This window comes from Cebus imitator, unplaced genomic scaffold (genome assembly GCF_001604975.1).
Source record: "Cebus imitator isolate Cc_AM_T3 unplaced genomic scaffold, Cebus_imitator-1.0 Scaffold170, whole genome shotgun sequence".
Classification (NCBI taxonomy): domain Eukaryota; kingdom Metazoa; phylum Chordata; class Mammalia; order Primates; family Cebidae; genus Cebus; species Cebus imitator.
This window is the reverse complement of record NW_016107485.1, coordinates 543,366-605,468: the sequence shown is the minus strand read 5'-3', so window position 1 is coordinate 605,468 and position 62,103 is coordinate 543,366. Positions and strand designations below refer to the sequence as shown.

At 37.2% G+C, this 62,103-nt stretch overlaps 5 gene segments (V, D, J or C); all 5 read right to left on the bottom strand.

The window, feature by feature from the left end:
* Window positions 1-8,790: 8,790 nt before the first annotated feature.
* Window positions 8,791-10,504, bottom strand: LOC108315315. The segment is given in 2 exon segments: window positions 8,791-10,114; window positions 10,213-10,504. Coding segments are annotated over 2 exon segments (459 nt in total).
* Window positions 10,505-21,974: 11,470 nt separating this feature from the next.
* On the bottom strand, window positions 21,975-22,744 carry LOC108315322. The segment is given in 2 exon segments: window positions 21,975-22,357; window positions 22,582-22,744. Coding segments are annotated over 2 exon segments (405 nt in total).
* A 5,333-nt stretch (window positions 22,745-28,077) lies between these two features.
* Window positions 28,078-29,468, bottom strand: LOC108315328. The segment is given in 2 exon segments: window positions 28,078-29,029; window positions 29,156-29,468. Coding segments are annotated over 2 exon segments (393 nt in total).
* Window positions 29,469-32,951: 3,483 nt separating this feature from the next.
* On the bottom strand, window positions 32,952-33,745 carry LOC119473602. The segment is given in 2 exon segments: window positions 32,952-33,346; window positions 33,553-33,745. Coding segments are annotated over 2 exon segments (447 nt in total).
* A 19,021-nt stretch (window positions 33,746-52,766) lies between these two features.
* LOC108315333 lies at window positions 52,767-53,447 on the bottom strand. The segment is given in 2 exon segments: window positions 52,767-53,091; window positions 53,258-53,447. Coding segments are annotated over 2 exon segments (375 nt in total).
* Window positions 53,448-62,103: the final 8,656 nt, after the last annotated feature.

Sequence of the window (62,103 nt, the reverse complement as noted above, 5' to 3'; positions counted from 1 at the left end):
AGAAAATGTCCCCAATCCCTAGTCCTTAACCAAGAGTTTCTCTGGCTATCAGTCAAGCTATGTTGAGAGAACTCCAGTGAGGTGTCCCATTTTGGGGTCAGATATAAATCTGGGGTCAAGTAGCCAGAAACTCCAGGATTAAAAGCAGAAAACTATGGGTCATGGAGATAGCTTGCCCTGCAGATATCTTTTCTTCTAAAAAGAAAACTAATTGTCTTGAGAAAGTCTCTTCTCTGGCCTCCAAATAGCTCAGAAGAAAGTAACAGATATGCTTTTACTTAAATGAGGTGGAATACAATGAGATCAGAGAGCAATGAGATTTCCTCCAGTTTCCCGCAGTGTGCTGGCATAGTTGCTGGTGTCAGTACCTGCTGAGTGCGGCGTTGCTGACTGGGGACACGGAAGTGTCTGGGTTTTTTAAGCTCTCAGCATTGCCTCCAGTTAAAGTGCCCAGTAATCGGACATGCTGGGAGGGGAGTGAAGAAAGGGAAAAGATACCTCAGAGACAAATGGGAACCTCATCTGGATCAAGTATAGCCTGAAAAAATTATCAGGTTCAGTGGCCCAATTTCCTTAGCCAAAAAATCAGGACATGTGATTTGAAAAGTGATTACGATCTCATTCGTAAGAAAGCTCTCACAAAGAAAGAATATCTCATTGAATGCATTATTAATTTAATTATCCTTAATGGAGTAAATACAATACAATTAAATTAAGAGAATTCTGTTAACATAGGACATGTGGTCATCATGAACATATAAAATGTCTCCAACAAGACTTTGGTTGATAGAGAAACAGCACATGTGTATGATGGCTACCCCAGCCTATTTCCATCTCTCTTCTCCTATCCAGCACTTTCTCCATTTACTTTGCAGCCCAATCTGCCAGTCCTGCTCTGTGAACAAGAGGTAGAGATCACATTTTTTATTGTGGTAAAAAACACATAACATTAAACTGACCATCTTAACTATTTTAAAGTGTGCAGTTCGGTAGTGGTAATTATCTTCACACTGTCGTGCATCAGATCTCTAGAACTTTTTAACCTTGCAACACGGAAACTATATGAGGCATAGGCCACATTTTGAAATTAATTAAATGTATCATCTTTCTCTTCCCCTTATCTCTTATTTCTTTTTCTCTCTTTTATCCTCTTTTTGAATATTTTCATTATCTTTTTCTCATTTCTTCTCATTTCCTTTTTCTTGCTTCTCTAGTTTCAGAAGAGGTATAAAAGGAGGTGGAAATTATTGAAATAATTTCAAAGTCAGAATAGAAACTCATATTTTAGAAGTTTGAGTCATAAAAATTAAAGCTGCAAAGCTTCCAGCTTTATCATGTCCCTTGCTGATTTCTATGATCAATCTTCCTGGGAGACCATCTCTGTGACACCCATCACAGCCACAGAACATTTTTGCAGATGAGTAAATGGAGACTCCCCCTGTCCATTTCATATATGCCTAGTTCAGATGCTTTGCTAACTGATGCTCTCAATTTTTCACTGAGTCACCTATCTCAGAAACTGAGGGAAAAGTTCCTCATTTAGAGTAAAGCCTGGAGAGCCTCCTAATGATCTGAAACCATCAGGCCAACTAGCTCATCTGTGGAGTCCCAGAGCCTCCATCCCAATTCTCTCCTGAAGAACCGCCCACAGATTGTCAAGAGCAAAAACTGTCAGGCTTATGGTGATTTTTTTTTTAAGAAAAGTAAACTTTTTTCCTCCAAATTCCATATACTAGAGATTACCGTATTAAAATATTTTTGTCAAACTGCATATTCAAGTTTTAATGTGATTTCTCCAATTTATGTCAGAATAAGTCCTTAGTAATTTATTGAAGTCTACTATAAGCTATATCTTGTGCTAGATCCTAAGAAATTAAAAAATTAGTAAGGTATTTTCTCTACTCACAAGACATTGCAGTTTAGTGGGAAAGACAAATGTGTATATGTGTGTGTTTTTATATATATCAAGTAGCACCTCAAAAAGTACAAAATGACCTCAGAAATAAGGAGACATTTCTTACAACAAAGGATGGTTAGATAAAGGTTTGAGGAGAATATGATCATTGTTGTCTGTTCCTAGAAAAGATAAAACAGAATGAAATCAAGAGGCTAAATAGGCTTAGGAGTTGAATGGAGACCCTCACTAAATGAAAATAAAAGAAGAGTAAATGGACAAAGATGTAGAAAAAAGTTGGAGCCTATTTTTATTATTAATTTAAAAATATTGTGGAACATATGGATGAATACATACTCTATATATATAGTTTAAATTTCTATCTGACTATAACTTTCAAGCACACAGCAGTTTACAATGTGTTTGGTACCGAATTATATGTCTGGATAACCTATTGATGTTAACATATTTTCTTCTGAATATTCCATTTTATAGATTTATCACAGTTTCTACAGCTATTCTCTGAGAAACACCTGGTATTTTAATTTTCTCTATTTCAAAAAGAATCTTCAGTAAATATTTGCATGTCTATTTGGTGGAATAAAGTGTAGAAATGAGCCATGTGGTTACCTGGAGTACTAGTACACAAGGCAGAGAAATGAGCAGCTGCAAAGACCTTGAGGCAGGAAGACAATTGGTATGTTAGAGCTACAGTAAGTGCAGCGAGGCTGGAAAGAGGGAATAAGCAGGGAGGTGGCAGCTGATGCCAAATATCAAAGACATGGCAGGAAGCTAAATTGATTTGCATATTATAGTAAAGAATTTGGTTTTCATTTGCATGAGATGGTAAGACATTATATAGTTGTGAGCACAGAAATGAAATTATCTGAGTTATGTTTTAAAGACTACTTCTCCTGCTGCATGGAGAATAGACAGAAGAGGAACAGTGGTGAAAGAAGGAAGATCAGTTAGGTTTCTTTCAATCAACCAGACAAGAGATGACTGTAGCTTGGATCAGGGTGGCAGCAGTAAAGTAATGAGAGTTCCAAGGATAAATTTCTGAGGCATGACAATGTTTAAAGATTAGATAAATGAGGGGACAAAAATAGCAAAAAAGACTGAGAAGGAACAACTGATAATACTGGAGGAGAATGAATAAAAGATTGGGATTTCTAAAAAGCAATAAAGAAAGTATTTCAGGAAGGGAGTGTTCTACAATGTCAAATGTCACCATGACAAGTAAGATAAGTTAAAAATACCAGTTGTCACAATAAATGCATGTATATATAAGTTTAAAAGGCTAAATTTTTCTATTAAGATATAGAAATGATCTGAATGATTTACATATCCAGCCTTCTACTGCTTAAGAGGCACAGCTAAAAGAAATGTCAAGAAAGGTTTAAATCATATAATTGGGCTCTCATTGCAGGGCTGCCTGCTGGCACTCAGGCACCACCATGCCCACAGTGAACATTGCATTCCGCTAGATGCCCAAAGGAGGTCAGTTCTGGTGAAGAGCAAACAAAGAAGCCCATGAGGAGAACAGTAAGAACTCCGTCTCTGAAAGAAGTGACATCAGCAAGATAGCAGAACAGGAATCCCTTAACCCTCTTTTCCCCAGTAGACACACCAATTCAATAGCAATAAATAAATCAATTCACCTGTGAAAAACCCAGTTACTAGTTGAGAGCCTCCAGCACCCTGAATAATCAAGAAACCAGCCACATCAAAGATGGCAGGAAAGTTTGTGACATCTTCTTGCCCTAATTCCTACCCCAGCACAGTGTCCCATAAATGAGAAGAAAGCCCCAGTTTCAGCCTCTCCCTGGAGAGGGAAAGAGTTGGACATTACATCCAACACTCTAGCTTTTCCACAGACTGCCTGAGAGACTGGCTTCCATCGCACCTGTTGGGAGCATTGATAGAACCCAGTGTATTCCTGATGCCTAGGGTCACTGAGAACAAAGAGGGCATTTTGAAATACCACATAAGCACTCACCATAGCCCTTCCCCAATTTAGTGCAGACACAGTGGGCCAAACAATTGCCAGCTCCTACATTCTCCTTGGGAAGGGAAAGAGTTGAACCAGATGTCCATTGTTCCAACTTTTCTGGGAGTTCTCAAGGAATTGGTTTCCATCTCACTTGTCTCAGAACGCTGATGGGACCAACATTCTCTAGATGCCTGGGGACCAGTCACAACAAAGATGGTGGTTTGGACTAGCACAATATTTGAGAGGCCCCCAAAATATCTGTCCATGCTGAATAGTGAGGGTCTTCTCCCATATGAAGTCAGTATACACAGAATATACAGTCTTCCTAAGTACACACAAAGCAGCCTCCAGGGTGGATCAAATTTTTGCCACAAAAACAAGTTTTTGTTGTTTTGCTTTTTGAGACAGGGTCTCATTGTGCTGTCCAGGCTGGAATGCAATGACGCCACCGTGACTCATGGCAGCCTCAAACTCCTGGACTTGAGCGATCAACCCACCTCAGCCTCCTGAGTAGCTGAGACTACAGATACACACCACCCCACTAAGCCAATACTTTTATTTTTTGTGGAGAAGGAGTCTCACTGTTACCCAGACTGGTCTCAAACTCTTGGCCTCAAGCAATCTTCCCACCTCAGCCTCCTAACGTGCTAAGATTACAGGCATGTGCCACCATGCCCAGCCACAAAACAAGTCTCAACAAATTTAAGAAAGTGAAATCATGCCACATATTTTTTCTAATGAGAATGGAATAACACTAGAAATAAATAGCAGATGCAAAACTAGAAAATTCCAAAAAAATGAAAATTAAACACCATATTCTTGAGCGACAAAGTGGTCAAAAAAATCAAAAGGGAAATTAGAAAATGTTTTGAGATATAAACACAAAAATGCAACATATCTAAATTTATAGAATGCAGCAAAAGCAGTACTAATGGGGAAGTTTATAGCAATAAATGCTTAAATTCAAAAAGATATCAAACAAAAAACAACATCTCAAAGAGCTAGAAAAAAAAGAACAAATGAAGTCCAAATTTAGTGAAAAGAAGAAAATAATAAATATTAGAGCAGAAACAAATAAAACATAGAGTATAAAAATAGAAAAAATAAAACTTAGTTTTGAAAACATAAGCTATATTGACAATCTTTTAGTTAGACTGAAAAAGAAGAGATAAGATTCAAATAAACTAAAACTGTAAAAGAAGACATTACAAACAGATGCTGCAGAAATAAAAAGAATCTTAAGAGACTATTACAAACATTATACACTAACAAATTGGATAACCTAGAAGAAATGCATACGTTTATAAATACATATAACCTACCAAGACTGAATCATGAAGAAATAGAAAAATCTTAACAGATTTATAACTAGTAAGGAAATTGATTCAGCAATCCAAAACTTCTTAACAAAGAAAAGCACAGGACCTGATGGCTTCACTAGTGAGTTCTACCAACCAAATAAAGAAGAATTAACTGTAATCATTCTTAAATTCTTACAAAAAATAGGAGGGGGAATACTTCCAAACTTATTTTATGAAGCCATTATTAACCTGATGCCAAAGCCAGACAAAGCACTACAGAAGATAAATTACAGGCCAATATTCCTGATGAACATAGATGCAAAAATCCTCAATTAAATACTAGCAAACCAAATTCAATAGCTCACTAATAGGATCGTATACAATGACCAAGTGGAAATTATCCCTGGTATGCAAGAATGTTTCAATATACACAAATGAATTAATGTGGCATAATACATAACAAAATGAGGGGTAAAAATTACGTGATCATCTCAATAGACGCAGGAAAAGAACCTGACAACATTCAACAACCTTTCACGTAGGATGGTTCTCCATGTGGTCTTGGACCAATCCAGTTTTCTCCATTTTCTTGTTTGTAGTTCTCAAGAAAAACTGTAGAATGTACTGGGAATGTAACATCTTCAGACAGGAATGAAATGGCTGAAACGGCTGACTGTATTTCAGTTGCCCCCTAGAAACAGTGTCCTTCAATGCTTTTTAGCCCAGGGTGTCACATCACCCAGGGGTCTAAAACCCAGGTGCATGCTAATTTCTGGGGTCCCTTAGGTGTGGTACAATTGGGCCACATGCAGATGATACTCCATCCACCCTAGGCAGCTCTCCTGAGCTTGGGGGACCTGTTTGCAATGAAGCCTACGCTTCTGTTGTCCCTTGCTTATCTGTAATTAATAAACCTACTTCATGTACCTTGTTATATACATGGGTGTTCTGTCTCACTGGACTCAGATAAATTGGTAACCAGTGCACAGTGAACCTGCTTCACATTTCATGATAAAAATATCCAATGAATTAGGAAATTATTCCGACATAATAAAGGCCATATATAAAAAGCCCACACCTAACATCACACTCAATGGTGAAACACAAAAAGCTTTCCTCTAAGATCAGAACAAGATAGGGATTTCACTCTCCCCACTTCTATTCAGAATAGTACTAGGAATCCTAGCCAGAATAAATAGACAAGAAAAATATTAAAGGTACTGAAATGAGAAAAGAAGTAAAATTATTTCTGTTTGTAGATGACATAAGTTCACTAAAAACCCTGAAGACTCCACCAAAGAAAAGAAGTCTATTAGAAATAATAAATGAATTCAGTGAAGTTGTAGGCTATAAACAGCAACACACAAAAATCAGTGCCATTTCTACACATTAACAATAAATGTCCTTTAAAAAATCAAGAAAACAATCCCATTTATAATAGCTAAAAAAAAATGTTTAGAAGTAAACTTAACTAATTAGGCTGAAGGCTTGTACACAGAAAACTACAAAACATTGACAAGAAAAATTAAAGAAGGCACAAATAAATGAAAGATCATCTATGTTCATTACTTGGAAGTTTTAATATTGTTATGATGTTTATACTACTCAAAACAATCTACAACGCTATCCCTAGCAAAATCCCAATGAAACTTTTGTGGAAATAGGAAAAACTAAAATTTTAATTCTAAAATTTCTATGGAACCACAAAGGGCCCAGAACAGCTCAAACAATCCTGAGGGAAAAAAAACAAAGCTAAAGGCACCCTACTTTTTGATTTCAGAATATATTACAAAGCTACAGTAATTAAAACATCATAGTATTATCACAAAGACAAACATACAAACCAATGGAACAAAATAGAGAGCTGAAAAGTAGACCCACACATATGCACTCAACTGATGTTTGACAAAGGTATCAAGAATACACAATGGGGAAACAGTAGTCTCTTCAACTAATAGTGCTGTGGAAACTGGATAACCACTTGCAAAAGAATGAAATTGGACTCCTATCTAACAAAATGCACAAAGATCAATTCAATATTAATTAAAAATGTAAAACCTGAAACTGTAAAACTATTGGAGAAATATATGGGAAACTCTCCATAACTGGTCTAGGCAACAGCCAATTCTTGTATATGACACCAAAGGCACTGGCAACAAAACCAAAAGTAGGTAAGCAGGACTTTACAAAATTTAAAAGATTCTTCCCATCAAAGAAAATAATCAATATAAAAAAGCCAAAATATGGAATGAAAGAAATATTTGCAAACCATATGTCTGATAAGGGGTTAATCTTCAAACTATATAGGGAACTGCTACAACTATCAATGTTTTAATAACTTGATTGAAACATTGGCAAAGGATTTAAGTAGATGTTTCTCCAGAGAAGACAAACAAATTGTCCAAAGTTACATGAAAATGTGCTCAGCATCCTTAATCATCAAAGAAATGAGATATCGCAATGAGTTATTACCTCTCACCTTTTAAGTTTGCTATTGTAAAACAACAACAACCATGTTGATAAGAATATGGAGAAGTTGGAACCCTGCTGCAAAATGGTGCAGCAATTATGAAAAACAGTATGGAGTTTCACCCTAGAATTAAAAATAGTACCAGATGATTCAGCAATCCCACTACTGGTTATTTATCCAAAAAAGTTTAATTTAGGATTTTGAAGAAATATTTTCCCTCCCATGGTCACTGAAACATTATTCACATTAGCCAAAATGTGGGAACAATCTAAATATCTATTGATAGATGAATGAATAAAGAAAATGTGATACATGCATAAAATGGAACATTCTTCAACCTTTATAAAAGGAGATCCTGCCACATGCAACAACATGGATTAACTCTAAGGACATGATGGTAAGTGAAATAAGCCAGTCATAGAAGGCCTGCATGATTCCACTTATATATGAGATACTAAAACAGTCAAATAGAAGTAGAGAGTAGAATGGTGGTTGGCATTCTTGGGGCTGGGAGAAGAAGAAATGGGGCGATGTTGATGAAGGGGTATAAAGTTTTCACTAGATATGATGAAGAATTACTAGAGATCTGCTATACAACATTGTGCCAATAATTGAGTTGTACACTTAAAATTTTGTTAAAATAGACATCATGTTAAGTGTTCTTGGCCTGCAATTTTACACATAATCAAAAGAAAGGGCTATAAACGGCACAACAATAGGACAAATCTGTCAGAAAAACTACAAACAAAAATGGGAAGGGAGACAAAAGTAAAACTGGAAGAGGTGGCACTCTAAGAAGTAACTAAAGAAAGTCAGCAGCCAAAGGAACCAAAAAGCAAGAGCCTGAGTGTTTGGTGCAACAGAAGAAGCTAAGTCTAAATACCTTTGATTATAAACTTCTACCCTCTTTAACTCAATTCATAGGAATATTTTTAAACTACTTTAAATACATGTTTTATAATAAGGGAAGATTACCACTTCATCTCATTTTAAAAGAGGAGACTTAGACCATTGAAAATATTTTTAAGAAGCAAGATGATTCATTTCATAATTTTTGTCAAGAAAAATTCTAAAATCATTTGCTTCTTAAAAATAAAATGTGTGAACATTTTATAGTATTTTGGGAAGCATTTTTAAATTCTACCATGTGATCAAACTACAAATAAAAATTTTGAGTCATAATCACGTACATAAAATGTCTTAAACATGTTGGTTTCTTTGATATAATTATTTCCAAGTAAATAATAGTGTACCCTGGTCTTGGATACCCCTATTAGAATTAATGTACTCTCTGATAATGTAACTGGAAATTTTGGTTGTGTAATTTTATATAATAAATTTGTGTAATCTCTTAAAATAAAATCCCTCAAGTTTTAAAGTAGTTGAATCTAGTGTATTTGATATCTTTTTATTGGTTACATTTTTATTCCTCAAATTTGTAACCTGGAAATCACTGGAATAGTTGCTTCAAAAAGGATCACGACTTAGTGGCTTAGTTTTTCAATATTTTACTTAGATTTATGTTTAATTTCCTGTTTTGCATAATGCTCACAAGATTAAAAATCTTGATATTATGTCTAATTTACTTTAAATATGCCAATACCTCACAGTGAGATATGATGTATGTGCTAGAAGTTAAGGTTCAAATCTAGGTTGAGAATCTACAGTATGCTGATTGAGACTCTGTGCTGTATGGGTTGCCCTAATTGAGAATCTATCCTGCACAGCTTTTAGCTAACATTCTAATCAATCACATCAATTATTCACGGATTATACCATTAATACTGAGGCAATACTAATCATAATGAATTCTAGAAATAATTTTGTTATAAAAATGCTGTTGCTTTTTACTTCAGAGCTCTGACACCTTGTGATGTACTTTCTTCAGAGTGTGGAGGAGGTCCCTCCTGAAGAAATTCATCAGTAAACCTCCCTGTGGGACAAAGTGTATCTTGAATGTGGCATGACATTGACATTGGAGCAATTATTCCGGAGACAAACACTCTCAAGGATTCAGCCTACCCCGCCCTATATGCCTTCAAAGGGGCACAGAAAAAGAGATAGCTTCTTGAAAAGTTCCCAGGTTGAGTTCTTTAGTCACAGAAAGTCTCAGCATCTCAGGGGGTTTGCGTTCAGCTCTCCTGCAGTCTCAGGCACTGTGGCATTCACAGCACAGAAGTACTCAGCCGCGTCGCTTATATGGGCTGAGGGTTTCCTCAAGTGGAAGGAGGTCTCATTCTTCTTAAATTCAGCCTCAAAACCGTTGATGCCTTTGACCAGGGTGGGTCCTGATGCATACTTCAGGAGAAGCTGGAGTCCTTGGTTGGGGTATTGCACATACCAGAAGAGAGACAGTGAAAAAGAAAATGAGTAGTTGCACCTCAGCTCCACAGCGGTTCCTTCAGAGACAGGGACTTGGCTGTCAAGCTGGGTCACAGACTGGGCTCTGGTTCCTCCTGCAACATCAATGCTTTGTGAGTATAAAAAAAAATGTGTCTCAATTTAGATTCTGTAATTCCTTCTGTGGAAGGAAAAAGAATGGAATGTTACTCACCCAGGATAAAAATCATCTCGAGCACTGCGACGAGCAGCGGGAGCATGGCTGAGCAGTGGCAACCCCGCAGGACCATGAGCAGGGCCGGACAGAAGCCAAGGGCGCTGAGCATCAGGAGTTGGGAGCAGTGGGGAGACTGGACTGGACAAGTCTCTGGCTTTGAAAAGTTTCAAAAACAGAAAGAGGCCTTCCCTCGAGGAGTCTGGATGTGTCCTGACCTCTTGCTGTCGTCACAACTCCCTATCTACACAGACATCAGTGAGCTGCATCAGCCAGCTTCAGGGAGGTGGGGCTCAGTAGATGAGAATGGCGGCGATGAAAACAGATGCTTCCCTTGTGCAACGTCGCCCTCTGGAGGCCACAGGCGGAACCATGGATCCAAGGGCGCAAGCTGCTTCCTTCTCATTTCGGACATGATTTCAAAACATCAACAGAAAGTGTTTATTTCTTCCTGGATCTGTGATGATGTCACCTTCTGTATAGTACACGGTATTAATCTCAGAATACATGAGAAATTGCAGCCATAAAGCAAATCTCAATAAATTCAAAAATACCAAAATCATACCAAGCATACTCTTGGCCCACAGTGTAATAATAAAAATAGAAATCATTACCAAGAAGAGCTCTCAAAACCACACAATTACACGGAAATTAAACAACTTGCTCCTGAATGACTTTTGGGTAAACAACAAAGCTAAAGCAGAAATTAATGAAAACAGAAACACAAGATTCCAGACTCTATGTTTTGCAGCTAAAGCTGTTAACAAGAAAGTTTATAGTGCTAAACACCTACATCAAGAAATTAGAAAGATCTCAAGTGAAAATTCTAGCATCACAATTAGAGGAACTAGAAAAAGAAGAGCAGACCTCAAAGCTAGCCGAAGAAAATAAATAAAATCAAAACAGAACTAAGCAAAATTGAAACTTGAAAATCCACACAAAGGATCAATAAAAGCAAAAGTTGTTTTTCTGGTTCTGATGCCAAAATCCAGCAGAGACACAATGAAAAAAGAAAATATCAGTCAATATCCCTGATGAACATAAATGTAAAAATCCTCAACAAAAATACTAGCAAGCTGAATCCAGCAGAATATCAAAAAGTTAATTCAAAATCAAGTAGGTTTCATTCCTGGGATGCAAGATTGGTTCAACATAGACAATAAATAAATGTTATTGACCACATAAATAGAATTAAAAGCAAAACCATATGATCATGTCAATAGATGAAAAGTCAGCTTTCAATAAAATCCAATAGCACTTTAAGCTAAAAACCCTCAACAAACTAAACATCGAAGGAACATATCAAAATAATAAGAGCCACCTATGACAAACTCATAGCCAACATCATGCTCAATGAGAAAAAGCTGGACTCATTCCCCTTGAGAACTAGAACAAGACAAGAATGCCTACTCTCAGTCCTCCTATTCAGTATAGTACAGGAAGTCCTAGCCAGAGCAACCAGGCAAGAGAAAAAAATAAAATGCATTCAAATAGATAAAGAAGCAGTCAAATTATCTCTCTGCTGACAGTATGATTTGATATCTAGAAAACCCTAAAGGTTCTACCAAAAGGGTCCTAGACCTGACAAAAGACTTCAGTGAAGTTTCAGGATGCAAAACCAATTTGCAAAAATCAACAGCACTTTTATACATCAATAATGTTCAAGATGACAGCCAAATAAAGAAATTACATTTGCAATAGACACAAAAAGAATAGACACCTAGGAATACAGCTAACCAAGGAGGTGAAAGATCTCTACAAAGAGAACTACAAACACTTCTAAGAGAAATCAGAGATGGTGCAAATAAATGGAAAAACATTGCATACACTGGATTAGGAGAACTAATATCATTAAAATGTCCAGACTACTCAAAGCAATTTACAGATTCAACGCTATTCCTATCAATGCTATTCCTATCAAAGTCAGAGGCATTATACTACCCAACTTCAAACTACACTACAAGGCTACAGTAGCCAAAACAGCGTAGTATTGGTACAAAAATGAACACATAAACCAATGGAACAAAACAGCAAACTCTGAAATAAAGTAACACACCTATAACCATCTGATTTTTGACAAAGTTAACAAAAAGGAGAAATTGGGAAAAAACTCCCTAGTCAATAAATGGTGCTGGTGATAACTGGCCAGCCATATGCAGAAGAATGAAGCTGGACCCCAACCCATCACTATACACAAAAATTGATTCCAGATAGACTACAGACTTAATTGTAATACCCAAAACTATAAAAATCTTAGGGAAAAAAACAAAACAAGAAAATACCCTTTTGCCATCAGCATTGGCAAAAAATTTATGGCTAAGTCCTGAAAAGCAATTGCAACAAAAACAAAACTTGACAAGTGTGACCTACGTCGAGTTTGTGCACAGGAAAATAAACTATCAATTTAGTAGACAGACAACCTACAGAATGGCAGAAATTATTTGCAAACTATGTATCCAACAAAAGTCTTATATCCAGAATCTATAAGTAAAAGGCTGGGTGTGGTGGCTATGCCTGTAATCCCCACGCTTTGGGTGGCTGAAACTGGAAGATTGCTTGAAGCCAGGGGTCAAAGACTAGCTCTGGTAATGTAGCAAGAATCTGGCTCTAGCAAAAAAGAAAAGAAAAAAATCAGCTGGGCGTAGTGGCATGTGCCTGTAGTCACAGCTACTCAGTAGGCTAAAGCAGGAGGAGCCCTTGAGCCCAGGAACTTAAGGATACAGTGAGCTAAGATCATGCTATTGCACTCCAGTCTGGGTGGTAGAGTGAGACCCTGTCTTTCCAAAAAAGAAAGAAACAAAAGTAACTTTAACAAATCAACAAGCAAAAGGTAACCCCATTAAAATGCAGGCAAAGGACATGAACAGAGACTTCTTAAAAGAAGATATATATATAGCCAACAAACATGAAAAAAATGCTCATAACTTAACATCAGAGAAATGTAAATCAAAACCACAATGAGATACCACCTCACACAAATCAGTATGGCTTTTGTTAAAAAGTCAAAGAATAAAAATGTTGACTAGGCTGTGGAAAAAAGGGAACACTTACATACTGTTGGTGGGAATATAAATTAGTCTAGCCACTGTGGAGATTAGTCTTGAGATTTCTCAAAGAACTTAAAACAGAGCTAACATTCAACCCAGCAATCCCATTACTGGGTATATACCCAAAGGCAAGTAAATTTTCTACCAAAAAGACACATATATTCATCACAGCATTATTCACAATAGCAAAGAAATGGAATCAACCCAGGTGCCAATCAATGGCAGATTGGATGAAGAAAATGTGGCACATATACACCCTAGACTTCTATGCAACCATAGAAAAATGAAATCATGTCCTTCGCAGCAAAAATTATCCAGCTAGAGGCCATTATCCTAAAGGAATTAATGCAGAAACAGAAAACTAAATACTGCATGTTCTCACCTCTAAGTGGGAGCTAAACACTAGGTACACATGAACATAAAGAATGTGTCATTCCTACCTGGAACGACACTGATGGACAGAATGTCATCTAATCATTCCCAAAAGGAACCAAGATAATATAGTGGTTTCTTAGTCATTATTCTTTAAAAATTCTATCTTTGCTTTTAATAATGTTTTCTAATATTTATTTCTCATATTTATTTAGATGGTTTCTGTTAACAAGTATTTTAACCTACATTATTTCAACTCTTCAAGATTAGTAAGGCCAGCTGTATAAATCCTTCAAATGGAGAAGTAAATTAAAATTCAGAATATAATTACAAAGTCCATTATTTATATTTTTCTTAGAAAGATAATTTGTAATAGACAAATTTTTAAGAACAGTTTTAGATATACAGAAAAGTAGAAAATATAGTGGAGTTCCCATAGACCCTATACCTGGTTTCCCCTACTATTAGCATCTTACATTAGTCTGGTACATTTGTTACAATTTATGAACCATATGGGTACATATCACTAACTAAAGTCCATACTTTGTTCAGATTTCCTTAGTTTTTACCTAATATCCTTTTTAAAATTTTTACTTTAAGTTCTGGGATACATGTGCAGAACGTGCAGTTTTGTTACATAGGTATACACCTGCCATGGCGATTTGCTGCACCTATCAACCCATCATCTAGGCTTTAAGCCACACATGCATTAGGTGTTTGTTCTAATGTTCTCCCTCCCCTTCCCTCCCAACGCCCCAAGAGGCTCTGGTGTGTGATGTCATGGTGGTTTGCTGCACCCATCAACTCATCATCTACATTAGGTATTTATCCTAATGCTATCCCTCCGCTAGCTCCCCATCTCCTGACAGGCCCCAGTGTGTGATGTTCCACTCCCTTTGTCCATGTGTTGTCATAGTTCAACTCCTGCTTATGAGTGAGAACATGCAGTGTTTGGTTTTCTATTCTTGTGTTAGTTTGCTGAGAATTGTGGTTTCCAGTTTCATCCGTGTCCCTGCAAAGAACATGAACTCATTCTTTTTTATGGCTGCATAGTATTTCATGGTGTATATAGGCCACTCTTTCTTCAACCATTCTATCATTGATGGGCATTTGGGCTGGTTCCAAGTCTTTGCTATTGTGAATAGTGCTTCAATAAACATACGTGTGCATGTGCCTTTATAGTAGAATGATTTATAATCCTTTGTGTATATACCCAGTAATGAGATTGCTGGGTCAAATGGTATTTCTGGTTCTAGATCCTTGAGGAATCGCCACACTGTGTCCCACAATGGTTGAACTAATTTGCACTCCACCAACAGTGTAAAAGTGTTCCTATTTCTCCACAGCCTCACCAGCAGCTGTTGTTTTCTGATTTTTTAATAATCACCATTCTAACTGATGTGAGATGGTATCTCATTGTGGTTTTGATTTGCATTCCTCTAATGACCCATGGTGATGAGCTTTTTTTCATATGTTTTTTGGCCACATAAATGTCTTTTGAGAAGTGTCTGTTCATATCCTCCTCCCACTTTTTGATGTTTTTTTCTTGTAAATTTAAGTTCCTTGTAGATTCTGGATATTAGCCCTTTGTCAAATAGGCTAATTTGCAAAAAATTTCTCCCATTCTGTAGGTTGCCTGCTCACTCTGATGCTAGTTTCTTTTGCTGTGTGGAAGCTTTGTAGTTTAATTAGATTCCATTTGTCTAATTTGGCTTTTGTTGCCATTGCTTTTGGTGTTTTAGTCATGAAGTCTTTGCTCATGTGTATGTCCTGAATGGCATTGCCTAGGTTTGCTTCTAGAGTTTTTATGGTTTTGGGTTTTACATTTAAGGCTTTAATCTATCTTGAGTTATTTTTTGTGTAAGGTATAATAAAGGGGTTCAGTTTCAATTTACTACATATGGCTAGCCAGTTTTCTCAGAACCATTTATTAATTAGGGAATCCTTTCCCCTTTTCCCATTGTTTGTTTTTGTCAGCTTTGTCAAAGATCGGATGGTTGTAGATTTGTGGTGTTATTTATGAGGTCTCTGTTATGTTCTATTGGTCTATATATCTGTTTTGGTACCAGATTTTGGTTACTATAGCCTTGTAGTATAGTTTGAAGTCAGGTAGTGTGATGTCTCCAGCTTTTTTGCTTTTGCTTAGGATTGTCTTGATTATATGGGCTCTTTTTTGGTTCCATATGAAATTTAAAGTAGTTTTTATAATTCTGAAAAGGAAGTTACTGGCAGCGTGATGCAAATAGCATTGAATCTATAAATTACTTTGAGCAATATGGCCATTTTAATGATATTGATTCTTCCTATCCATGAGCATGAATTTTTTTTCCATTTGTTTATGTCCTCTCTTATTTTCTTGAGCAGTAGTTTGTGGTTCTCCTTGAAGAGGTCCTTGTAAGTTGTATTCCTAGGTATTTTGTTCCCTTTGTAGCAATTGTGAATGGGAGTTCACTCATGATTTGGCTCTCTGCTTGTCTATTGCTGGTGTATAGGAATTCTTGTGACTTTTCCACATGGATTTTGTATCCTGAGATTTTGTTGAAGTTCCTTATCAGCTTAAGGAGTTTTGGGGGTGAGACAATGGGGTTTTCTAAATATACAGTGATGTCATTTGCAAGCAGAGACAATTTGACTTCCTCTCTTCCTATTTGAATATGTTTTATTTCTTTCTCTTGCCTGATTGCCCTGGCCAGAACTTCCAATACTATGTTGAATAGGAGTGGTGAGAGAGGACACCCTTGTCTTGTACTGGTTTTCAAAAGGAATGCTTCCAGTCTTTGCCCATTCAGTATGATTATTGGCTATGGGTTTGTCATAAATAGTTATTATTTTGAGATATGTTCCATCAAGACCTAGTTTATTGAGAGTTTTTAGTATGGAGTGCTATTGAATTTTGTCAAAGGCCCTTTCTGCATCTAATGAGATAGTCACATGGTTTTGTCATTGGTTCTGTTTATGTGATGGATTACATTTATTGATTTGCATATGTTGAACCAGCCTTGCATCCCTTGGATGAAGGTGACTTGAGTGTTGTGGATAACCTTTTTGATGTGCTGCTGGGTTCGGTTTGCCAATGTTTTATTGAGGATTTTTAAAATTATACTTTAAGTTTTGAGGTACATGTGCAGAACGTGCAGGTTTGTTACATACGTATACACATGCCACGGTGGTTTGCTGCATCCATCACCCCATCATCTACATTAGGTATTTCTCCTAATGCTATCCCTCCCTTATCCACCTACCCCCTGTTATCCCTCCCCTAGCCCCTCACCCCTCAACAGGCCCCGGTGTTTGATGTTCTCCTCCCTGTGTCCATGTGTTCTCATTGTTCAACACCCACTTATGAGTGAGAACATTCGATGTTTGGTTCTCTGTTCTTGTGTCAGTTTGCTGAGAATGATGGTTTCTAGCTTTATCCATGTCCCTGCAAAGGACATGAATGCATCCTTTTTGTGGCTGTGTAGTATTCCATGGTGTATATATGCCACATTTTCTTTATCCAGTCTATCATTGATGGGAATATTGAGGATTTTTGCATCAATGTTCATCAGGGATATTGGCCTGAATTTTTCATTTTTTGTTGTGTCTCTGCAAGGTTTTGGTATCAGAATGATGCTTGCCTCATAAAATGAATTAGGGAGGAGTCCCTCTTTTTCTATCTTTTGGAATAGTTTTAGAAGGAATGGTACCAGCTCTTCTTTGTACCTCTAGTAGAATTTGTTTGTGAATTCATCTGGTCCTGGGCTTTTTTGGGGGGGTTGGTAGACTATTACTGCCTCAATTTTAGAACTTATTATTAGTCTACTCAGGGTTTCAACTTCTTCCTGGTTTAGTCTTAGGAGGGTGTATGTGCTCAGGAATTTGTCCATTTCTTCTAGATTTTCCTAGTTTATTTGCATAGAGATGTGTATAGTAGTTTGTATTTCTATGGGATCAGTAGTGATCTTCCCTTTATCATTTTTATTATATCTATTTGATTCTTCTCTCTTTTCTTCTGTATTAGTCTGGCTAGCAGTCCATTTATTTTGTCAATCTTTACAAAAAAAAACAGCTCCTGGATTCATTGATTTTTTGAAGGGGTTTTCATGTTTCTATCTCATTCAGTTCTGCTCTGATCTTAATTATTTCTTGTCTTCTGCTAGCTCTTGAATTTGTTCCATGTTGCTTCTCTAGTTCTTTTAAACATGATGTTAGGGTGTCAATTTTAGATCTTTCCTGTTTTCTGATGTGAGCATTTACTGCTGTAAATTTCCCTGTCAACACTCTTTTAGCTGTGTCCTAGAGATTCTGGTATGTTATCTCTTTGTTATCATTGGTTTCATAGAACTTATTTATTTCCGGTTTAATTTTGTTATTTTCACAGTAGCCATCCAGGAGCAGGTTGTTAAATTTCCATGTAGTTGTGCAGTTTTGAGTGAGTTTCTTAATCCTGAGTTCTAATTTGATTGCACTGCAGCCTGAGAGACTGTTTGTTATGATTGTCGTTCTCTTGCATTTGCTGAGGAGTGTTTTACTTCCAATTAATGTGGTTGATTGTAGAATATGTGCTATATGGTGCTTAGAAGAATCTATATTCTGTTGATGTGGGGCGGAGAGTTCTGTAAATGTCTGTTAGGTCTGCGTGGTTCAGAGCTGAGTTCAAGTCCTGAATATCCTTGTTAATTTTCTGTCGCATTGATCTGTCTAATATTGACAGTGGAGTGTTAAATTATCCTGCTATTAGTGTGTGGGAGTCCAAGTCTCTTTGTAGGTTTCTAAGAACTTATTTTATGAATCTGGGTGTTCTTGTATTGGGTGCATATGTATTTAGGATAGTTAGCTCTTCTTGTTGCATTGATCCATTTACCATTATGTAATGCCCTTCTGTATCTTTTAATATTTGTTGGTTTAAAGTCTGTTTTATTAGAGACTAGGATTGCAACCCCTGCTTTTTTTTGCTTTCCATTTGCTTGGTAAATATTTCTTCATCCCTTTATTTTGAGCCTATGTGTGTCTTTGCACATGAGATGGGTCTCTGAATACAGCACACCAATGGTTCTTGTCTCTTTACCCAATTTGTCAGTCTGTATCTTTTAATTGGGGCATTTAGTCCATTTGCATTTAAGGTTAATATTATTGCGTGAATTTGATCTGGTCATCATGATGCTAGCCAGTTATTTTGCGCATTAGTTGATGCAGCTTCTTTATGTCATTTGATCTCTATATTTTGGTGTGTTTTTGCAATGGCTGGTGTCAGTTTTTCCTTCTATTTTTAGTGTTTTTTTCAGGGAGTTCTTGTAAGGTAGGCATGGTGGTGACAAAGTCCCCCAACATTTGCTTCTCTGTAAAAGATTTAATTTCTCCTTTGCTTATGAAGCTTAGTTTGGCTAAATATGAAATTCTGGGCCAAAAATTATTTTCTTTAAGAATGCTGAATATTGGCCCCCACTCTATTCTGGATTTTAGAGTTTATGCAAAGAGATCTGCTGTTAGTCTGATGGGTTTCGCTTTATAGGTAACCTGACCTTTCTCTCTGGCTGCCCTCAGCATTTATTCTTTCATTTCAATCTTGGAGAATCTGATGATTATGTGTCTTGGGGTTGCTCTTCTTGAGGATTATCTTAATGATGTCCTCTGTATTTCCTGAATTTGAATGTTGGCCTGCCTTGTTAGATTGGTGAAGTTCTCCTGTTTAATATCCTGAAGTGTGTTTTCCAGCTTGATTCCTTTTGCCCCATCAACTTCAGGTACACCAATCAATCGTAGGTTTGGTCTTTTCACATAGTCCCATATTTCTTGGAGACATTGTTTGTTCCTTTTCATTCTTTTTATTTCTCTAATCTTGTTTTTACACCTTATTTCATTAAGTTGATCTTCAATCTCTAATATCCTTTCTTCCACTCAAAGTCTATTATTTCTTATATACTGCACACATTCCAGGCAGGATCCATGTTAATAATAGATTCCCTTCCCCAGGACAGTGTAGTCATCTCCAGCTTCTATGAGTGTTGGCTACTCTTGGCTCACAGTTGTCCCTTTCCCTAGAAAATTCAACCTTGGCCAGTGAGAGTCACCATTGTACAGTAGCATATACCTCTACCCCAAGAAACAGCACAACAAATGACGACTTTATTCTTACCCACAATAGGTCAGAGCAGTCTGGTCCCCTTGCCTCAGTGTGGGAGGAATCAACCCTGTGATGTATTTCATGCTCCAGAGCTCACATGAGGTCAGGCTGGATCAAGACTCCCACTAGACCGTGTCCATGCTTAGACATTTCCCTGTCTCAACCTGGTTTCCCCAGTAAATTATGGAAAAAGAATTCTATATGCAGTCTTTGCTTTTAAGGAACTTGTCCCAAGACAATATTTTCTTATTGAATCCTGAAACCAGTCCTGAAATATACATAATACTATAGCTTAATATGAAAAGGACCATAAGTAACATAATCATTATTCAAACCAGCACCGCAGCCTGAGTTCTTTCCACAGTGCCATGAAGCCAGAAGGTCATATGATAAAGCTGAAACTAAAATTTAAGTATCTTGATTCTAGCACAACTGTTTACTCTTCCTCACTGCTTTTTAAATCTTTCTTCCATGACTGGGAAATATTTGGTCATCATCTTCACTTCTGCAGAGTAAGAAATTGCAGCAACTTCTGACTTGGCTGCATCCTTTTCATCAGTGACTATCAACAAAACTGGACAGAAATCTTTATTCTTCATTTCCAAGCTTTTCCCAACTTCTGGACTATATGAATAATGTCATGCCTATCAGACCACAACTTCAGTTTTACAATACATGTGACTTTCAAATGTTTTGCCTGTAATTCAAAGTAATATCTACTAAAAGGCCTTCTTTTATTAGGCCACAAACACTTTCCCTGTGCTTGACATACATTGAGGGGCAAATCTGGTGCATCCTAGTCAGGGGATAGAGACATTCATATGATCTTCAGTGTTTCCAACTCGCCAGACAAACATTTGCTGAAGCAGTCTCAATTCCATATGGTCTTTGGTATCTTATTTCATACAGGTCTTTACTCAGCATAACAAAGACCCTTGGTGTTTGAACCACTTTTAGATACTTAGAGACCCTTCTCAAAAAAAGTTTAAGTCCTTCTGTTCTCTCATGCCCTGCCGGGGAGATGAGGTACTCTGTAACTATAGCTAATGCTCCCTCCCATCTCCATGCCACACTCAGGTACTTAGGAATCAACAAACTGTCCCATCAAACTCAAGCTTGGAGTTTTGAATTTGATTCAGAGTTTATCCCAAAATAGCAACATAGGCCCTCTCTAATCTTTAGTCTGTGCAACTAATTAGACTTTTTTAAACCAGTTCTCGCCCTTTGACTCTAGTTCTTCCATCTATCCATCAGATGTACCTTTATATAATTCAGGAGTGATGTTGCAGTTGAGGCTGGAGATGGAGTTAGGGTTCTATAACTAAAAAAAATTATGACTTACAGGATTTTTAGAGTAGTTTGATTATTATTTTTCTTCACTTTGCATTTCTGTTTTACTGTTTCATTCCTAAAGCAATGTCTATCAAATGCCTTGGGGAAAGAACAAAGTACTTTAGGAACCACGAAAGCATATCTGTTACCATATAAAAATATTTTTCTTGTCCTTGATAAAAAGAATCATAAAACCAATCTCGTAAAGTAAAGATGTGGCATAAAAGTAGAATGGGCATACATTAAATAAATGCACCTTTGGTATAGCAATAATAACTTAATAAAAAAAACAAGGGAGGAAGCAAATTTTTAGAAATGATATATGTTTATGGCATAATTGTCTTGTCTGTATAAAGTGAATATGTGAACCTTTTTGTATGTCAATGATACCTCAATGAAAATATTTTGTTTTGTTGTTGTTTTGTATTTTGTTTCTGTTTGTTTTCTGAGACGGGGTCTCACTCCATCATCCAGGCTGGAGTGCAGTGATGTGATCACAGCTCACTGCAGCCTCCACCTCTCGGGCTCCCACCTCCGCTCTGCCAAGTTGCTGGGACTCCAGGCGCATGTCACCACTCCTGGTGATTTTTTTTTTTTTTTTTTTTTTTGGAGACAAGGTCCCCCTATCTTGCCCAGGCTGGTCTCAAACTCTTGGGCTCAAGTTATCCTCCTCCCTCTGCCTCCAAAAGTGTTGGGATTACAGACATGAGCCACCAAGCCCAGCCAAAAAAAAATTTTTAAACTTAAGTGGAAAGAGAAGACTAGAAAACATTTCAAGTAGACCAAATGGCATCTTTCATTTTCCTTTGGGCTCTCAATTATTTTCAGAATTATGAAAATATTTCCCAAATCAATCAAACCTTTAATACGACTACTCTTAGTTTTCATTTGCATCTAGAGAGCAAACTTCATTGCCTTGCAGTCTAAGCTCTACATCAGGCATTCCTGAGGCACATCAGGTTTGGGTACAGACTGCAGGTGTCTGGGGAGCACTGTGTGCTCATTGCACAGAAGTAGGTAGCTGAATCACTGGGCTGGGAGTCTCTGATGAACAAGGAGGTATACTGGCTGGATTTATTGAGCTGTGCTGTAAACCTTCCATCTTCTGTTTTATCACTGGAGTATATCAACATCAGCAACTCAGGACCTTTTCTGGAATACTGTCTGTACCACATGAAGTATTGAAAAGCACGGTTGCTGTAAGTGCAGCTGAGAGAGGCAATGGCTCCCTCTGGAACACTGAGGGGTCCAGGATTCTGCTCCACCTCCTTCTGTTGGCTCCAAACCCCTGTGAAGAAGATAGTGGACAGACAGAGAAGACAGATTGAGTAGTGGACACTTAGTCCCCAGACTAAGAATTTAAATTATCTTTTCACAGGTCCTCCACTCTCCCCAGTCTCACTTTGTTAGAGAAAAAAATCACTCATGTTTCTTCCCACAGGCCTAGAATAGACAATAATTGCAAACAATGAACATGTACATTATGTTTCTATAGAGATGCCCAAAACTCACAGCTTAACTGAAGCTGCAGGATCGCCAGTAAAATTCTCAAGAATTTCATCATTCTTTTCTGCCCTGGTTCACTGAGGATTCAAACCTTAAACCCTAAAAAAAAAAAAGAATGTAGCTCAGACGTTTCTCATTTTTCTTTTTAAAACCTCTGCTCCATCACTAAGCTCCTCCCTCATATTTCCTCTGTCTCTTTCTCATTCGTGTGTGTGTGTGTGCACTTGCACGTGCACCTGTGTCCTCCCTCTCCTCCCCCTACAGGAGCACAAGAAAGCTTTTCTCAGGGTCCCTGAGAAGACACTGCCATCTTGAGGACTCATAAATGTGATCAAATATGTATTCAAACTACAGATTTATGTTATGTGAACTGTTAAAAGTGAAAATGACACTTTAGTTAAATTCAGAAGATACACAGTTCTCAAACAACTCAACACCAAAAAAAGAAAAAGAAAGTCAAACAATCCCATTTTAAAATGGGCAGAAGATCTAAGTTGACATTTCTCAAAAGAAGACAGATGGCCAATAAGTATTTAAAACATGCTTGACATCACTGATTATCAAGGAAGTGCAAATCAAAACCACAATGAAATATCATCCTATCCCAATTAGAATGGCTATTATTAAAAAGAGAAAAAGTAATAGATGTGATGAGGATGCATAGAAAAGGGAACTCTCAAGCATTGTTGGTAGGAATGTAAATTAGTACAGCCACTCTGGAAAATAGTAGGGAAATTTCTCAAAAAACTAATAATAGAACTACCATACAATCCAGCAATCCAACTATTGAGTATTTATCCAAAGGAAAGGAAATCAGTGTATTGAAGGCATATCTGCCTCCTCACGTTTATTGCAGCACTATCACATTCTATGAGGCCAGCATTATTCTGATACCAAAATCTAGAAGAGACACAACAGAAAAAAAGAAAACTTCAGGCCAATATCCTTGGTGAATACACATGCAAAAGTCCTAAACAAAATACTAGCAAATCAAATCCTGCCACTAATCCAACACAATTGAATAGTCTTTATTTCTGAAATGCAAGGTTAGTTTAACATACACAAATCAATAAATGTGATTCATCACATAAACAGAACTAAAAAAAACTACATTATCACCTCAATAGGCATAAAAAATATTTGATGAAATTCAAAATCCCTCCAGGTTAAAAATCCTCAACAAAGTAGGCATTGAAGAAACATACTTCGAAATAGTAACAATCTGTCAAAATAAGAGCCATCTTTGACAAGTCCACAGCCAATATTATATTGAACAAGCAAGAGCTGGAAGCATTCCCTTTGAGAACCAAAACATGACAAAGATGCTCACTCTCACCACTCCTATTTAACACAGTACTGGATATCCTAGCCAGAACATTCAGGCAAGAGAATGAAATAAATGGAATCCAAGTAGGAAGAGTGGAAGTCAAACTCTTTCTTCTCAGACCATATGATGTTTTACCTAGAAAACCCCATGGCCTCTGCTAAAAGCCTCCTCGATTTAATTTTTAAAAAGTCTTCAGCAAAGTTTCAGGATATGAAATCGATGTACAAGAATCAGTAGCATTCTATAAACCGAAAACGTCCAAGCTGAAAGCAAAATCACGAATGCTATCCCATTCATTATAGCCACACAAAAATGTTATCTAGGAACAGCTAACCAGGGAGGTGAAAGATACCTAAAATAAGAGTTACAAAACACAGCTGAAAGAAATCATAGACCACGTGAACAAACAGAAAGACATTTCATGCTCATAGATTGGAAGAATCAATGTCATCAAAATGTCCATACTTCCCAAAAAATCTACAGATTCAACACTATTCCTATCAAATTATCAGTGTCGTTTTTCACAGAATTAGTAGAAACCATCCTAAAATTCATATGGAACCAGAAAAGAGCCTGAATAGCCAAAGTAATCCTTAGCAAAAGAAAGAACAAAACTGGAAACATCACATTACCCAGTACCCTGTTGTTCCGCCTCCAGCCACAGTCTAACTGCAACTGCATTAGAGTCCCAGCCAGAACTGCCCAGCTCAGCACTTCCCAAATTCCTGACCCAGAGAAACCATGAGCAATAATAAAAATGGTTGCTGTTGTCTTAAGCCACTAAGCTTTGGGGCAATTTATTATGCAGCAATAGGGGGCCAGAATACCTGTGTTACACTCCTAGCTTCCATTTTGCTGTAATTTATGCCTTGAGTAAGTGATGCTGTCCCTGTTGATTCTACATTTTTCATTATTAAATGAGGAGCATAAGCTAGATTAGTATTAGTATTTTCTAAACTGTGGTTAACATAGAAGGTCATGATAGGCAGTACACAGATGGTCTTTTAAATTGTTATACATGTAATGTTATTTTAATTTGTAACAGGAACAAATATCGCCTGCACATATAGATGTATAGCTTATTTCAGCCTTTCAGCCTGAAAGCCACACTTTTTTCCAGGAGCAATACAAAGCTATTGAAGCATGTTTGACAAGTGGAGAAAGCTCTTTATTTATACTTCAACAAATCATTCTGGCAACCCATCAGATGGGTGCTTCTTAAACTTTGCTGTGGTAGAATTGCCTGGAAATCTTGGGAAAAAAATGCAGATTCAAATTCAGTCAGCCTAGGGTGGATCCTGAGAATAAGCACAATTTCAGACAATGTTGGTTCACACTTTGAGTAGCAAGGACATAGATAATTAATTGCCTCGAGAAAAAAAGAGACCAGTTAGAAGGTAGATTGGACCAGAACAGTATTTTTCACACTTTCAAAAAATACATGTTACCGTATGGAGGGATACTTACTCTGCGTGATGAAATCTGATGTTCTTATCCCATTTTATTCATTTATTTTAACAATAAAAGGTATAAAATCACAAGTTAAAAGAAAAGAATAACAAAAAATGAAATTTTTACTTAACAAAATGGAAGCTAGTTTAAAATAATAATGTTTACAATTGGTAAAATATTGGAAAATCAGCATCATCATGCGCTACTGTTGAAATTACTGTTGAAGTTTGGTGAGAAATAGCTTCATGGAAATTAGGGATTCAGTTATCATGTGTTTTTCTTTACGCAAGAAACTCCACTTCCATTAAAGCTACAACTTTAACGATGTTAATAAAAACATTGTCTATAATACTGTATAAGTAGAAACAATACAAAAAAAGATTTTTTTAGAAAGCATATTTATATAATGGAAACTAGGCAATAATTTACAATTTTTCCCTCAATATATGCTTCCTGAGTTGAAAAATACTAAATATAAAGTTGAAATTTAAAAGTGTGTTAATAAACTTGATATAAACCACATTTATACAAAAATATAGCTTTATATGTGCACCAAAATTTTTTCTCCATGCAAATAGCTATCATTACTAGGTTATGAAATTATAGGAGTGTTCTACCTTTTGTGGATGTTTATATCTCCTAATTTATTCCAATGAACATATAATTAATTAATAAAAATATAATTTACTTTTAACTTACAACATATCACTTCTTTTTTTCAAACACTGAATCCTGCTTTACATGCTTCATGGAAGAAGCAAGTGACAAGGGGCCAGAATGTCTGTGTTCCACTCCTAGCTTCCATTTCTCTGTCATTCATACTTTGAATAAGTGATGCTGTCCCTGTTGATTCTACTTTTTTCATCTATTAAATGAGGGGCATGAGCTGGATCAGTATTTTCTAAATTGTGGTTAACATAGAAGGTCATGACAGGCAGTACATAGATGGTCTTTTAAGTTGTTATACATGCAATGTTGTTTTACTTTGTATCAGGAACAAATATAGCCTGCACATCAGATGTATAGTTTATATTAAATATGGTTTCACTGATAGTGTCCATTAAAATAAGAATAATATTTTACATAGTTTTGAAGTCTACTCAACATAAAAGTTAATCTAATATTAAATTAAGTAAATGATAATATAGATGATACAAATACAAGAAACATCATGAATTTACAAGCAGATGGGTAAAATACTGTTGGTCAGAGTACAGCGTGGGGAAAACTTGCCTCTTGGCCTCAGAGCCTGTGCCACAGTGGTCTGTCCCTTTACAATAAAGAACAGAGCAGTGGAAGGGATCTGTGGGCAAACGGGCCTGGAACCAGCAGAGCACAATCTACACTGAGGAATGAAATTTCAATAATAACAAAATGAAATTTAATTTAATATAAATTCAGCTTCATCACATAAGACAGATGGTGTATTACCTTCAGTTCTGTTTGGAGACAGAGGTTATAAAGAAAGTTCTCTCTACATATAAAGACAACACCTTCACTCCCACCTATATGGCTAAGCCTGTGTCAAGGGCCCCAGCTGTAGGTCGTGGTACAGGCTGCAGGTGCTTGGGGACACTGCGCCACAAAGCACAGAAGTGGGTGCCTGGATCTCTGGGATAAGAGGCCAGCATATTCAAAACACTATAAAATTTCTCTTTTCCAAGCACTTCTTTAAAATGTTTGTCTCACTGCTTCTTATGGCTTGATTGAATTAAGGTCAAAGACACAAGTTCTTTTCCAGAACTGCGGGAACCAATGGAAGTTGAAGAACATTCTCTCCTCATAAATACAATTAAGAATCGTGTGCATTCCCTCCTGGATACTCAGGAATGAAGGACTCTGCTCCAGTGTATGGAAGCTGTTCACCCCTGTTTAAACAGAGAAGCACAGACTACCCACTGAGTGGCGCCCATGAAGGACAAATTAAAACTAATGTAGCAGAGAGTTCAGGAACTGACCTGAGATTTGAAACACCCAAACAGGTTTCTGAATAGAAATGAACTGACAACAAAAGATTGTATGATTTTTCGTTTGTGTGTGTGTAAACAGCTTATATATGAAGCAGCTAGAGAAAAACAATATATTACATCATTGGAGGACAAACTTGAATGGCCATGGATTTCTATTCAGAAAGCATGGAGTCCAAAAGACGATGAAATGGCATCTTTAAAGTGGGGTGGGGCAGGGGGAGTGTTGACAGAATTACAGACCCAGTAAAAACTGTCTTCCAGAAATAAAGAGCAAGTTAAAAATATATTTTCAGATAATGAACAAATGAAAAATATGGTTCCCAGCAAATCTACTCTAGAAGAAGTCCTAAAGGAAGTTTTTAAGTTTGAAGGGAATTTCAGATATATCCCCTGGTATCAGAGGAAAAGGCAAATCTTCAGGAACAAAGGAATACCAGAAATGATAAATAGCTGTTAAGTATAAAATACTTCTTATTCTTCTCCTTAAATTGTATAAAGCACATATAATTGTTGAAAGCAAAAATTATAACATTGTATGGTAAAGTTTTCTGTATATTGTGATTTAAAAAAAAAAAAATGAAACAAGGATCTCGCTCTACTGCCTAGACTGGAATACAGTGGCATGATCATAGCTAACTGCAGCCTCGAACTCCTAGGCTCAAGCTATCATACAGTCTCAATCTCCCAAGTAGTTGAGACTACAGATAAATGCCACTGTACCTGGCTAATTTTTTTTATTTCATAGAGATGGGGTCTCACTTTGTTGCCCAGGCTTGTCTCAAACTCCTGAGTTCAAGCAAACCTCCTGCCTCTGCCTCCCAAAGTGTTGGGATTATAAACATGAGCCACTGCGCCAGGCCTGATGAAGTTTTCAATGTATGTAACTAATGTATATGAACAACAATAACAAACTTTAGTGTTGGTCAAGAGACATTGTATAAGATTTTGACATTTCACATAAAGAGGTATGATATTTGCTCACAGAAGACCCTGGATAATTAGGCATGTACGTTGCCATCTCCAGAGCAACTACTCAAAAAGTACAGAGATATAGCCAAAAAGTTCATAATTAAAAGATGAATTTAAAAGTATTTAAATAACCTAAAAGGAGTCAGAAAAAAAAGAACATGGGTGAAACATAAAAACAGTAACGAAATATACTTAAATTCAACCTGCTTGATATTTATATTCAATTTTAATTATCTAAACTTCACAATGCAGAAACACTTTAAAGTCATAGTTTAAAACTAAATAGTTGAAAAAGATACAGCATACATCAGTAAGCATCAGAAACTTTGAGTGGCTATTTAACATTATAAAACAGACTTCAAGGTTGAGTTCTTGAGTCACAGAAAGTCTCAGTATCTCAGGAGGTTTGTGTTCAGCTCCCCTGCAGTCTCAGGCACTGTGTCACTCACAGCACAGAAGTACTCGGCTGCATCTCTCACATGGGCTGAGGATTTCTTCAGGTGGAAAGAGCTTTCACTCTTCTTAATTTCAGCCTCAAAACCTTTGATGCCTTTAACCAGGGTGGGTCCTGATACATACTTCAGGAGAAACTGGAGTCCTTGGTTGGGGTATCGCACGTACCAGAAGGGATACACTGAAACAGACGACGAGTAGGTGCACTTCAGCAGCACAGGGGCTCCTTCAGAGACAGTGACCTGGCCGTCAAGCTGGGTCACAGACTGGGCTCTGGTTCCTCCTGCAACACCAATACTGTGTAAGTAAAAGCAGCACTGACTTCTCTAAGAAAAGATGTGTCTATTTAGAGGCAATTACAACATAGTCACATTTACAAAAGGAGGAAAAGAAATGGAATGCTACTCACCCAGGACAAAAATCACCGCGAGCACTGGGACGAGCAGCAGGAGCATGGCTGAGCAGTGGCAACGCCGCAGGACCCTCAGCAGGGCGGACAGAAGCCAAGAGCACTGAGCCTCGGGAGCTAGGAGCAGTGGGGAGGTTGGACTGGACAAGCCCCTGACTTTGAAAAGTTTCGAAAACGGTTAAAGAAAGGTTTTCTCTTAAAGAGCCTGGATGCTTTCTGGCCTCTTGTTCTCGTCACAGCTCCGTATCTACACAGACAGCAGTGAACTGCATCAGCCAGCTGCAGGAGGGAGGCTCAGTGGATGAGAATGGTCTGCAGTAAACATAAATGCCTCCTTAGTGCAACGTCGCCCCCTGGAGGCCACAGGCGAAACCACGGATCCAAGGAAGTGAATGGTTTGCTTCTCATTTGAGACACGATATTAAAACCAACAGAAAATGTTTCTTTCTTCCCGAATGTGTGATGATGTCACCTTCTGTAGAGTACATGGTTTTAATCCTAGATACATGAGAAATGAGAGTTATTTAAAAATAGAAGAGTAATTTATTTTACTGAGCAATTATTCACAGAAGACAACATTCTTGACTTTGGAATACCATTGAGACAGTCTATATTATTTTGCAAAGTCATTCATCAGGGAGAGGGGATGTGATCAATTGGCCCAGTCGGGGCTGAGTTCATATGCCTTGTGTTTCTGAATGTAAGCATTACAATAAATGAAAAAGATTATTCCTTTATTCAATTATTTTTTTAAAAAAAAGTTAGATCAGAGACTCATATTTAAAGTCAGTGTGGATCACATGTCATTGATTAATTAATCAAGGCAAACAAATAAGGCAAGACTTTTTTTGTTAAACGAAAATGTGAAAGAGGCCCCTTGGTTTCAAGTCAACAACTTTGATATTTGTAACTGTAGGAAAAAACAACTTAGGTACTTCATGTTTAAAAAGAGTCCTGTTCCAATTGTCAATGCTCCTATAGACTGATATGTTATGCCACGTTATGATATATCACACTAAAAAGAACATTAATAGAGGCCCATCTATGGAGAAACTTAAGTGGAATGATAAGTGTAAGAAAATATAGCAAATAAATAATCCTGGGAAGAAATAGGAAAAGAAAAGAAAAATAAACCTGTGTTAACTCAGTAAAGTTGGGAGGAGTGTAACCAGCAGACAAGAAATGAGAGGACCTTGTGGGAGGTATAGAAGATTTGAGAGACATTGACAGGAACACTCAACAGAGCTAGGCAAGCAGCAGTCCCTGTGGGTGGGATACAGGTGGTATTGAACTGGAGCAGTCAACTCTTATAGCCTAATAAGATGAAACTCTTGAATGAGAAGCTGTCTTCATCCAACTTATTTTATCATAGAGATCACTGGATCCTAAAATTGAAAAAACCAAATGAGGAGAGAAATCTCAGGCAAAATGAGAATCTGGCCAACAAGTATTCCTTTCACAAGGTCAGAACAAAGTCTCTTTTTTCTGTGTACTCCACTCCCTCGTGCCAGCCTGGAATCAGTTTTCCCTTGCACTTCTGATCTATTTCTTGATTCTCCCTATAGATTTTTTATGTGTAAGACAAAATTACTTAGCCAGCTTGAAAATTTAAATGTTACTAGGATGTGCTCCTGATTCAAAATTCCTAACTGAGCGTATGTATTATCCTCCTCTCTTTCCAATATTCCCACTGAAATAAAATTTAGAAGTATAAAAATAATTACTTGAATCCATAATGGTAAAAGTAATAATAAAAAGATGAAAGGTATCACAAGTTTTGGCTACTCTTTGCTCACAGTTGCCCCTTTCCCTAGAAAATCAAGCTCTGCCAATGAGAGTCACCATTGTCCAGTAGAGTATACTTAGACCCCAAGAAACACCACAGCCAGTGACGACTTTATTCTTGTGCACAATAGGTAAGCAGTCTGGCCCCCTTGCCTAAGTGTGGAAAGGATCGATCTTGTGATGCAATTCATGTTCCAGAGCTCCCATGAGATCAGGCTGGATAAAGACTCCACTAGCTGGCACATTTATGCTTAGCCTTTTCCCATCTCAACCTGGTTTCCTCAATCAATTATGGATAAAGAATTTCCAATTCAGGCTCTGCTTCTAATGAACTTATCCCAAGACAATATTTCATCTTATTTAACCCTGAGTCCAATCCTGAAATATATATAATAGTATAGCTTAATATAAATGGCCCATTAGGAACATAATTGATATTCAAATGAGCCCAGGTTCTTTCCAGAGTGCCAGGGTGCCTGAAGGCATACGATAAAAGTGGCACTAAAATTCAAGTACTTTGATTTTGATTTCAGTACAACTTTCTGATCATCCTCACTGCCTTACAAACCTTTCTTACATGACTTGGCAATATTTCTTCAAAGTCTTCCATTCTGCAGATTAACAATTTGAAGCAAATGTTGACTGGTTTGCCTCTTTCATTAGTAACTACATAAACTAGCTCAACAGAAATCTCGAGTCTTCATTTCCAAATTTTTTCCATCTCCCATACTACATAAATAATGCCATGACTAACAGACCACAAATTTGGTTTTACAATAAATGTGACTTTTCAAGCTTTTTTCTATAATTCAATATACTAAACAGCATTATTTTCATTAGAAAACAAATATTTTTCCTGGACTTGGCATACCTTGCAGGACAAATCTATAGTGCCAGGTAGTCAGAGGAGGGAGGCCTTTATATGCTCTTTAGCATTTCCAGCTCTCCTGACCAACATTTGCTGAAACCTTCTCAATGCCATATGGTCTTTGGCAACTGATTTTTACAGGTCTTTGCTCATCATACTAAAGCCCCTTGATGTCTGGACTTCTTTTAGATACTTACTCAGAGATCCTCCTCAATAAATTTTAGGTTATTCCATGCTCCCATGCCCTGCCTAGGGATATGGCATGCTATGGTGAGGGCTAATGCTCCCTATCATCTCCAAGACACACTTAAACACATAGGTATCAATATATTATTTTACAAGGCTCAAGCCAGGAGTTTTAAGTTCAATTCAGACTTTACCCTAAAATGGCAATATAGACCCTATCTAACATTTAGTCACTGCAACTATCTAGACTTCTAGTTTTAACCACTTCTGACTGGTTAAAACAAATACTCTGACTCTAGTTCTTCCATCTATCTACCAAATATACCCTTATATAAATCAGGAGTGGTACTGCAGCTGAGGCTGGAGATGAGGTGAGGGTTCTATAACCAAAAGAATTTATGACTTATAGAATTTTCAAAATCATTTGTTCATGACTTTTTCTCCACTTTGCATTTCTGTTTTGCTGTGGCATTCCCAAATCAATGACTGTCAAACATTTTGAGTAACTAAAGAAGGAAAAATGGAAGGTGTCCTGGGAACTATGAGAGAATATCTGTCATTGTGTGAAAATATTTTCTTGACATATAATTAAAAAATCATAAAACCAATCTCATAAAGAAGTGGCATAAAACTAGACTAAACACCAGGATGTATACATTAAATATGTGCACCTTTTGTATAGCAATCATACCTTAAGTTTTACAAAAGGAGAAAGGAAGTAAACTTTTAAAATGATGTTATGGCATAGACTGTGATGTATGTGTAAAGTAAATATGCATACCTTTTTGTTTACCTTTTTTATCAATCAGAGTGGAAACACAAGTCTAAAAGGTATTTCAACCAGAACAAGATTTTTGTTTTCATTTTTTTAGGGTCTCAATTATTTTCAGAATTATGAAAATACTTCCCTAATTAATTAATCCTCCATACTAGAGTACTTTTAATTTCCACTTGAACCTAGAGAACAAAAAGAACTTCACTACCCTGCAGTCTAAGCTCTATATCAGGCATTCCTGGGCCGAGCAGGTTTGGGTACAGACTGCAGGTGTCTGGGGAGCACTGTGTGCTCACTGCACAGAGGTAGGTGGCTGAGTCACTGAGCTGGGAGTCTCTGATGAGCAGGGAAACATACTGGCTGGCTCTACTGAGCTGTGCTGTAAACCTTCCATCTTCTTCATCACCATTGGAGTATATAGACATCAGCAGCTCAGGGCTTTTCCCAGAATATTGCCTGTACCAGTAAAAGGACTGAGAACCACGGTCACTGTAAGTGCAGTTGAGAGAGGCAGTGACTCTCTCTGGGATATTGAGGGGTCCGGAATTCTGCTCCACCTTCTGTTGGCTCCAAACCCCTGTGAAAAAGACAGTGGTCAGACAGAGAAGACCGGCTGGGCAATGAATGCTTACTCCCCAGAATTTAAATCCTCTTTTCACTGGTGCCCCCACTCTCCCTTAGTTAGAAAAAAAAAAAAGTCATGATTCTACCTATAAATGTAGAATATACAATAACTCCAAATACTGTACATTGTTTTCCTATATAGAGATGCCCAAAACTCACAGCTTAACTGAAGCCACAGGATCACTAGTAAAACTGTCAAGGATTTCATCATTCTTTTCTGCCCTGATTCACTGAGTATTTAAATTTTAAATTCTACAAAAAAAAAAATGAACCTAGAATGAATGTTTCTAGTTTTTCTACCTTAAAAATCATAAAAAGAATCTGTTTTACCAGTTAGAAAAAGTGATGCTCTTTTTAACACCCCTAATTCACCACTAAGCCCCTCCCCTTATCTTTCCTCTTCCTCCTCCTTCTTGTCTCTCTCTCTTTCTCTCTCTCTCTCTCTCTCTCTCTCACACACACACACACACACACACACACACACACACACGAGCACTTGAGAGCTTTCCTCAAGGTCCTAAGAATACACTGCCATCTTGTGGAATCATGATAATGATCAAAGGTGTACCTGAAATGAAGAGCCTTATTATGTGAACAGGTGAATTTAAAAATCTGACGTATTAGTTAAATTAAAAATTTGAGAAGCAAATGTTCCAGATCCGTGTCTGTGGGGATGTTTATGTTTGTATGTGTTTGATACCAAATGGCAACTGTTGTATGAGTACGGGCAGTTGTTTCTAACAGTCACTTTCCTACACTGAAATAACAGTCATGAAGTATTCTATTATAAAAATTTCGGCAAGATTCTTTGAATATTTGTAACAAAAATAATATGGATCAATAGCTCTAATGTTGTACCCAAGAGTGACATCAGTGCTAGCAAAATGATAGAATTTATACTACCTCAAAGTTGTACTACAAAAGCTTCTGTGCCTAGTAATGTCTAGATAACATATAAAAAACTCTCCTTCATATGCCTTAAGGACACTGTTATGACAGTCAATCAAAGAGAAATCACAGACCCCTTCCCCAGTGGATTAAGTGGTCTTCATTTTCCACAGCATGAAATTTTCTAGAAATGTCTTGTGGACTTCAAAGTACTGAAAAGCAAGATCTTATTCAAAGGCAACTTATTTTAAGATACTACTGCAAATGCTACTCATTTTATGTCAATTTGAAATATGTAAGTTGTACTATTAAAACAACAAAAGAGATTTTTATACGCATGCAAAAACACAAGTATCTTTACCCATTGTGTTTGCATTAATATATATCTAAAGTTATTGTTTACCATTAGTCTGTTAAATAATTTAGGGGGAAATGGTAGTTATATGAAAACTACAAAAATATTGGCATTATTCTTATTTATGTAACTACCTTCATCATTGTTCATTATTTTTGTATGGCTCCAAGTTATTGTCTAGTGTCATTTCTTTTCTCCCTGAAAGGTTCCCTTTAGATTTTCTTGCAGGGCAAGTCTATAAGTGATGAATAATCTCAGTTTATGTTTATCTGGGACTGCCTTAATTTCTCCTTTGTTTTAGAACAACAGTTTTACCAGATATAAATTGTTGGTTGATAATTTTTTAAACACTTTATGCCATCCTACTGCCTTCTGGCTTCCATGGTTTCTAATTAACAACTGACTGCTAATCTTATTAAGGATCTCTTACATGTAGCTAGCCACTTCTTTCTTGCAGCTTTCAAGATTCTCAATTTGCCTTTTTCTTTAAACAGTTTGATCACAATGTGTCTCACTGTGAATTTTTTTTTTTTTTGCCTTTATTCTACTTAGTGCTTGTTGAATGTCTTGGGTGTGTAGATTCACATCTTCTATCAAATTTGGGGAGTTTGGGGTCATGATGTCACAAATACATTTCCTGAATCTTTCTGTCTCTCCTCCCATTCTGGGAATTCTGTTATACTTATGCCTGTGCTATTGTTAATGTCCCGCAGGTCATCTAAGCTCTTATACACATTTTTTTCATTCTTTTTTCCTTCTGCTTCTTAGACTAAAGAATTTTATTTGGTTTATCTTCACATTTGTAGATTCTTTCTCCTACCTGCTGTTATGTCCCTTTAGCAAACTGTGTTTTAGAAAAAACTTCTCTCTGTAGCCAATTCTCTATCCTGAGGGGATTCTGAGTTGTGTTGAAACACAGAGAAGCCCTTTGAATTAGTCCTTCAATGAGCCACCTGAGAGGTCAAAGTAGTCAAGCACTATTCATTGATAACAAAGTCCACTCTGCTTCTTCCAGCATTAGGAACCCACACTTGGAGTACAGGATGTCATTTAAAGACTGTCTTAAAGCCAGTGATGAGAAGATGGAGCAAAGGTAAGTTAAAAATAACACAAAATTATTCTACCAGGTTGAAATTACTTTTTTATTAACTAAATATGTGTTTGGCAGCTGTAAATCTTTCTGTGGTATTTGGCTGGAGTAAACTGGTTATGACCTTACAGTTTTGTGTCTTGACAGTCCGCTATTTTCCTGGTCTTTTGGCTAAGGAAAGCAAAAGCCTGGTCTTTTGGGCTTTTTTGTACATATCCACTAACATTTCCAGGTCAGTGGCTAGTCCTGGTTGTATGAGGCAAAGGGAAACTCATAAAACTCACTGCTCTAGCATTGCTCAAGTCCTAAATTTCTTAACCAGTTGGGCTTTTTGTCCCCACTTTTTAGAATCTTTTAATTTTTTTATGCACAGATAACAGTGGTTTGAATTACAATTTTTCAATGGTGTGAAAGCAGTACACAATCAGTAGAAACTGTACTTTGTATACCTATACAACTATTCTGTTTATCCCTTTAGGTACAGTATTCAATAAATTACATGAGATATTCAACACTTCATTATAAAATAGGCTTTGTTAGGAATGATTTTGCCCAACCTTAGCCTAATGTAAGTGTTCTGAGCACATCTAATATTGGCTAGGCTAAGTTATGTTGTTCAGCATATTGGATGTATTTAATGTATTTTTTACTTACAGTATTTTCAACTTATAATGCATTTATGGGGACGCAATCCCATTGTAAGTCAAGGAACATCTGTACTATCCAGAATCATTAGCTGTATGTAACAAGATGAATGGGAAAAAGTACACCTTCTCTAACTTTCTAGAAGTGGAAAGCATGGTGCTTCTTTTTTCTCTTAACAGCAACCTTAGAACAACCTGGGAGGTGTACTCTCCTGGTAGCAACATGGTCATAATGGTATTAAAACTGAATTCTGGCTCAGCTACCTGGATTCTTTTGTTGGACAAACATGGTCTTATATTATGAAATTAACTATCATTAATTTGAGTGCTCTGCTCCATGAATTCTTGAACAATGGTCCACGAGGGCCAAGGTGATAAATAAAGTATAAATGTCATGAAAATATATTTTTCCTGTATTTATTGTTCTAGACAAAAGGTTTGAGTATGACTAGGAACTGATCACAAAAAAAGACAGAGCTTTAGCCACCAGAATGGGATGAACAAATTTTGTGAGTGTGGAAAAAAGCAACAACACTGGCACCTAGTAAGGGAAAACCCTGGACCATTGAAGGTGGAGGGGGTGAGGATTAATGCCCTCCTTGTATACTAGATGAAGCACACAGCCTAGCAAGGCAACCGTACAGTTTGGTTGTTTATTGGTTTGTCATCTTCCACTATTCCATGAAAACAGAAAACTCCTGTGAATATGGCTTCTCCTGAACATTTCTGCAACATGAATGGCAGCCTCCCAATACAGATTCCCTATCCTCTTAAGTATGAAAACACAGGAATCAGCACATTTTCTCAATCTGACTCAAACAAATGTGTATTTTTCCCCTGGTGTCTTGGGTTATACCATGAATGGCTACAGAGGTTGCAGATACTCCCTGAAACTGTTCATATAGCTTAACCAAAGTGAACTAATGTTGATCCAAATAAAGTTTAGCAATAAATTTCAAACTGGATTAATCTAGCACCTTTGGTTATGTTTATGTCTGAGAATAGGACCATAGGAGATCTCTATGTTGGGAATAGTAGTTACTTTTTGGCAATTAAAACAAAGATCAGCATGTTAGTCCAAATTTCCATGTGTGGGTCATATTAAATAATATGCTATATCCTAGCTGTCTGTACTTTCCAACTTATTCACAGCTGGCAGAATCTAGGATGCTATGAGGCATGATTGAGGTTGCTGTTGCAGATTTGGCCTCCTCCTCGTGCTTAGAGTTCTAATGACAGTAGCCGTAATTAAATGTTGTGTGAGACAAATTCAGTGCCTTTAGTCTCTGCTCTTTCAGTCAAATTAATCAGAATGACTGGTGGAGTGGGATAGTCATAAGAAAAATTTCTAGCCGCTAACATGATATAGAACCATGGAGTGGATATTGTTGAATATCCACTAAGGGATAAGATTCTCTTGTAGGGGTGCAAGAGTCCACCGTGAGTCTCTTGTACCCCTATATGACCTGCTGGGTATGCCAATACTGTAAGGCCATGACCACTCTACCTGGACCACTTTTCAGAGTTACGCTTGCAGCAAGCAGCCTTAAGGGATGAGGTAATGCCTCCCTGTATGACAAAGAGAAAACTGGCTTACTGTTTACTGTTGCTAAAAATTTCCCAAGCTCAGAGTTCCTCAGCTATGATACAGCACCACTGCATGCAAAGTATTCATCAGCACTCACTATATCATTGTCTGGGGACTTAAGGGAAAGAGAAACTAAAGTGAACATACTAATGTTTAGGCTGTTTGCTGTGTCATAAGTAATAAAACGTTTGTCTCTGACTAAGGAGTCTCATGTCTGTACTGACAACCTCAATGAAACAACATGCTTATTAGCTTTCAGGAAGAGGAAAAAAATCCAAGCGCTGATTACCCCCTTCTCTACTATAGTAAAGGCTTGAACTACCTGTAAGAAAGATAAGTTTCTCCAAGCTAGTCTGAAACAGACCTTTTTTGAAGACTGTCATGTATACAAACCCATAGGTAATTAACCATCACTTCCAATAAACGCTTGAGCAATTTTCTAATATACTTTAATGAAATGACTCCTTCTGGGAAATTAGTGTTACCAACTGAAATGACTATTAATCTTGTGAGAAGTCTAATAGCCACTACACAGATAATCAAAGGCAGGGTAATTATGAACCAGTCCTTTGAACATAATGATCTGTAAACCAGATCTTTTAAAAATCTAATCTACAACATGTCTACTGTAGGGAGAAAACCCCGAAAATGCAGTGGCAAGGGTCTGAAGCCTCAGCCTGTTCCCATATAAATATTGATTTAGAAAAGAATTAGACATGTAGGCACATAGTTATCACTTTATATAATCTTATAGTTACTTTTAATCATAAAGATATATACTCAATATAACCTTTATGAAGCATGGAACTGAGGTGACATTGTGAACAAAGTGATCCTAAGGTAAGATGCCCTAAACCCTCTGTGATGCCCGCATTAGGGCTGCTGGAGGGCACCTCGGCTCTATGGCAGTGCCAGCCCTCGGAAAGCGCCCGCTGTTTAGCAAGCAAGGGAAGGAGATGTCCAAAATGTCTCCTTCCTGGGGAAGTTAGGAGAAAACTCCGCTTCTCCAAGCTCTTGTGGCAAGGCAAGCCAGCAAACATCGGGGGCTTAACCGTCTCTATGTCATGATGTGCTTCAGTGGTCACATTCCATGTCTACTCTCACACCCTGCTCTGCACCTGGTTTCTCTTTTTCTCAGAAGATAAGAATTAATGTCCTTGACATTTCTAACAAATATGCGAAAAGTGCTGATGCATTAGCTTTTCTCCTCGCCTCAGCAATTTGAAAGTCTTGGGCCTCCTATCTTCAAGACACATGATTTACCTGACCCTATCAGCGACCACCATTACCTCACCCTACCTTCCCTACCCCCTGCTTTGTACTTAATAAAAGTCGGAGTGTCCAGACACTCGGTGCCACTGCAGGTCTCCGTGCTTTGGTTGGCAGTGGACGCCTGAGCCCAAACTCTCTTTTCTCTATCTCTGTGTCTGTGTCTTTTATTTCTACAGTTTCTCATCTCTGCACCAGCAGGGAGGGGCTCACAGAACCCTATAGGGCTGGACCCTATAGTCTACCAAGGCTATTTATTTGAATTTGTTTCCCGAGGAGCTTTTTCTCTTGCAGTAGTTTGACTTGAGCTCATAATTGTTGGACTTGAGAAGTTACTTTCATACTTTCCAACATGTTTTAAGTATGTGTTTTTTTTATTTAGATATTTCATTATGTGTTACTAGTCTTAAGAGTTAACTAAGTGCTTCAGATTACATCTGATAAAGTGAGATCAATTTAGTGAGGAAAGGCTGAGACCCTGAATGGATCTAACTATTTTACCAACATTCACTGAGCAAGAAAAGCTAGGTTTTGAGTCTGGGAGTAAGGGTGAGAAAGAACTGAGCTGCCCCACATAATGAAGCAGAGAGAACACACAACAAGGTCAAAGTTGCTAGGGTGAGAATGAGAGGAAGGAAAAAGAGAAAGAGGAGGGCCAAACAACATTCATCCATTAGTCATTTAGTATTTTTTTTAAATAACTACTATAGGCCAGTCATTTCTCTAAGCACTAAGAATAAAGCTGTCAATTAAACAAGCAATACCCCTGGACCTCATAAAGCTTGAATCCTTGGTGGAGATATAGATAACAAACACATTGACAATAAACACATAAACCAACAATATAACTCCACAGTTTGATTATTACCATAATGGAAGTAACTAGGGTGTTGTAACAGAGTTAGGGGAAGGGCCATGGATGGCTACATTAATCAGGAAGATCAGCAGAAGTCAGCAGGTTTTCTCTGTAGTAGTGGTATTTGAGCTGAGACCTGAGGAGTGAAAATGAGTCAGAATCACCAAGATTTGGGGGACGAGCATTTCAGATGGTTGAGAGAGTTAGACTAAATGTGGAAAAGGACATAGCAAGTTCAGAAAATGAAAGAAGGTCAGTGTTTTTGCTGCATAGAAAGCCAGGAAAAGAGAATTTAGAGCTGAAGGGACAGGGGAGGTTTGAATGATACGGATCTTTGTATCCCACAGCCTAAATTTGCATTTTATTCTGGGAGCAATAGAAAGCTATTGAAGCATGTTTGGCAATTAGAGACATCTCTTTACCATCAGATGGGTCTTTCGCAAACTTTGAAGTGATAGAATCACCTGGGAATCTTAATGAAAAGCAGATTCAAATTCAGTCAGCCTTGGGTGGAGCCTGAGAATCAGCACAAGCCCAGACAGTGCTGACCCACACTTCGAGTGGCAAAAACATGGAGAATAGATTGCTTTGAGAAAAAAGAGAACAGTTATTAGGTTAGTGCAAAAATAATCGCAGTTTTTGCCATTGAAAGTAATAGCAAAACTGCAATTACTTTTGCACCAGCCTAATTACCCCAGCCTAATAGAAGGTAATATGGGCCAGAACAGTGTTTTTCAAACCTTTAAAAAATATCTTATTGAATGAAAAAATATTTTTCTACATGATGGACTCTGTTTTTATCATCTTTTTAATAATATATATAAACTTACACGTTAAAAGAAAATTAAAACATTGTGAAAGTATTTATTTAATAAAATGGAAGCTACTTTAAGATAATAATGGTCAAAACTCATAAAGTATTGAAAAATCAGCATCATCACATGCTGCTGTTGAAATTATACTTTGGTGAAATGTATCTCAGGAATATTAGGCATTTAGTGTTATATGTTTTCTGTTATTCAAGCAATTCCATTTCCATTAAAACTACAAATATAATTATGTTTTTAAGAAGCATTATCTATAACACTGTATAAGAGGAAGCAATACCAAAAGTGATTGATTTTTTAAAACTTATCTATGTAATGGAAACTAGTCAATCACTTAAAATTATGCCCTCTGGGTGCCCATCAAAAGTGGATTGGATAAAGAAAATGTGATACATAAATACCATGGAATACTTTGCAGCCATAAAAAAGAATGACATCATGTTCTTTACAGCAACATAGATAAAGCTAGAGGTCATTTTCCTAAGCAAATTAATGCATACACAGAAAGCCAAATACCATACGTTCTCATTGGTATGTGGGAGCTAAACCTTGAGTACACATGGGCATAAAGACTACATATAGACACTGAGCACTACTAGAGGGGAAAGGAAAGAAGGGGCAAGGTTGAGAAAATAACTACTGGTATTATGCTCAGTACCTGGGTGACGGGATGATTCATACCCCAAACCTCAGCATCAAGCAATAAGCTCAGGTAACAAACCTGCACATGTACTACTCCTGAATCTAAAATAAAGGTTGAATATAAAAGAAAAGAAAAGAAAACTATTCCCTCAATTTATGCTTCCTGGGATGAAAACACCTAAATATAATGTTGAGAAAAACAAGTATGGTAATAAATACCAGACATAATACAAACCACTTAAGTAGAAAAATATAGCTGCATATGTATACCAAAAATGCTTACATGATAATAGTTATAATTTCTTGGTTATGAAATTATAAACGTGTTCTATTTTTTCTAGGTGTTTTATATCTTTATATATCTCTTTATATCTTGATATATCCTTTTATGTCTTTATATATATGTGTAAGTAATAAAAATGTAATTTAGTTGAAAATTACAACATACAACTCCTTCTTTCAAACACCACATCCCACTTTACATCTTTCATGGAAAAAGCAACTGACAAGGGGCCAGAATACCTGGGTTCTACTCCTGGCTTCCATTTCGCTGTAACACGTGCTTTGGGTAGAGTGATGCCATGCCTGTGGAGCCTGCTTTTTCTCACGTATCAAATGAGAGGAATGAGTTGGAAATGTATTTTCTAAAGTGTGATTGATACAGGAGGTCATATTAGGCAGAATACAGATGGTCTTTTTGATTGTTATATATGTAACATTATTTTAGTTTGTATTAGGAAAAAAATATCTTGCATATCACATACACAGTTTGTAACATATATATGGTTCCACTGATAGCATCTATTAAAATAAGGGCAATATTTTACATATTTTGGGCATCTATTTCATATAGAAGTCAATTTAATGTTAAATTAAGTAAATTACAAATAGATGGTACACAGATACAGAAAACATCATTGGAGTATTATGAAAAAGCAGGTAAAATGCTGCTGCTAAGTGTACAACCAGGGGAAAATATGCCCCATGGACTCAGAGCCTGCACCCTCTTAGAGCAAACAATAAAAAAGTGGAAGGACTCTGTGGGCAAGCAGGCCCAGGATCTGTCTAGTTTACACTGGGGAATGAAATTTCAATAATGACCAAAGGAGGCATAATTCCATATAAATTCAGCTTCATCACATAAGAGAGATGGTGCATTATCCTTCACTTCTGTTTGGAGAAATTTCCTCCTACACATAAAGAAAACAACTTCACTCCCACCTGCAGAGCTAGGCCTGCGTCAAGATTCCCAGCTGCAGGTTGTGGTACAGGCTGCAGGTGCTAGGGAGACAGTGCCACAAAGCACAGAAGTAAGTGGCTGAATCTCCAGGATGAGAGGTAGAGATATTCAAAACACGGTAAAACTTCTCTTTTCCAAGCAGTTCTTTAAAATGTTCGTCTCTTTGCTCTTTCTGGCTTGATTGAATTAAGGTCAAAGACACAAGTCCTTTCCCAGGATCCTGCCAGAACCAGTGGAAGCTGAAGAACGTTCTCTCCTGATAAGTACAATTAAGAAAGGCGTGTGTTCCCTCCTGGTTACTCAGGATTGAAGGACTCTGCTCCAGCATATGTAAGCTGTTCACCCCTCTTTAAACAGAGAACCACAGACAGAGGACATTCATTCATGGCTGACTACTTTTGGAAGATATACTCTCTTTTCACAGCCCCCACAGGGGAACACTGAGGCTCTGACCACCCTTCTATAACTTCCAGACTTTTAAAAATGATCTGCTTTTTTTAATGATATTGCCAGAGCCCAGCAACTCACAACACAGCCGCCAAGAGAAAATCAAAAATGAAACTCCCAAAGCCTTCTTCATTTTTATCCCTCAGACTCTCTGCAAACTCTGGTTGGGGTCTGAGAGCCCTCAGACACTACCAAGCCAAATAGCTTGTTTCTCTGAGTGAATATTCATAGTTTTTTGTTGCAGGAAGCTGCGAGTCTCCCCAGCCAACCAGAAGCAAGATTTACTCCCCCAAGCACAGATCACACAGCTCTCTCTGATCTCGGAAGAGGTAAAATGGGATCACTCAGAGATCAGAGAAAGCTGTGCGATCTATGCACGGGGAGTAAATCTTGTTTCTGGCAGGACCCTGACCAGACCAGGTGCTGAATCTCAGTCAGCTGTATCTAGCATTTGTCTCTGGGATTATTCTCTTTCCTTTGTTCATCTATAATACTTCCTGGGCATCTACCATGTATGTACAAGTTATAAATTGAATAACTAAAAAGGATTCCTCCCCCAAGGAAAACCTAGAAAGGTTATTTTCTCCCCATTCCAATGCAAAGCTCTTTTAAATGAACTCCCACATATGGATCTAGTTATTGGCACTGAATCTCAGTATAAAATGGTGTTATGTCTGAGCCCTGCTTCATAAAGCTCATGTGGATCCATCATAGAATTTACACTAAGTTATACCTGAAGCAAGAAAGCTTCATTTTCTGCTCTTAAAACCTATGAGATAAAGAAATAGTTCAAATAATTGGATGAAATCAGGCCAATGTGAATAAAGAGTGACTCTCAGCCCTAAATATAGTAAAATATAACATAATCAATAGCAGGAGAGCAGAGGGTTAAGCCTTATCTATACATAAATTTTCTTGTTATTTATCTCAAGTTATCTTTGTTGCAACATCTCATTTATATCCCAGGATAACTACTATTGGTGGAAAAATTATTCCCTACTACTACAATTCAATCATTTAATTAAATTCATGTAATTTAATTCAATCCTTACAACCATTTGGGGAGGTGACTGTTATTGTCATTATAATTGATGATGTCTAAGTGGCCTGAGTTTAAGTAATTTGTCCATGGTCAAATAATTTAGTAAAAGACAGATATATTAATAGTGCTTCAATGACTGTGCCTTTTAATCATCACATGGAACCTGCCAATCACTAGAGTAGGCAAGAGAAATGCCTATATTGAAACATATATATTGGAAATGCCTACATTGGATATTCCAGTGAAAGAAAGTGAACACTATAGACAATTGTAGAGCTAAACCTCATGAGGGAAGGTCTTTTGGTGTCTGCATGTGTCTGTTTTGTTCATTATTCTACTCTTCGTACCTACAAAAACAACTGTTATCTATTATGTGTTTAATAAATAAATGTATAATGAATGAATTCAATGTGTGTCTGCCCTTTCTTGCCTAATTAAGTTTTCTATTTCTCCATGAAGCTTACTTTTGTCTGTCTTGCTCCAGTGTTCTCCTGAAAATATCCTTAAAACTTAATTGCCCACATACTTGAAATTTTATCTGTTGATTAAGTTTTCATGCATTTCATCTCATTCCTCAATTAATTTGTAAGATTCTTCAGGTTAATCTTACTCATTCTGCTTAAGAGTAATATTTTATACTACTATCAGCATAGTCAAAGATCCTAATACAGTACATTGTACACATAGGGGCTTCATATTTATTCTCAGTGAATATGTATTCTTCATGCTTACTTACTAGATGATTAGTCACCAATTTAACCATGTCAATGTGGTCTTTTTTACATTATTAATTGAAGAAAAGTGGTGCCCTTTAGAGACGTTCTTAAAATTAAGAAACAAAAAGAAGCCAGAAGGATCCAAATCAGCACTGTGAGGTGGATGCCTAATGATTTCCCATAAAAACTTGTATAAAACCGTCCTCGGTTGATAAGAGGAATGAGCCGGAGCATCTTCATGGTGGAAAAGGATTCTCTGGTGAAGATTTCCCAGGCATTTTTCTGCTAAAACTCTGGCTAACTTTCTCAAAACATTCTTATAATAAGCAGATGCTATCATTCTTTGGCCCTCCAGAAATTCAATAAACAAAATGCCTTCAGCATCGCAAAAAACTGTTGCCATGACTTTTGCTCTTGACTGGACCACCTCCACCTCTTGACAGTCATTGATTTGATTGTGCTTTTCTTCAGAATGACAAGGATAAAGCCATGTTTAACCTCCTTTTCCAATTATTTGAAGAAATGGTTCAGGATCATTATCCCACTTATTCAAAATTTCATTGAAAGATCCGCTTTTATCTGGAGCTGATCTGAGCATAATGGTTTTGGCACCCATCAAGTACAAAGTTTGCTCAACTTGAATTTTGCAGTCAGAATTGTGTGAGCTAAACCAGTTGAGACATTTATAGTGTTGGCTATTGTTTCTACTGTTAATTGTCAGTTGTATTTGATTAGGGCACATATGATTAATTTTTTCTTCACAAATTGTTGTGGAATGTCTGCCACTGTGGGCTTTATCAACATCCTCTTGTTCATTCTTAAACAAATTACTCATTTTGTTTAGGAATGGACAGAAAAGAGAATGGCTGATTTTATTGGGGAATTGACCCTATAAATTTTTCATAAAGCATCAATGATTTCACTATTCTTCCACCCAAATTTCACCGTAAATTTGATGTTTGTTTAACAGAATTCATGTTGCTTTGATAGGGACTGTTTTCAACTGAGGTCTTATCCTTCTTAGTGCCTCAAACTAAATCCTGTTCAGATACGTTATAACGCTTAGTATAAGTTTATTTTGGCACGAAAAAAATTGAAATATATGCATAGTTTTCATAATATGCAATTTCCTTTTTCCATGAATTTTTGAAAACATCTAGTATTTATTGAATAAACTGATCGGAAAATCCAACAATTCACAAAGAGTGTTGAATTTATTTTTACTCATCTTTCATTTGCCAATTCTCCTAGCTCAATCTAGTGGCCAGATGGCAAATTGTTTGTTGTGGCAGTTCTTTCTCTTCAATCTTTGTTAAAAATTTTGTATGTCTAACTTCACACCAAAGACTCAGGGATTCAGATTTTTTTGTTGAATGATAACTCTGGAAATGGTCTATGAGCCTAGAGAGGTATTTTCTTAGAGTGAGTTTTTTCCTCCGATGCTACGCCTGTGCTGTCACAACCATAATCATTTCCTTTCTGTGACAGGGAATCCTTTCTTTGGTCTCTCCAGCAGGTGGATGTCTCAAGCAGACCCTTAGGGATTTTTGTGTACCTCCCTCCAACAGTCCTCTCACTGTAGCCTCTTTCAGTGCACAGAAACACATCACAGTTCTCCAGTTGTGAAGTAGAGATGACAAGTTGATGGATTTCCTTACCTTCTGCAAATTCAATGAGTAATGATCTGTTGCATATTGCTGATCATGAGTCCTGATAAATAAGGAAAATCATCTCCCTACTCCTGGGCTGCTTGTACCAGAACAGACCATAACTTCCAGCACTGGTGTCGTAATTGCAGTCCAGAGTCACAGCCTCCTTCTCCTGCACCAATATAGCTGGTTTAATTTGAGGTACTTCTCAGCAAAACCAGATTCTGAAGGAGAAAGCAAAGAACCATGTCCAGTTATGAAAACTGCCATGTCCTGTTATGCATATTGTATACAGTGATAGTCTACATGTTTTAACGTAGTTCACAACTCTCAAATACTATGGAAATGATGAGGTTTCTTAACCTGCTTAACCTTTTCTTAAACTTTTCATACATCTCATGTATTCCTATAAAAAATGGATACCAAATACAAAAATTATTTGATGTCTTGATACTACTCAAGAAAAGACAGAGTTCCAAAGTTTGAAAGACACTAGAGAAGCTAGAAAAAAAAATCCATGAGCAGAAAATTATACTAAATATGGCTTTCTGACTAATGTCCTCATGCAAGTACCTCCTATAGAACATGAAAAAAAATCTATGGAAAATTTTAGTAACTACATCTGAGATCAATTATGGATTTGTTTCATCAGCCAGAAAGGCTACCTGGTGGAACCAAATGATCTCCATTGATTACTTGTTTTAGCAACCTTCCAGAAACAGCCCATCATAGTAGGGATATATTGGCTGCAATATTATACAAATAGTTGGGGGAAAACTTTTCTAGGATAACACAGAATATGACCAGTTTATGCCTTTTTTTTTTTTTTTTTTTTTTTTTTTTTTTTTTTTTTTTTTTTTTTTTTTTTTGAGACGGAGTTTCGCTCGTTACCCAGGCTGGAGTGCAATGGCGCGATCTCGGCGCGCGATCTCGGCTCACCGCAACCTCCGCCTCCTGGGTTCAGGCAATTCTCCTGCCTCAGCCTCCTGAGTCGCTGGGATTACAGGCACGCGCCACCATGCCCAGCTAATTTTTTGTAGTTTTAGTAGAGACGGGGTTTCACCATGTTGACCAGGATGGTCTTGATCTCTTGACCTCGTGATCCACCCGCCTCGGCCTCCCACAGTGCTGGGATTACAGGCTTGAGCCACCGCGCCCGGCCCAGTTTATGCCTTTTTGAAACCTGTAAGGATTCATGAAAACTATAAAAATGGAATATGAACTGGAATACTGTCCTAAGGAAACAGCTGAATACCTCCAAAAGGGTTTTAAACAATTATGTTCCCTAGAGAGTTATGAGTATGCACTAGTAAGAGTTGTTTTATTTTCTACATGGGTTGAACCACTTTCTTGTGAGAAATACAGCACTAACAATGGCTGAACATCAATTTAAATTTGTTTTCCTACCTGTGACATTTCAAATTATCTGCACATAGGGGAACATATTTTTCTGGGGCACTTATATAACATTTTGCCTTCACTCAGAAACTTCTCTTTTCTTATCACCTCCTTATCTAAAAACGGAGAAACAACACATGGGAAATATTAAAACTAAAATTAATTATGGTATCAGATATCCTTGAGCTTCTATGAGATAATGCATTTTATTACCCTTCGCTCTCATGGCCTTGAATTCTTTCCCCTAACATCATAGGTTCTTTTACTATCAACTGGTGACTCGTAGGTCCATATTACTCCTAATGTCTGGAATCATGTTTAATTCATTATTTCACAAACTTAACTAGATAAATGAACCCATTATACTCAGTCCTTATACCAACAGTTACAGTTTTCTTTCCTAATCTTTCATTTAATCAGCCTTTACATGACCTAAGCCTGGATGCATTGGTATATAAAAAAAATTCCAGATAAAGACTGCCTTTCAACATTGTGAAAATGACCTTATTAGGTACTGTTTATTACCAGTTCAACAGATAAAGGAATTGGTCTGTGGTTACTTTTTACCAATTAGTTTGACATCATCTGACCTTAGATGACAAGAATTGAGAAGTTATTCACATTACAGATCTTAAACTGAGGTTCTTCAGAGACTCTTTAGAGCTTTTCAGAAAATGAATGCAGACCTAAGATCCTTGAAACACATGTATAAGTGAATAAAGTAGACAGCTCCATCCAAGGAGATTGGAAGAGTATTATCTAGATTACTGGAAGCACTGGTTGTTATACTATCTTTGCATTCTTTTGTTTTTAATCCTTTCAGTGGTATTTTTCAAATTTAATGGCACAATGTTGCATAGATTTGTAATTTTTTCTACTTTATTCTTTTGCTAATGAAACAATTTGCTTAGGTATAGACTTGAGGCAATAGCCATCCTAACACTTTTCACCTCTACAAAGCCATAGCTAGTGCAAAAAAATTAAATAATTGTGAGATATGTCATTCTATGCTAAATCCTGGGAAAATCCAAGTATTAACCATACCCAATAAATATGATTAAAATAAATTTTGATCAATGAACTTAGTCTTAAAATAACAGAAAAATATCTATTGATAAAAATTTAGGGTAGAGTTGGTACAACTAAACTTGATGTGATTAACCCTGATTATAGAGGTTGGTTCAATCCTCAACGGAACCTCTCCATTATCAATTGCCATACTGTTTGCTTAAACACTATACTTGCTATAGTGTTTCTTTAAACTATAAATTAAACCTCCAAAGAAATTCAAGTATTTGAAATCTTGAGTTATTCCTATCACACGACAAAAGTTTAAAACACTCAGGTATAGAAAAAAACAGAGTGGTAGCAGAGATGATGATCATGCATGTGCCCAATGGTGTGTGCTTTCTCTAACCAAGATTTGGACATTTCAAAAGATTACATATTGCATCATTCCATTCATGTGACATCCTGAAAAAGATAAAAATATAAAAGAACAGACCAAGGTTTGCAAGAAGTTTGAGATGGAGAGGATGTGATTTCACACGGATAGCACTAGGGAGTTTTTGGGGTAAGCAATCTGTTTTGTATCATAATTGTGTAATGGTAATCATATCATAATTGTGAAACCATAAATAAAGCAAAATTCAAATTTCACACAGTGAATTGCATATCAAAATGTGTTCCTTTTTAACGTGGTAATTTAAAAACTGAACATTGTAAAAACTAAGAAAATAAAGCAATTGATGTGGTTTCCATTTTCCTATCTGGAACTCTGATTTTCTTTCTCAACTTGTGAAAAGGATAGCACCAGGCATGCCAACTGTGGTAGGCAAAATAAGGGCTCTAAAATTTAGGCCCCAGTCCCAGGAATCCATGAAAGTTATCTTATGTAGCCAAGGGGAAAAAGATATTGCAGATATGATTAAGGATCCTGGGATGAGAGGTTATCCTGTATTAGATGGGCCTTAAATGTAATCACATGTGTACTTTTAATAGTGAGGCAGAGGGAGATGATAAAAGAAGAGAAGCAATGCAACCATAGAGGCAGAGATCAGAGTAATGGAGCCACGAGCCAAGAAATAGAGGCAGCCATCAGAGCTGGAAGAGGCAAGGAACAGCTGACCTTTCTTATCCAGCTGTTTTAACCCTAATTTAATCTAATTATTTTCCCTTTAAGAACAAACCATAACTAACAGCTGTAACTCAGCCAGGTGGAATTATTCTCCCCATGCCAACTGCCTATTAGAGCCATCCTTGGGAATAATATAAGAGATCTTAAAATTAGCCTACCCTTGACCACAGTTGGGAGAAATAGGGAATTAATTATTTATGCACCTTCTTTATTTCCACTGATTTATCTACAACACTGAAACATACAACTCATTTAAAGGAAATGGTGGTAGTAATGTTTAATTCAGTCAAACATGAAAATGAAGTAGGGAGATTTGTAGCAAGCTGTCTGTAAATTAACCATTGGTCCAAAGGCCTGTTGTAATCCACTAATAAGAACTGAGTAATATAGGGCCAGGCATTGTGGCTCACGTCTGTATTCCCAGCAGTTTGGGAGACCAAGGCAGGCGGATCACTTGAGATCAGGAGTTCGAGACCAGCCTGGCTAACATATTGAAACCCCATCTCTACTAAAAATACAAAAATTAGCCGGGTGTGGTGGCAGGCACCTGTAATCCCAGCTACTCGGGAGGCTGAGGCAGGAGAATCACTTGAACCCAGGAGGCAGAGTTTGCAGTGAGCTGGGATTGCACCACTGCACTCCAGCCTGGGTGACAGAGTGATACTCTGTCTCAAAAAAAAAAAGAAAAGAAAAGAAAAGAAAATGAGTAGGATAACTGGAAAATGTACGTAGAAAACATTCTCATGTGCCATAGAAAGAAAGATAAAGGTGGCAAAAACAATTAAATGTGTGGGAATAAATTTATCTGAAAACAATAAAGCTTCATGGAGAAAGACATAGGAAAATGAAAAGAAAGACTATGTTCTTGAATAATCAGGTATTCAAGCATACGTTTTAAGATGTTTTATACTTCAAAAATCAATTTTTAACTTTAACCACGAAGCCTAAATTAAAATTTTGACTATACTATAGCATAATTAACTTCTTTCTTCTTTTTTTTAACAAACATTTATTGACTATTAACTTTGTGAAAAAGATTGTTCTGGCCTTTGCAGATATAGCAGTTATTAAAACACACATCTCTCTTTTCTAAATTCTATGAGAGAGTAAATGCTAGCATAATAATAAGAGTTGAAAATAATCGATTGGCAAGTCTATTCTGAAGCTCACATTCTCATATAACTTCCTATCTTAATTTCCCTCAAACACACAAACAATATGTATAATCACTGGACTCTAAAGGAAAACCCCAGTCACATTTTCTTAACAAAAAACAACAGGAAGAAAAAGATGCCATATTTTACCACAAGTATAGAGAAGAAGAAAATAAAAATTGCTGTGACTTATAAAAATTTCTCACAGAGCTATTAAAAAAGAAGTGTTTGAGGAGAGGACATGATAAAATGAAGAATGCTCAATTCACAATATAATAATAGTAAATTAAAAAAATCATGATTCTAATTATAATAAAAATATATGAAGACTCTAACCAAATATTAGCAAAACAATATCTGGGGTATAGGATTATGAATTTCACATTTTCTGTATTTTTTTTTTTTTTTAGATGGAGTCTTGCTCTCTCACCCAGGCTGGAGTACAGTGGCTGGATCTCGGCTCACTGCAACTTCTGCCTGCTGGGTTCAAGCAATTCTCCTGCCTCAGCCTCCCAAGTAGCTGGGATTATAGGCGCACACCACCATGCCCTGCTAAATTTTTGTATTTTTAGTAGAGACAGGGTTTCACCATGCTGGCCAGGCTGCTCTTGAACTCCTGACCTCGTGATCTGCCTGCCTCAGCCTCCCAAAGTCCTGGGATTACAGGCATGAGCCACCACGCCCAGTTTAATTTTTGTATATTTAGTACAGACGGGGTTTCACCATCTTAGATAGGCTCGTCTTGAACTCCTGACCTTGTGATCCACCGGCCTTGCCCTCCCAAAGTGCTGGGATTACAGCCGTCAGCCACAGTGCCCAGCCTTTTCCATATTTTCTGTATTTGGCATATAATGTTTTACAATCAGAAAAAAAATACAATTTTCAAATGACAAGAGTGAAAAGCACATTCATAACAGGGATTATGATATTGATATTAAGGGGTTATTTATAGCAGAGGAGTCCAAATTTATAGGAAAATGTAAACTCATCTTTAAAGCCTAGATTTTAAAATAATTCCTTTTAAGAATCTACTGAGCAGAGCCTCCTGATCACTGAATGAGCACATAGAGGTGCCTGGGAGGAGGCACAGCCACAGAAGACATGGAAGCTCGGGATTCCCTCCCCTACAGCTTGCCCTATGCATCTCTTCATCTGGCTGTTCATTTTTTACTATGTATATGTATGTCAAAACATCATGTTGCATACCTTAAACATATACAATAATATAAATGTTAGAAAAAAGAATTCGTTAAGCAACAGTCAACGAAATGTTCTAAGCCTTTCCAGGTTACCTTGAACCTAACTAACCTTTTTTTATATGCTTTTAATGTCAATATGTTAGTTTCACTTGCAAACAAACAGTATGACAAATGCTATACTTGAAGGTTTATGACAAAGGAAAGGGATTGCAGCTTCAGCTCCAGTCTCAGGTTTCAGTACGGGTAGCAGGTGCCTGGGAAGCAATGTGCACCAGCTGCGCAGAAGTAGAGAGCTGAGTCTCCAGGTTGGGTGTCTGTGATGTGCAGGGAGAAATATTTGGCTGCCTTATTCAATAAAACAGTCATTCTTCCGTCTTTCCTTTTGTCCGCATTTGAACGAATGTCTATAATGAGCCGAGGTCCTTTTCCAAGTTCTTGCTTATACCAAGGGAAGTAGGTTGAGGCACTGTCTGAATAAGTACAGTTGATAACAGAGCTGTCTCCCACCTGGACACTCAGAGTAGAAGGACGCTGCTCCACATTCTCTCCATTCACCACTATGCAGAAAGAAAAACATCAGAAATATAAGAGGGGTTATTAGGTCATTCCTCTCTAGAATTATTTTTCATAGTAATAAGAGGAAACCCAAATAAAGCAAGTCTCCTCTTTGAACTTCTAAAGAATATCCACTAATTTACTGTTACCCCAAAACCCTCAACTCACAATCCAGGTGCAGCCACAAGAATATAAATACAGCGCAAATGGATGTCATCATTGTTCTTCCCAATTGAGATTAGTCATACACCTGCAACCTCCAGTTACAAGAGTCACTTCTATCACCAGGTTGTCCCTTATCTCCTCTAACAACCATAGTAGTTGCTCACATTGTGTACCCAACCAATAAGAAAAAGGCTCTGCTTCTACCATAAGCCCATTCATTCAGAACCCTCTATTCTGCCTCTGCAGAGGAACACTACCATCTTGTGGTCACATCCCTAACTACTGAACTTGCTGGTTGAATGTGTTTCGCTAACCCTATGAGCCACTCAGGTGCACAAAAGCAGCAGTGAGTCAAACAAATTGGGTGTTCAATTAAAGATTAAATGCCCAGTAAGAATGTAGATATCTAACTCTATAGTTATGCACTCTACTGAGCCATTATTTGTAAACTGGAAAGAAGTAGATGCTGTTGATGTTTAGTTAATAAGGGGCTGAGTTTGTATGTTTGAAATTAGGAAAATACCATAATTCACTCTCATAAACAAAGAAAAAATAATGCCTTCCGTTTAGTTCAAGCCTACCAACATGACTTGTTTGTTATGAAGGAAAACTCTTTCTTTAAGGAATATGTCAGCCAAAGACCAGAGTAAGAGAGAGAGGATCCCTCAATATTTCAAGCGCATATTACTGGAGGTTCTGCTTCTCCAAGCCTGGTCTTGCATGTGACCTTGCTAGTCCCAGAAAACTGACAGTACCAACAATCAAAATATGGAATATTTCTTGAATAAAAACGGCTTTAATAAAAGGTAAAAAAAAGTAAAAATGATAAAGGAGGTTGGGTACAAGTTCCATGAGTTATTAATACTCCAACAGTAGGAATAATTTGACCCATAGTTTGGGCCGGTTTGCAAGGAGAAATCTGTCATGTTTTAAGAAGTCTTTTCCTATTGCTATATGTCTTGTTTTCTGCAAAGTGTTGAAAGAACAAGAAGAAATTCTCGGAAAATATCAGGCTGCAGATTCAAAAAATGTAACCATATGTAACTTTATTATTAAGATGATTTTATTTTTTATATCAATATGATATGTCCTTAAATACAGTGACTGCCTCATATCCTTAGTGGAATTTCCTCTAAAGTATGGGCCAACTCTTCTGGCATGAACTGCTGTTGCCTCAGCCATTGCTGGTACAGATTCCATGTCTATCATTTTTCTCCCAAACCCCACCATAATATTTTTCTCCAAGATATTGAGAAACTCCTTCAGTCCTGGATGTTTCCCAGTTTTTTTCTTTCTGTCAAAAAAAAAATTTCTCATCTACTTTAATTTTTGATATTTTCCAGTTACTTCTGTAAAAATAAATTAATGGAAGCCTAAATATTTCCTGTGTACAAATAGAAAACTGACAGTAAAATACTGATCATGCGAAATGGTACCTAGGAAACCAAGACTATCTCATTTCCAGGAGGTAAGCCCCTTTCCTGTGATTTGCACTCACTAGTCCCCTGGAGTTATAGAGGCTAAATCTAATAATTTATTCACATCTCACACCTTTAAATATTTATAGACAGCTATAATTAGGAATCTCAACTCAATACATAAATATGTATGTATATATGAAATGTGTGTTTTTGCATAGGTGAAATTTCTCCACTCTAAGGATCTTCAGTTGCCTCACCCATTCCTCATACAATACAATTATCAAATCCTTCACTGAGCAAATTACTTTCTTTTTGGAGACAGACACATAGGTTAATATCTGTCCTTTTGAGTTATGGCATTCAGAACTGAATGTAATGTTCTTAATATGACCACTCACATGGAGCACAGCATTTGTATAACTCTATCTGGGGTACAGCCATGCCCTGCAAAAAATTCCCAGCCTGATGATTATTTCGTTGAATTTTGTAGACTCATTATCAAAGTGTTGGCCCGGAAAAGCTTTTCCAGCACCTTCATGAACTGTCAGCTACAGAAGGGCAACGTTCCCCTTAGCTTCCCAATTTAGTGAACATTTCTAAACAATGTAAAATGATGCTCATTATGCTCACATCCTTCTTTCAAGGAATATCCACCCAGCATAAGGTATATACCTTGCTATTTTTTGGAAAATTCTTAGAAATACACTCAGGGGTTGAGGATGGCACCATCACTTCTGGCTCACTCCTTCAGAAGCTGGTGAGTCATGGACTGATTTGCTAGTAGAATAACAGTGGTTCGGCCTGAGTATCTTTCTTGCCCAAAGTGGCAAATGTTTACACAAATTGGAACTCTCCATTCTCATGGTCAAACTGATTGGACCAAATCTTTCCCAGACCCAAACTGCAGAGATCAAAGTGACTAGATTTTCATCAGTTTTTCTTTGCTGGGCAACATGGTCCTGCAGGAAGGAGGCAGGAGAAGCAATTCTAAGGAGGAAGGGGAGAAATCCAGTTTCTTTCTATTCCCGGCTCATTTACTATCTAATGGTTTTATACTGGTATCTTGAATATAGTTTCTGCCTTTGTAAAATAAAATTGGACTAGAGGATTTCTAAGTGCTTTTCTAGCTGTAAAATTATTTTATTCTATTTAACAGAGCAAATATTTATTGAGGACTAGTTGTGTGCAGTGTAAAGTATGGTAGTGCATGGAGAAATTGTCTTGCATCATGGAACCCCAAAACCATTTTCACGTCTATACGCAATGTAGTGGGTCTGAGGTTACCCTAATCAATCCTTGGCCTCTTTAGAAACAAAGACAGGGTCCTTCAGATGAGTTTCTATGTGAGTTTTCATTCTTCCTATAACATCAGTGCTAGATAGATCAAGGGGAGCCTAAATCCATAGTAAAATGAAATAAAATGAGACTTCACTCTCTAAGTACAAAGACCATCACAAGCAGTGCTATGAGGGTGGACACCATGGCTGGGCTGTAAGGAGGCAGGATTCTCCCTTCTGGAGATCTATTTCTTATCTTTACAACGTATCACATCTGTCTTGAAGAAAACACACACACACACTCCTCAGCAGCTTGGAGAACATGGAAGAAGTATAAGAGTTTACTAATATGTAAAGCAAAAGGCACTTTCTCAAACACCCTGATTGCTTTCTGCCTTCGAAATCTTCCCTTCAAAATTTAGCTTGGGGATTCAAGATTTCCAGCTGGGCTGGTTGTACAATTTGTAGGACTCAGTGCAAAATGAAAATTTAGGATTTCTTATTCAAAAGACAGGAAAAAAATGTGCCATTAGGTAATAAAATGTAAAGGTTTTTTTCTTAAAATATTTTATTACTTATGAAACGCAATAGGGTTATAATGACACTTAAGAAAAACATAAAATTGGTTTAAAATTTTGGTGTCATAAATTAATATAATAATACTTTAATATAGTATCTTGATTAATAAAATTTAGTGGCTCACTTTTCTGCAAATTAATTTATGAGGTTAGCAAAATTCATGCCTGGAGCAACTTCATTTTCAAGCATATAAATGAAAGCAATGTCAAGTGCTCTTATTAAATGCAAGATCTTAACTAGAATTTTTCATTTCCAACTGCAAGAAGGATATTTCTGCTGATGTAACTGACACTGGAGCTCTTAAGAGTATTTTATATACTGTGACAACATTGCCGTAATTGTTTAATGGATTAATTGAAATATAAATTTTAGTAAATTAATGGTTGATGGTTCCTGTGAAACAATTTTCCTAAAACAATTTATCTCTTACCACAAATCAGTTTTATGTATATCTGAACTCAGTTTTCAATGTAAATTTATACAGTGCTATTTTAATGTTTCTGCTGAAATTTTAATAACTTGTAGAAGTTGTATAAGAAACTGGAAGTGGCTTAATGATATAGATATAATTCGCAATGCTTGTTTATTCATTTTATCACTGTATCTTCAATTATTAAAAAATTAATTTCAAAATTATCCTCTATGTTAAAACATGTCTGTTTAAAACTTCACATGAAAATAATGTTCTTCAGCCGCTTCTCAAAAAAAAAATACAAGAGGCCAACAATCATGAAAAAAATATTCATCACTAATCATCAGAAAAATGCAAACTAAAACCACCATGTTTCACTTTTGTTGAAAAGCCAAAAAATATCAGATGTTGATGAAGCTGTGAAGAAAAGGGAACACTTACACACTGTTGGTGGGAATGTAAATCAGTTCAGCAACTGTAGAGAGCAGTTTGGAGATTTCTCAAAGAACTGAGAGTTCAACTACCATTCCACCCAGCAATCCCACTACTGGGTATACACCCAAAGGAAAATAAATCATCCTACCAAAACACATATGTACCCATGTTCATCGCAGCACTAGTCACAATAGCAAAGGCATGGAATTAACCCAGGTGCCCATCAACAGTGGATTTGATAAGGAAAACATGGTCCATATACACCTGGAATACTATGCGGCTGTGAATGTGGCTGGAAACCATTATCCTAAGTGAACTAGCCAAGAAACATAAAGCCAAATATGACATGTTCTCACTTATAAGTAGGAGCTAAACATTAGGTATACATGGTCGTAAAACTGAGAGCAATAGACCCTAGGGAATACAAGAGAAGGGACAGAGGGAGAGGATTAAGGGTTGAAAAAAATCACCTTTTCAGTCCTTTGCTCACTACCTGGGTAATGGATTCATTCTAACTCCAAACTTGAGCATCACATAATATACCATTATAACAAATCTACAAATGAACCCCCAATTCTAAAATAAAAGTTGAAAAAAAAGATGTTAAGAAAAAAAATATATATAGCATTGAAAAGTAAGAAAATGCTGTTCTTTTCCATTAAGCTGCTATCCTTACATGTAATTTCTATTTCTAAACCTGCAGATATTCAAATTGTAATGTTATTATCAACTTTCAAAACCAGTCTCTGAACTTTTTTAAGGATTCTGATAACTCTCCAATATAACTTAACGCCTGTCCATGTATATGCTTTTATTGTGTAATAATTTACTGAAAAGTTTACTGTCACTCACTTTGGATAGCTGCAGAACACCAGAGAGCCCTGTGTGCTCATGCATTCAAAGTAGCCCATCCAACTGCTCAGCTCACACACTGCCCACTGTGCCCATGAACCTGAGCCTGCATATGTTTCTGTCCTGTGTTCTGCTGCCCTGTGTATCTCCTCTGCTCACCCACATGCTGTTACTCACACAAGTTTATAAACAAAACTATTTAAAATGTCAAGGCAGTGATAGCAGAGCATTAACCGGGGTCCTGTGGGTTGCACAGGTCACATACCCAGGAAGCTGGCCCTGTTCCCAGCTTCACCGGAGTCTGCCAGTTTGTCTTCATCTTGGTTCTCAGAGCCCCAATCCTTCCTAGTCCATTCACTTACATCCACATAACAGACTTTGTAAGGTTGAAATTCTACATGTGTTGCAACTGATCCACATTTAAGTTTAAATTTTGGGTTTGCTTCTCAGAAGTCTTGAACTGTGCTACAGCAGGTACGTTTTTGGGGGGCAACCCTAGAAATTTCTGCTCTCTTTTCCAGACCTTGAATGATGTTACAGAATCATGAGTAATACAAAACAAATGGATTTTAATGTAACAAAATGAAAGGTTTAATGAACTCTTTCTTACTAGGTGCAATTTAGAAATTATCCAAATGGAAATATTTGCCAGTGATGCGTGTGAGGACATTGCACAAATTTATCTGTTGAAATAACTTTTATTTTGTGATTTTAAAGAGTCTTCTGTAGTGTGTAGCTTAGAGCACACAACCTGCCGTCAGACATCGAGAGTGGGAGTCCCAGCCCAGGCTCATTGCTAGTTTAGTAACCATACGAGCTCAGGCAAGACTTGTGTGCCCTATAATCCTCAGTTTATTCATGTGTAAAGTAAAGAGGTATTGTCAGCACCTAGATAACATATGTAAATTCAGAGAATGTCTGACAATGACATTACGTGCTTTAAAATTTTATCTTTTACTGGTTCCAGGAGTGAAAAATATGAATACCAATATTAAAATATATATATAACACACATCATATATACTCTCTTCTCTTTTACTAGAAAAGTGAAAAATCTGCATTTAGATGAAACACGGAGTCACCTCTTTTCTATTTGTTGACCAGTATACATTTTTTCAAAACTTTTTTCTCACAGTAATTTATATGCTCTCTGCTAGAGGATCTGTTTTAACAGTACATTGGGTCCTCATATCTTTATAAGTTGCTCCAATGGTTCCATATCAAAGCTTTTTCCTCCAAAGAGATTTCTGAGAGTAAAAGGGTAGAAAAAAAGTTAAATGACAATCCTGAAGTGTCTAATTTTAGCAGAGGTAAAAGTGCAACGTCAATCAGAAAACTCAAAGCTGTGCAAATGATACTGTGGGGGCAACATGTCTCTCCTGGAAAGGGTTGGGGCTGCAGGCCCAGCTGCAATTTGGGTCCAGGCTGCAGATTTCCTGCAAGAACTGTGCCTCCACTGCACAGAATTACGTGCCTAAGTCTTTCAGTTGGGAGGCTATGATGTGTAGGATACTACAGAGCTCCTTAGAATTCCTTTTTGACCGTAACTTCCCACTGTGCTTCATCCCTGAAGCCATGAAAAACAGATTGATGAGGCCACCCCAGGTCTCTGTCAGAACCACTGCACGTTGTTCACAGAGGTAGAAAAACTGCACCTCAAAGTAGAGCTGGTTCTCTCCTGGAAACTTGGGGCTGAAGGACTCTGCTCCACCTTCACTCCCCTCACTCCTGCTTGGAAAGAGAAACACAAATATGTATTATGTCACTAGGGAATCACTGATGCAGTTTCCAAACCTGTGAAGTATCCCTAGAAACACTCATGAGGATGTAGGACAGTCCAGGAGCTTTGCGTCAGCTCTTCCTTCCCTCCCTTTCCCCGTCGGCAGAGGAACTGCCCACAGCCCTCATCTAGGACAGTCTGACTCACTGCAAACCAGAACCCACAAAAGGCCCAGCAGAACTCCCAGTCTCCTCTCTATGGTTCCTTGCCTGGTTGCTGGGGTGCCTTCACCCCTGCTCTGGAATGGGGTCAAGTCTTGAGTCCAAACAAACTTGTTCTTCCAGTCAATGGTTTGCACAGATGCCCTGAGCACCAATCACACCTGAGTTCTGTCATTCATCTGAACAGGAAACTCCACCAGCTGTGACCCTTGAGACTGCACAGTAATCTCTCCAAAATTGTGGATGTGAATAGTGCAAGGGAGGAAGAAGCAATATTTCCAATGTGTGAAGATAGGATGTTTTTTCCCCTTAAAGTACATTATATGAGAGAAATTTGTAGGATAGTGTGTGAAGAAAGAGGATGATACACCTCAGAGGAATTCATGTCTCAGCTGGGGAAAGTAGAGCTTTGAAGAATCATGGGAAGCCCATATTACATAGCTTGACAGAAAATTGCAGAATTCAATTATATGAAAATTTTAATAAAGGAAAACTTCTTGATAGCATGTATTGTGAATTTAGAAATAAATACAATTTCTTGAAATCAGGAGATTGTCTGCATAGAAAGTGTTTCCGACTAGAGTTTGGTTAGTTAAAAGAAAAATAGGATGTGTGTATGATATCCACCCTGACTTAATTTCTACCTCTCCCACTCTGTCCAGCCATTTCCCCACACACCCTGCAGGCCCACACAGCTGTTACCATCAGACACATATTGCTGGTCAATTAAATATTGCCTCTCTATTCTCTTTCTGGTTTTGGTCCTTATTTTCTTCCTATTCTCCTTTCTTGTCCTTTTAGTCTCAGAGAAGATATATGAAGAAATCAGATATCAGGGGTATTTTGGAATAATTTCCATGTCAGTGAATTTCAGGAATTTTAGTCATAAAAATTTTAAAACCAAAAATATATAATAGAGATGTTTTCTATTGAGTGTCCATTCTCTTGATTCCCAGTAAAACTCTAAATCCCTCACCTCTGCTTAGAGAATCATTCTAACAATGGATTTATAGACCTATGAACTCCAGCTTCCTGAGATTTTATATAGAAAGTCAGAGCTGAAAACCTAAGGTGAACTTTACACACACACTGTCCCCCACCCCACTGCAGTCCCATGTTATCTGTGATTTGACTGACACACATGCCCTCTTGTATCCTCGGTTCCATCCTTTGAGACCATCAGAAAAAGTCTTCATTTCTGGAAATCTTAGAGGGGCTCCCTAGTGGACTGAAATCATCAACAAAGACCACTTTGGACCAACTGACTTTTCAGCAGTCATACACCCAGCCCCATTCAGTTCATGTTTCCTATGAAGAAAACGGAGATGGTCAGAAAACCATATAGCTGCCTAGATTAAATGGAGGTTAAGAATGAACCAACTGCCACTTTAAAAATGTCATTTCTTGGAACTTAGTATCTCAATTTGGCAATTGTCATCTTGTACTCTTCACTTAATTTCTTCTATTAGTTCAAAATAAGTCCAACACACGTACTGAAGTTTTACTACAAGTGAATTATTTATTAGGTTTTAAGGATACTTAAAAGCGGATGTGACATTAGTTTATAGTCTACTGGAGTGGACAAAAACACATATCCATAATAGAAATCACATAGTAGGACCCTAAGAGGAGCGTAAACTACAAGCTATATGATCCCAGAGGCAGGAAAAATACTTAGGAAAGTTGAACAAAACCTAATGAAGAAGGTGATCATTTTCTCTTTTTTCCTTTTTTCTATGAGAAGAATAGAAAAGAATGTGGATAAATCTTTGTGATGGCTTTTAAGACTTTTTATTGGTTTAATACTAGGAAGAATTCACAAATATATGAAATTATTTAAAGTAATACAGCATTCCAGATAAACTAAAATCTCCTCTGACCATGACTCCCAGTTCTAGTGCTTCCATTCCTTATTACCTGTATTCTTTCATC